At 41.7% G+C, this 71,424-nt stretch overlaps 3 protein-coding genes and 1 long non-coding RNA gene across 6 annotated transcripts; 2 read left to right on the top strand and 2 right to left on the bottom strand.

Moving 5' to 3' along the window:
• Positions 1–31,628: 31,628 nt before the first annotated feature.
• Positions 31,629–42,085, bottom strand: si:ch211-214j24.15 (GTPase IMAP family member 8). 2 transcript variants are annotated; one of them, XM_015948377.3, is made up of 5 exons: positions 41,844–42,085; positions 41,073–41,759; positions 34,438–35,145; positions 33,697–34,341; positions 31,629–32,726 (listed from the first exon to the last, which is right to left on the bottom strand). In XM_015948377.3, the coding sequence occupies exons 1-5, from the start codon at positions 41,866–41,868 to the stop codon at positions 32,053–32,055; spliced, it is 2,739 nt and encodes a 912-aa protein (XP_015803863.3). In that variant the 5' UTR covers positions 41,869–42,085; the 3' UTR covers positions 31,629–32,052. The 2 variants fall into 2 exon arrangements, with proteins under 2 accessions (XP_015803863.3, XP_054596206.2); XM_054740231.2 differs by having other exon boundaries at positions 41,073–42,043.
• Positions 35,999–41,384, top strand: LOC139069952 (uncharacterized). Its single transcript, XR_011520619.1, has 3 exons — positions 35,999–36,100; positions 37,633–37,720; positions 41,247–41,384. It is a non-coding gene; the product is annotated as an uncharacterized lncRNA (long non-coding RNA).
• Positions 42,086–43,222: 1,137 nt separating the features above from the next.
• Positions 43,223–55,832, bottom strand: dcaf7 (ddb1 and cul4 associated factor 7). The gene is made up of 7 exons (XM_015948772.3): positions 55,482–55,832; positions 55,116–55,274; positions 48,938–49,049; positions 48,711–48,829; positions 47,363–47,572; positions 44,605–44,722; positions 43,223–44,327 (listed from the first exon to the last, which is right to left on the bottom strand). Exons 1-7 carry the CDS (start codon positions 55,617–55,619, stop codon positions 44,155–44,157), a joined length of 1,029 nt encoding a protein of 342 aa, XP_015804258.1. The 5' UTR covers positions 55,620–55,832; the 3' UTR covers positions 43,223–44,154.
• A 724-nt stretch (positions 55,833–56,556) lies between these two features.
• ccdc47 (coiled-coil domain containing 47) lies at positions 56,557–62,747 on the top strand. Of its 2 annotated transcripts, none has more exons than XM_054740232.2 (13): positions 56,557–56,676; positions 57,346–57,638; positions 57,726–57,827; positions 58,812–58,986; positions 59,103–59,224; positions 59,810–59,875; positions 60,060–60,161; positions 60,309–60,419; positions 60,512–60,597; positions 60,690–60,748; positions 60,832–60,941; positions 61,021–61,188; positions 62,198–62,747. In XM_054740232.2, exons 2-13 carry the CDS (start codon positions 57,354–57,356, stop codon positions 62,276–62,278), a joined length of 1,467 nt encoding a protein of 488 aa, XP_054596207.1. In that variant the 5' UTR covers positions 56,557–56,676; positions 57,346–57,353; the 3' UTR covers positions 62,279–62,747. The 2 variants fall into 2 exon arrangements, with proteins under 2 accessions (XP_054596207.1, XP_054596208.1); XM_054740233.2 differs by having other exon boundaries at positions 56,579–56,620.
• The last annotated feature ends 8,677 nt before the right edge of the window (positions 62,748–71,424 follow it).

Raw genomic sequence — 71,424 nt, 5'->3', positions numbered from 1 at the left:
ATTTCTATAGCACCTCTCAAGATAAAAATCACGAGGCGCTTCACAAAAACAAAAAATATAAAAAATTGTAAAAATATAAAAAAGTGCTTAGAAATTTTTTAAAAATATATTTAAAATGAGCAAGAATAAGCAATTGCGATTTAAAAGAAAACATGTTAAGAAAGAGAGAGAGTGAACAGGAAAGAGGGAAATCAGTGGATCCTGAGGAAGGTGGAATAGGTGGGGAGAGCAGAATAAAGAGAGAGTGGTGAAGACGGTCATACAAAAGCCAGCTTGAACAAGTGAGTCTTCAGCTGCTTTTTAAAGGAGACCACTGAGTCCACTGATCTCAGGCTCAGGGGGAGAGAGTTCCACAGTCTGGGGGCCACAGCAGCAAATGATCTGTCACCTTTGGTCTTTAGCCTGGTGCTGCACAACCAGTAGGCTTTGATCACTGGACCTCAGGGACCTGCTGGGGGTGTAGGGACTGAGAAGATCACCAATGTAAGATGGTGCTTGTCCATGTAAGGCCCTATAGACCAGAACCAGGATCTTGAAATAAACCCTGGAACCCCTTAAGCGGTGGCCTTGGCCACTGCTAGGGAATTACTTAATAAGTTATATTAACGTTGTTGTTTTTTTTTATTATGAAAATGAATAAAAGAGCATTTATTGCATCACTACAAGCAAAACTTTCCCAAAGTTACCACGAGGATTAATTTTGTGTGCCACCCCAAAACTTTCCCTGGCCCCCATGGTCCCCCCTTTAAAACATTGCTGGAGGCGCCACTGTATTTATTTCTTCTTTCTTTGTTTTCTTGGATTAGTCAAGACAAGGCCTAAAACAGACTAATTAATAAAATGATAATTACAAGAACATAGAAAAATATGTGTGTGTGTGTGTGTGTGTGTGTGTGTGTGTGTGTGTGTGTGTGTGTGTGTGTGTGTGTGTGTGTGTGTGTGTGTGTGTGTGTGTGTGTGTGTGTGTGTGTGTGTGTGTGTGTGTGTGTGTGTGTGTGTGTGTGTGGTTACAGCTAGGTTTATTGTAAGGTACTAATAAATCAGTGTAACTTTTGTTTTGGTCTCAACTAAGACCTGTACACAAACCAAGTGAGCCAAGAACATGATCCCACCACATATCCAGGTTTAAAATATTAAACTAAAATATTTAGAGTTACATGAAAGTTCATCCACATGTGAACAATAGGTTTGCATAGGTGAAATAATGGTCAGTATTTTCAGACTCCGGCTTATTACGTTTCATTGTGCAGGCATGATCTTTTACGGGCACATTTACAAAATATTTTATAGTTTATCCTGAAATGTTTCAACACCTTCTTCTAGTTACTTACCAGTAATTAAATCATGAAAATGTTATTTGCAAGTGTTTAGTTCTTGGATTACATTTTAATTAATGTTTATAAAATGTTCAGGAATTGTTGGTGTCGCATTGGAGCGTTGGCAGCGGGTCGTGACTTCACGGTAAAATGTGGAGTACAGCTGAGACCAATACTTTCTGCAACCAAGCTCAAAGATGAAGAGAAAGGTTAAAGATGAAAAGTTTTGAAATTCGACTGTCTGCTTTGATTTGGGGCAAAGTTTGTGTGTTTTCAATAAGTTGGTCTTGAACTTGCAAGGAAAAATCTGGCTTTGTAAAAGAGGGCAGTAAACATGAGTCAGTGAAAAGTGCAGGACCCAAGGGGCATTTTATTCAGAAGAGAGAACACATGTAGGGCACAGGAAGAGAAATCAGGAGATCCAACTATATTGTATGCAAGGGCATCAGTTTGTTTTCAGAATTGCTGGGGACAATAACCATACACTTGAGTGGGGTTTAAAAATTGCTGGGGACAATAAAGTAGGCTAGCACAGGGGTCGGCAACCGCGGCTCTGGAGCCGCATGCGGCTCTTCCATCCATCTGATGCGGCTCTCTGTGCTTGTAAAATAATGAATGGATATTTAAATAAAATGCTTTATATTTTACTGCATTAATTTTACATCTGTATGCCAATTCTAAATGTAAAGATTGTCTGCGTAAACCTGAACATGTCCAACCCGGTCTTACTGTGAGACCGGGTTGACGCGTCACGCTTGTGCGTAATCATAGGCGCTTTATGAGCTGAAGACAATGTCAGATTCTGGGATTCTCCTCAGACGGCTCCTGGATGTGTCGCCACATTGGAGCCAGGAACAAGCACTATTCAGCCAAAGTTTCATAATCAGGGAACATTTTCTAAGTGACAAGTCTCTCTGAGAGAAAGGGTTTGGAAAACACTCGCTTCAGTGGGAGGAATCTTCCCGCATGCCCCCTGGTTCTCTGGGTGGCTCTGCGGGGTTAATCAAGTTTAATTGTTTCTCTTTGCAACAATCTTCACAGGAAGGCAAAACAGTTAAATGGCAGGTTACAGATATTTCCATTTGACTGTTTATTTTGACAGATGAACTCAAGGATGTTGCTTGGTTTGAAAGAATTACCCCGACGCACACTGATGCGCATGGATGAGCTGACATTTTAATCGTTAACGCACATCGCGGAGGTAAAATATTCCCATCAGAACATCAGAGCTTTATACTGGACACTGTGTTCAGCGCGGCTCGGAGCGTCCACGGTGGACAGTGAGCTGAAGATCTGGGGTTCGCAGCGCAGTGCAGAACCACGGTGCATGCGATAAGATTTCCTCCCACTGAAACAGTCTGGAAACCCAGTCTCTCTGAGGGATGTGTCACTTGGAAAAATGTTCTTTTTATGAAATTATGAAACTTTGGCTGAACAGAGCTTGTTCCCGTATCTAATATGGAGACGCATGACGCGTAGAGACATTTGATCACGCACAAAGTTTATGTGGAGCAGAAGCGGTCGGGCCACGGCAGGTGAAACGTTCCTAGCCTACATGAAGTGAAACTGTTTAATTGTAACATTATATGTTACTGGACATGCTGGTCTGGTTGGTTAGACCAGTGTTTGAAGTGGAAAACACACACACACACACCAATTAAAATAATGCTGATAGCATGGACTAGAAGACAGGTGATGGTTTACGTATTTAAATGATGATCAGGCTGCTGTAAAATGTAATCTCCATCCACATCCAGACACAATTATCATCTATTCTTTCTCTATTTGCTCTGCTCTTGTCTGGGCTGACGTAGCTGACGGAGCGCGCGGCGTGCCTAACTAGCGGCTGATGCACATTTTACGCATTTGGAGAGGTGGACTGGATGCTTTGCTTTTACTGGAAGATGGTCCACTTAACGCACAGGTGTAGACTACATATTAATGACAAATGAATGAAAATTAAATTGTGAGTTTTTACTTCATATTTTATAAATAAAAAGGACGGGGGAACACATTTATGACGTCTTTTTAAACAAAATTTTCTAGCAAGTCCTGCCTGCTTCACTAAGTCACTGCTTATTAAGGTCCATCCAAAATTACCGTGGGAAATGGGTAATAATGGCTCTTTGATGGGAACAGGTTGCCGACCCCTGGTATAAGATCTGAGCTGGTAAAACAAAAATCCTCATCAGCAGGCGTTTTTGAAAGTGGGGGGGACACAGCTGCCAATCACAAATTTTGCCGGGGACATGTCCCCGGCGTCCCCGGTTAAAATGACGCCTATGATTGTATGTCTACACAAATAACTTCAAATAACATTGTTGATTAAAAAATTCTGTTATGTCTCATTTCAAGCTTTAAAAAATTTAAAAACAAGTCCAGAATCTGTGTTTTTCTGTATTATTGGGAATTGTCATTCATTGTGGAAAAACCACAATAAACAGAAACCACTGAACTCATGAATGAAGCACAGGACAGAGTTAGGGTTAGACACAGGCCTGTAATCTAGGGATTCAAACATCCAGCTGCCGTTTATCTTACGATGTATAGAAACACTTGGGTTGTAAAGCGCTCCACGATAATGTTGTTAAAGAACTGTCTTTTAAGAGGACTCCTGAGGGACTGTCTACTTAAAAATCCATTTTTCCTCTCCCTGAGCCTCTGACGCTTAAGTAAGATGTTTTGGACATGGGCAATATTTCAGAGTGAAAGTTTAAAAAGGAGGAGGAAAACCCCGACAATGAAAATGACAGCATATGACAGCAAAGTCAGCTTACCGGCTGAAACAATGCATTCCCCTGCTGTTTTGGCCACATTCCAGCCTTCAGCATGTACGTCTTGTGGTTCACGTTTGCAAATGATTTGCGAAGGCTGAATGCATCTCTTCCTCTGTGTTGAATTGCAACAATAAATCCTGTTTTTGGATCTGTAACCAGTTAGAGGTGATGCGCCCTCCCCTACTTGGATGTCTGTTAAAAACATGTGGGGTTCTGTTTTAGTGCCCTTCCCCCGCAGCTTCTCCAAAACATGCTGGGCTACGGAATTATCCAGTAACACCAACCTCAATGTGTCACCTCAGCGGCATGCCGATAAGAAATGACTTACAGCACATTACCGAGATCCCACCGTCTTTATGCTGCAGCTGAGCGGTCTTGTTGCCTTGAAAAATGTATCTGTCTTTCAGCAGCACAACATCTGTATTTTATATAGACTCATCTTGAATACTTACACATTTTCTTAGATCTCGAGCCATGTTTCTAACAGAGCGATGGTGACCTGCACACTATTTGTTCTACTTATGCAATCAGGAAGAGAAACAAGAGCCAAGAAGTGATTTGATTGCTTGGATCCCGTTTACTCTATACATGCAGGACCTGGAAGGCCTATATCAAGTTTAGCCCCAGCATTGATGATTCTGAAGATACTAGCTTAGCCATGTCTAAAAATTTGAAGAAGTTAGTTTTTCATTTGAAAAAGGTAATTTCAAAATGATTTTGAAGCATGATTTACCCAGATGTACAACAGGTGTGTGAAAGACTCCCAAATCAGCTGTGTCTCCTTAAATGACACGTTGACTAAAATAAGAGTTCACCCAAATACATTCCCCTGTGAGATTTACTGATGATTTAGCCCAGATTTCTACAGAAATCCTCAACAGACAAAAATGATCAGATGCATGACTGCATCCAAGGAAATATCATTGAAATATGAGTGGAATGAGAGCAGGTCTGCACGATATGCAATAAAGACCTGTCTCCAGTCAGACGTTATTCGTTAGAAGCATCTCTGAATTTTGCAGGAAGTAATAGCATTAAAGAAATTATCATAATGCTATTTTCTTTACAACTTAGATTTTCATGTTGTTTTTCATCTGACATTTGGATATGTATTGTTGGAGGATTACCTCTATATGCATATTGAATACTGTTTGGAGAGGATATTAAATCCCTCCAGAAAGTTCTGGTCCATCCCTGGAGTCTTCTCTCACAAGCTTGTGTCCAATACACAAGGATGGATTTTTATCCAATGCCCAAACCACTGCAGGTGGTTTCTTTAGGTGTGAAAGAACAGTGGCACCAATGTAAAACTGATTAGGGTGGTTCTACTTAAAAATGTAAGTGAACTCGACTTTTTTAACAAGCACTTTTATCATAATGTAAGTCATAAAACTTGTTTGTTTGACATGAATGTATTGTTTGAACTTGTTACTTCTGAAAGGACTAACCAATGAAAATTAGCTTTTTTTAAAAACATTGATTATGTCAGGCTCCTCATATGGGCTCAACATTGTGAGCAGTGGCGGCTGGTGAATTTTTTGGGGGGTGAGGCGCAATTTAACAGGTGTTGTGCCAAAAAGAGCATGCCAGCCAAGATTTGCATGACGTTATGAGAAGGTGCATAATGAGGGTTTTTTAAATAAATTTGCACTATTAACATGTTTCTTATCCATTTGCATTCTTACAAAATGATAGTTTATGAGCAGATACATTTTTATTTTTATTTGGGAAAAAAAAGTCTTTCAAATATTCCTGGTTTTTTAAACCACCAGCAAAATTCAAGCAGGCAGAAAAAAAATTATATAAAAATACTCTATACATTAGTCTCTAATGCGTATAAATAAAATGTGTCAAAAATGTAAATATTTAATCATTATTTCATCATATTTCTAATCAAAAACAAAAGTCTTTCAGAAGAGACACAAATTAGAAAAGTTTTGACATTATGAATGTATTAAAAATAGCCTCATTGCTCATAATTCTAATAATTAAGTCTGATATTTGTGGTTGTGATGACTGGGCTGATTTCAGATGCACTATCCACATATCACCACCAGAGAATGCCAAATCACCATTTTACGCGTCACAGCAAAATTGATCCAAAAATGTGCTTAATATTCACCAATATATGCAAATTCAGCAAAAAAAAAAAAAAAAGCTAATTTCATGAAGTTAAAAGCATTCACTCTGTGTTACCTTTGCCAGATTAAGGTTGTAATAATGTGTTATAGTAAAAAATAAATGCACTTTTTTCATGCAGGAGAGTGTTCAAAAGTCTCTGATGCCACATTCCATCATTTTCCGGTTCTTCATAATAACAAAACTCCACAAGGTGTACTCAGCTGCTCTACAACAACAAAGGATGGTGAACTGTAGAGAATTTCCAGTTCTGCCCTGACCTGAGCTGAGACTGCCCGGCTGGTCTGCTGTACGTGTCTTCACGGCGCTATACCCCTGCGCCCATAGGCGTCATTTTAACCGGGGACGCCGGGGACATGTCCCCGGCAAAATTTGTGATTGGCAGCTGTGTCCCCCCCACTTTCAAAAACGCCTGCTGATGAGGATTTTAGTTTTACCAGCTCAGATCTTATCCAGGGGTCGGCAACCTGTTCCCATCAAAGAGCCATTATTACCCATTTCCCACAGTAATTTTGGACAGACCTTAATAAGCAGTGACTTAAGTGAAGCAGGCAGGTCGCGCTAGAAAATTTAGTTTAAAAACATGTCATAAATGTTTTCCCCCGTCATTTTTATTTATAAAATATGAAGTAAAAACTCACAATTTAATTTTCATTCATTTGTCATTAATATTTAGTCTACACCCGTGCGTTAAGTGGACCATCTTCCAGTAAACGCAAAGCATCCAGCCCACCTCTCCAAATGCGTAAAATGTGCATCAGCCGCTAGTTAGGCGCGCCGCGCGCACCATCAGCTGATCAGCCCAGACAAGAGCAGAGCAACTAGAGAAAGAATAGAGGATAATTGTGTCTGGATGTGGCTGGAGATTACATTTTACAGCAGCCTGATCATCATTTAAATACGTAAACCATCACCTGGCTTCTAGTCCATGCTATCAGCATTATTTTAGTTGGTGTGTGTGTGTGTGTGTGTGTGTGTGTGTGTGTGTGTGTGTGTGTGTGTGTGTGTGTGTGTGTGTGTGTGTGTGTGTGTGTGTGTGTGTGTGTGTGTGTGTGTGTGTGTGTGTGTGTTTTCCACTTCAGACACTGGTCTAACCAACCAGACCAGCATGTCCAGTAACACATTAATGTTACAATTAAACAGTTTCACTTCATGTAGGCTAGGAACGTTTCACCTGCCGTGGCCCGACCGCTTCTGCTCCACATAAACTTTGTGCGTGATCAAATGTCTCTACGCGTCATGCGTCTCCATATTAGAGACGGGAACAAGCGCTGTTCAGCCAAAGTTTCATAATTTCATAAAAAGAACATTTTTCCAAGTGACACATCCCTCAGAGAGACCGGGTTTCCAGACTGTTTCAGTGGGAGGAAATCTTAACGCATGCGCTGTGGTTCTGCGCTGCGCTGCGAACCCCAGATCTTCAGCTCACTGTCCACCGTGGGCGCTCCGAGCCGCGCTGAACACAGTGTCCAGTATAAAGCTCTGATGTTCTGATGGGAATATTTTACCTCCGCGATGTGCGTTAACGATTAAAATGTCAGCTCATCCATGCGCATCAGTGTGCGTCGGGGTAATTCTTTCAAACCAAGCAACATCCTTGAGTTCATCTGTCAAAATAAACAGTCAAATGGAAATATCTGTAACCTGCCGTTTAACTGTTTTGCCTTCTTGTGAAGATTGTTGCAAAGAGAAACAACTAAACTTGATTAACCCCAGAGCCACCCAGAGCGCATGCGGGAAGGTTCCTCCCACTGAAGCGAGTGTTTTCCAAACCCTGTCTCTCAGAGAGACTTGTCACTTAGAAAATGTTCCCTGATTATGAAACTTTGGCTGAATAGCGCTTGTTCCTGTCTCCAATGTGGCGACACATCCAGGAGCCGTCTGAGGAGAATCCCAGAATCTCACATCCTCTTCAGCTCATAAAGCGCCTATGATTACGCACAAGCGTGACGCGTCAACCCGGTCTCACAGTAAGACCGGGTTGGACCTGTTCAGGTTTACGCAGACAATCTTTACATTTAGAATTGGCATACAGATGTAAAATTAATGCAGTAAAATATAAAGCCTTTTATTTAAATATCCATTCATTATTTTACAAGCACAGAGAGCCGCATCAAATGGATGGAAGAGCCGCATGCGGCTCCAGAGCCGCCGACCCCTGTGCTAGCCTACTTTATTGTCCCTAGCAATTTTTAAACCCCACTCAAGTGTATGGTTATTGTCCCCAGCAATTCTGAAAACAAACTGACGCCCTTGCCTGCACCCAAAGGCTCTTCTATTGAGGGGGGGGTGGGGGTGGGGGGGTTCACATGCGCCACATGTGCCATTTAGCGTAGGTTGATGGTACACCGACAAAAGCCTTGAAGGGAAATAAGGGTGTGACGGCGTTCCAAAAAACAAAAAGAACAGGCTTACTGTTCAGATGCAGGTGGATGAGGTCAGTGTGGAAGCTCTGGGTTGTCCAGTCTGAATCTGAGCCGCAGCCAGGCAGCTAAAGGGTGGAGTGAGTGTGAAAGTTCTAGGTGCTCAGTGTGACCTATTGAGCCAATAGGAAGCCTAAGTCACTTCTGCACCATGGATCCCCGGAAGAATGAAAAACTGAATGCAAGTCAATGGGGCTAAAAACGCTATTTTCTGACTCCGCTTGTTTTGTGCAATGGATTTCACATATGATGTCCGTGAATTTTAAAGATGCATTTTGATACCAAGAACGTGCTTATTGTCAAATGGGGGCAAAGCTATTTTAGGTTTTGTGTGAAAATAAGTCCTGGACTGCAAATGTGCTTCACAAGGTCATTGAACCAGACATGGAGAAAACTGAGGGAAAAGGGCTGTAAGTTGAATAGAACTGGGCCAAACTGAACTGGATAGGACAGGATTGGACCAGGCAGAACCGTACTGGAATGAAAAAACATTCTAATTGGACAGAACCGGTCTGGACTGGATTTGGCCGGACAGAACCGGTCTGGATAGGATAGGAGGAGGCCTAGATGGGGGCGTGTCTCTAGTTTGGATATGTTAGCCTGGTGGTAGCTGATGAACCGTGCAAAAGTGGCACACCGAGGCTGCTTGCACTTTGCTGGGTCTCTTAACTAATTAACTGCCGGCCGTTTCCTGATCACAAAAGCCCTTTGCTGCCGGCGTTTTTCAGCGTTTTCACCATTTTTTTTATTAAGAGTCACAGAACGTTGTGCGTTAGGATGATGTCGATGCCAAAACTACCAAAACAAAGAGTACACTCACCTCTTACATCAGGAAGAATCCACATATTTCGAACGTTATCCGTTCTTTCATAATCCGTTGTTGAATTGTGATCGGCAGAAGCTTTTCCAGTTCACGCCTCACTTTTTTTTGCAGCAGCGGCCCAAAACGATCTCCTAACACATGGATTTTCTGCTTACTGATCACGTGACGTGTGACGTATGCGGATGAAGGTCTGCTTTAGAGCTGGGATGTTTGTTCTCATGGTGCGGGGGATCGTTTCGACGCCCAAACAGTAAAAAAAAATGCAAATGACAACGAAAGTCGCAGTGAACGGTTGCATTTAAAATGACGACTTTTGTCGTCAATGGCAGTGAATGAGTTAAGGGGCTCAATCATCCTCTCAGGCTCCTCACCCAAGCTCAACATAGTGAGCAGTGAGGAGAGCTGTAGCGTGTGACAAGACCCAAATGCCAAAGTGCTAGCTATGGGGGATGTCTGACATGCAGTTAATCTAGGAATGCCGACAGAAGCCTCGAAGGGAAATGAAGGTGTGGCGACGTTCCAAACATTAAAAAGAACAGGCTTACTGTTCAGATGCGAGTAGATGAGGTAAGCGTGGAAGCTCTGGGCTGTCCAGTGTGAATCTGAACTGCAACAACAGAAGCAGATGAAAGCTTTAACCGCCCAGTGTGAATGAGCCGCGGCGGTCAGGAAGCTAAAGAGTGGAGTTAGTGAGGGAGCTCTAGGTGTTCGGCGTGACCTGTTGAGACCAGGGGCGGCGTTAGGTCCGGCTACTTGGGCTGAAGCCCCGGATGTTTTATGAAAAGCCCCGGATCTAAATCGCGGAAGTAACATGCAGTACCAAAGTCCAACAGAGAGGGAGCAGCTGGCAGTAGTTTGTATACAGCCTGCCTGAGCCTCCACCACTGAAGAAGAAGCCCTTCAGAAGGCCGGCTTCTTCTACACTCTGCCTGAAACGCATGTGTGAAGATGGACATAAGGACGTTTTTTTAGACAAAAAGTACAACGACAGAACCCCAGCTTGGATGAGACTGCTGCTGACTCAGGTTTGTGAGTCTTATTTGAAAATATTTGTTGTGCTGCTGGTTTGCCTAAAGTTAGCTTATCAGGTAACGTTGTTGGAGAAAGAAAGGGAATATTTACTATCATCTCACACTAAACACTAACAGGAACAATAGTCTGCCCTGAAAATGCTTAATATGTAGCTTCAGATTAAATATTATGTGGTACAAGACATATTTTATGTTGTTGACTAGTGCGTGTCACATGTGTGTGCGCGCGCGAGTGTGTGCGCGTGCACATGTGTGTGTGTTAAGCCCCGGATCTTCTTCAGTCCTAAATCCGCCCCTGGTTGAGACGATGTGCTTGTTAAGGTATAGCTGGATGAGGTGGGCGTGAGAGCCCTGAGTCGTCTGGCGTGAAACTGAGAGCTAAACAGGAACAGATGCAAGCTGTGACCACCCGGCGTGGAACATGAGCAGGAAGCCACTGAGTGAAGTGAGGGTGGGAGCTCTAGGCGCGCGGTGTGACTGAGTGAGCTGACTTGTTGGAAAAGCAAAGGCTGGTTTATAACGAGCTGTTTTAAGATTTAATCAACAATTGGACCTCTCTGTAATTCAGACACATACGTCGGGTGGATCTAAAGGGGGAAGAACACCTTCAGGGAGCCACAAGCGGTTGAATGACCACGGGGTGCCAACAACAGCACCCTGTTTGGCTAGTGAATCTGCAAGGTCGTTCATCTCTTTATCAGGTCTGGGTGCACAGGAATGTCCCTTGACCTTACGCCAATAGACCTCCATGTCACCAATGCGTCACACGCCATGAAAAGGCTCCTGTGTGTAACGGGCGTCCGGTTGGAGGTCAAGATTTCTATGTTTTGAAGTTAAGAATAAACCAAGAAAGCTAAAAACCACTTTGATTCTCACCACACACTATATATGTGTGGCAAACCATGCAGAGCAGCAGTTCTTCTACTTTTATTTGTGTCCTACAAGATATGAGCCATGACAAGAAACAAGCAGCAGGATGAAAATATTTCAACACATAAAACAAACAGTGCCTAATCGTCTAGCCATCGGTCACCAGCCATCGGTCAGTGTGTGGTGACAGTTCTCTTGAATTCTGCAGTAATCTGAGGTGACGGGCAGAAAATAAAACTTATTTCTCAACATGACAAGCCACAGTCATAACGTAACATGATCAAATCTATTGGTGGAATTAATGTAAAGTTGTGTGATTACCTGTCTCCCATGGAACAGTGCTGCCCATCAGGAAATTAGCTCAGTGATGTGTAGTTGACGTCTAATGAGCCTATTTTCTGCTCTGGGAAAGCATAGCAACCGTCAGATCCTCTAGCAGCTGCTGATCAGGGTCTCTCTTCAGCACTTAAGCCTCCGTTATGTTGCGCTTCTCCTCCATGTTTTCAGGACTCTGTTAGTTAGAACTGAAAAAAGAACGTTAGCCCAGTATCCTTAAGCGATTCTCCTTACTAGTATAACGACACTGCTCAAAAGGATAAAGGGAACACTTACAGTTTTTTTCGATTGCTAAAACGCGTTTTTCAAAACTGTACACACAAAACCCCAAACCTAACACACAAATTCCTAAACCATGGCTTCCCTTTGCAACAAACCCCTGCCACCACATATCGTAACATGTTCCAAAAAATGGAACACGTGTTTTCATTTGGTAAACACAGCCACATTTTCACATGACACACACATACCATTCATTGCTTAAACACAAGTAGCCTTTGGGTGAACACTACCAAGCATGGAAAGAACACTGAAGAGCAAAACTGAAAACACAATTGTCTAAATGGAACACAATGAATTACACATTGAATGTATGACAGTGCCCACTTTTCTCTGAGACAAACAGACATCACACAAATTTTGAGACAAAACATTTTATTTTTACAGTTAACCCCCCCCCCCCCCACACACACACACACACACACACACACACACACATATTTTGAGACAAAACATTTTCTTTTTACAGTCCCCCCCCCCCCCCCCCCCTTACCCACCCACCCACCAAGCATAATCATGGGGCATCATGCCACCGGTCTCTGTCTGGCCAGAGGACCTCATCAGCATCACAGGCAACACCCTCCTGGTCCAAACAGTGCTGGAAGTACCGCCTCGAGTGCCTCATGAAGCCCTGACAGGCCTCAAAGGCCACATCTCTACAAGCCTCCTCCATGGCTTGAAGCAGTGGGACCTGGCTCTGTGGATTCCTTTCGTACACCTTCCACCTCCAGGCTGAGAAAAACTCCTCAGTGGGATTGAGGAAGGAGGAATAAGGTGGAAGGTATAAAATGGAAAACCGTGGGTGGTCCTGAAACCACTCATACACCTGGGTAGCCTTGTGGAAACTTACTTTTATGCTGCAGTCCCTGATTGCAAATTGCTCGCCAGACCCGAAAGTTTAGAGATTTGAATATTTGTGTGTTGTTGATTGAAGCTTTGAGAATTTATGTGGAAAGTGTGTGTAAACCTGAAAATTGTGTGTTGTGTTTTGACAGCAAGGTAATGTGAAACTGACATCAGAGTGTAAAGGAGGAAATCAGAGTTCTAATATGATAAGGAAATCTTAAGTAGTGATAAATTGAGTCAAGAGATTGGGAACAGAAGTAGAGGTTGTGAAAATTGTGCCTCATTTTTGCTTTTTGAGTTTTAGCAATCGAAAAAAAACTGTAATTGGAGCAGTTGTGGGCGGGGTTTCACTGAAAAAGGCCATTTCATTTCCGAGTACAAATTCAGACTGACAAAAATAATTCATATTTAAGGTAAAATGACATTTCTACATAGCCATTGGTAATATTTTATCATATGCTCTGCCTACCTTTGCTCTCAAAGGTTTAAAATAGCATGATCTGGCTCCTTTCAACAACCTACCCCAGCTTAAAAGCAAGGTCAGAAGCCTTCGGTAAATGCACCTGGGCTATTTTGCAAGGGTGAATATCTGTTCCACAAGGGTTATAAAACCTACTCAGCCCCTCCAGTGTAACTCATACAGGTGTTGCACCTGGTCCTCCATGCTACTCTGTAGAAGTGTGTCAACCATAACAGCCAAATCTCCAAATCTGTGCAGCGGTGTTCCCCTCTACTGGATCCAACTCACCACCAGAGGGTGACGAGTTGACAGTTCTGCCCCTCTCCTCACCCCAATGTTTGAAGATCTCTCCCTGCTGAATTATGCTGTGCTGCCTCCAAAGCCCCTCCCTGCAGAAGAGGCTACCAGACATCATCAGGCAGTAGTAACCATGGCGACCAGCAGTGACTGACATGGGTTAGAGACACATCCATGCTCTTAATGGGTGTTTTCCCTTTGGCATAGTGGTTTCTCACAAATTAAATTAGAAGCACTCAAAGGAGGAATAATTTTGTTTCCCTTTACAAAAGTACTATTTTATTTAAGATGCCAAGTTCAGCTCTAATTAATCCTGAAAAAATCTATTAGGTGATAAGTTTGTGCTTTCAGGCAAAACTGTGTGACTCTTGAGTTACGGTTATTTAAACGTATTGATGTAAGTGGGGTTTGTGATTATTTTAAATGCATCTGAAGGAGATATATTTCCTGATATTGAAGACAGTGAACTGGCTGGCTGAATTTACTTTTTCGCTGCCTCCAGCGTGTGCTCATTCCTCATCCTCTTCACTAACAAGAGTGCAGCACAAGAGAGGAAACTCTTCAGGGTCCCCAGGCGTATCTCCAGACAGACACCTCCTGTGATTTCTCACCTACAATGAGATAGAAATTGTCCTTTGGTGTTAGCACTCTGACACATGAGCAGCTTCAGTATTTGATGCTGAGAGCAGCTATCGCCCTGTTGAGGGGTGAGACTTGGAGATGTAATAACTTCTAGAACTTGGAATTGACTAATGTGGAAAACTGGATTTTGATGTTTCAGTTTTGTTTGTTTTTCTGACCTTATTTGAGCACCTGCCCCTTTTGTCCGAAGTGCCCAAAGTGCCCATTTCCGGTCTTTTGTCTGATTTTACCGTACAAATCTGTAATACTGTGATACATATCAGGCGCTAGGACCATGCGGAGGCAGACACCTCAAGCTCAAGCCTATTTTCCCTTAGACCCGCCTACAAGCTCACTGATTGGCTTTGCTACATCATGCCAACGTGTGATTGGTTGTCCCTGCTGTCGCTCTACCTTGCAGCCATAGAGACGACAGACCGGTGTTTTGCCTGCGGGCAGGAGTCTGCGTTCATCTACCTGTACGTTTTTTTTCTGCCTGCTACAGGTCAGCTGGATGGATTTTAATATCAGAGCTTTTGTGTACATGCGTTTGAGTCCGTGGCTAGTGTGTGGAGCAGAGTGATGTAGCTGCATGTCTGAGACAGAAAATGGGACATAATAGAGACTTCTCCTCAAGTTCCATGCTGTAGTTCTTTTTTAAAACAGCAGTTTTGTTTACCTGTTTTCCCGCTACGTTTCGTTTGCGGCTGCAAACTTCCTCAGGCTGACGCTGATGGTGGTGCCACTTCCTTCTCGGGCAGCAGAGGACGTTGTCGCCCTCTGCTGCCCGCTCTCCCCTCTCCGACGATGCAGTCCCATGTGCGGTCCAAAATGTGGATGGGGCTTGTGCGGATTTAAAAAGTGAGATTGTAGTCTTCACAAGAGACGGTCGAGCACCTGAGTAGATGAAGACTGCTGCTCTCTCACCATAAGTTTGACTTTAAAGTTGCACAGATTGAATGTACAGTTGCCACATTCAGTACATATCAGATTCTACCAACTTCTGCTAAAATCTTCTGGGAGCAAAGGAGCAGCAAGGCCATCAGAAGCAGGGAAGTCTCATTTCACACTTCATTTTATTTGCATGAGTATCCTCAGCGATCCCAGTTTAATAGGAAGGATTAGAAGCAAGTAGGCAACAATCCTTGACTTCCTCAGTGAGATCTGAACTTCCACAAATAACTCAGTTAAGATGAATAATTGTGAATATTTATAGCTGTAATTGCTTGTTGAATGTACAGATTTTGGTATTTCCTCATCTTGACCTGATTGCATTATTGCAGACAACAACATTCTGACTCAGTGCTGTCAGTCCACTCAGCCAGCATACATTGTTGGTTTGTAATGTTCCGGAAATCCGTAATGCAGAGACAGAATAAACATCACATGTGAGTTCCTTTTGGAGGTTGTGTTGATGTAGGAGTTTATAAAATTAACTAGATGTGTCCACTGACTGCAGTTCTTGGCTCAAACCCTCATGTCTGCGTTCATTCTCCTGGTTTTTCCTGCATGATCTCATTTTGCAGAGACACAGCCACCCCTGTCTTTACACAACTTACATCTCAATAACCTCTTTACATCCCTTTAATGCTGTTGTCATTCAAGCCACAGAGCTCGGGCTTCTCCACTCGTTTTCTTCTGCTGGAAAAATACTTTGAGCTGCAGTGACAAAACAGCTGCTAGCAAATAAAGTCAGTCATCCACGTACGATGTTAACGACTGTATCAAAGCCGGGTTTGTTTGATGGATTCTGCCTTGTATAAAATAACCTCTCTCACAGCAAATAAGCACTTTATTACTTTTAGGTCCCACAATAAATGGTTGCCAAATTTCACGTTGTCATGTCGTTAAAGTGAACATATAGAATGAGTCATCGTACTGAGCGAGAGACGCAGGACACGGTCATGAAACGGTTTTCCCCTGAGGACGTTTTACTCTTTTTAGATGCATGTGAGAAAGAAGATATGAAAGTGTTCAGTGCTACAGGTAAAAAAAAGGTTTCACAGTATTAAAGTCCCACTGGGATACAAGCCTGCAGATGCATCTGTGTCAGATTAGGGCCTCAGCCGATACAGGCCAGACTGAATGGCTGTAATTTATGGGCTGGACTTTAAAACTTTCTAGTTAAAAAAAAACAACGTTGATATCGTTTTATATTGTTTCAGCTTGTAGATAATTTAAATAGTTTCAGGGGAATAATCTTCACATCTTCACCCATCTTTATGTAGAATGAAATTTAAGATTTTGCTTCAAAAAATGCGTTTTAGAGGTGGTACCAGCTCTGATTTGTTTTACTTTGGCCTGGCTGTCACTTGACTTCATTTTCCAGTAAATGACAAAGCATCCCATACACGCTGAAACATTGCAACGCTTGAAGGACGTGGTTGCTGCATCCATAGAATAGAATAGAATAGAATAGAATGGAATAGAATAGAATAGAATAGACCTTATCGATCCCACAGAGGGAAAATTCACTTGTTACAGCAGCACCAGTGCTTAATTTGAGCCGGATCTTGCCGGAACAAGATCCGGGAACTATTTTATTTTGAAAGGACTGTTCCAGCAACTGTCTGCTAAGATCAGCAACTCGCGCGACAAACTTGTGCTATACGCAGGATTCGAATTACGGGTGAGCTAAAGGGAGCTCCTGGAAGCCCTCAACTTCCACACCCAGGGGGAACCCGAAAATGATCCTGGTTCTACTTACATTACATAATTTATGTGGACTGTCCAGGGATTATTTAGAGCTGAGAGGCGCATGCAGAGCTGAAACAGGCGCTCCAGACAGATGCGTCCTGAGCATGGCCACAGTAACATTATCAAAGTGTCGCCACCTCAAAAACAAATTTAACACGCGACCGTTTATGTCGGCTCATGTCCTTTTATGACTTCTGTCTTTTATTTGTGCCTGATGCCTTTCGCTGCTGCGGAGTGGAGCGCATCACCTGTTTCATCCTCCGGTGACTTCACGTCACCGGTGCGGTCTGCGCACGGCGCACACTCCGCTTTTTTTGCGGTCGGTAGATGTTTCAGAACGGCAGTTCAAAGGTAACTCGTGAGGTGAATATATAGACCCTTTTACTACCTACGTCATCAAAAGTTGCGCGCGCAGCCTGGCAACGAGAGTGAAGGCTTCCTCATTCACACTCGATACTAAAACAGCATGTCGGGTTGTTGCGTGTATGGATGCCAGAATCGCTTCTCTTCAAGCAGTGGACTGAAACTTTGCAGAATTCCGAAGGGAGCACATCCATTTCAACAAAATCGGAGGCGTCTGTGGCTGCAGGCCATCAAAAGGGTTCATGAAAACTGGACTGAAAACACGATCCGAAATGCTCGAGTTTGTAGCGCCCATTTTATATCAGGTAAGGTAATTATGTACTAAGATTACACCAGAAACTGGTTAACGTGTGTTCTATTAAATAAAGTAAGTTACGTTTGCTGGTTTGCTTTTAAGCAGTCTATTTATTTACTAACACAAAGCTCAACTTTGAATAAAATTGCTGCTGCGTGGCTGCAGCATGACCCAAGTCTGGAACATCAAAATGACAGAATTAAACAAATGTATACGCTTTATTTCATGCTTCAAATTAACATTTCATTCTAATTCATCTGTATTTTCCCACTGCATATTAGTATGAACTGTATTTCTCTAAAATTAACATGATTGTACTCTGAGCACGCAAAAAAAAGAAACCTATGCTATACTCACCCTGCCATGCAGGTACAGTTGGCTGTGAAGACGTAGTTCTCTGGTTTGTTCAGTGTTGCCAGATCCAAAATCCCACAATATCGTACAGAGAGGCTTAAATTATCGTTTTTCAGTACAAATTATCGTACATTATAAATTTGATAATAACGTTCTATAAATGACTTCTCACTCCAATATAATATAACAAAGAAGGTGTTTTATATTGCCCTGTTTAAATAAACATCTTTAAAACCAGTAATAAATGCTTATAAACGTGCAGAGTGTGTCGGCACCACTCCAACCTCCACGCATTGACACAGTATGCACATTTGCGCAGTCCTATTTATTTCATTTCTACATAGGTTAAAAGCACGCGACAAAACATCACAGCAGTGGAAAAATTGACCCAATAAATGACAAAGCAGCCTACTCACCTAGTTGCTGATCTCGATCTCCTCATCTGATTTACTGTCTGTCACAGCAGAATGCCTTTAATCACCTGTACTAAGTGGTCTGTGCTTCTCATTGCAATGTTGTGCTGGGCTAAAAAGCCACATAGCTTGATTTCATCGTTTTTCACATCATTTTCAAACTTCTCTTTTTCATTAGTTTGTAGGAGACATTTATAAACCTGTAAGCACTGAGGTGAAATCTGACTTCAGAACAGTTCAAAATTATGTAATTTACTTGGGAAAGCCACAGCAAAAGATGGTGTTACTAGATGCAATGTGAAATTATCGTACATTTGAGGATTTTTGAAACTATAGATCGTACATCGTACAGAGCCCAAAATTATGGTACAAATACGATAATTATCGTACATCTGGCAACACTGGGTTTGTTTACTATGACCCAAGCCTCGTACATAGCAGTCTCGTGTCCTTGTCTTTGGCTAGGAAGGACTTCTGCCTTCAAGACGCAAAACTCAGAGTCTATGTCGTGATATTTTACTTTCTGTACATGGCCACAGACAACATAGTTGTATGCATCTAACGATTTGTACGCCCGTAGCTTCTCACGTGTGTACTTACTGGGCCTCTCCACTAAAAACGTATATGTATCGGGCCACTGGAAATCTGGCCACGCACCTACATCTTCCACCCATTCCGTAATGCCACAGGGATCCGGGAGTCTGTTGCCATTCGTTAAAGTGAGTTTAATAATACAACATTCAAGATTTGCCGGTGATAACCCCGCAGCGTAGCTTGATAAAGCCTGAAACAACGCCAAGCTGCGTGCGCATTCTCGCTGACGTCATATTGTTTACAAACAGTAAAAGGGTCTATATGAAGCCAGGTAGAAGTTTTTTCTTTAGGATTGAGAGGAGATGCAGGAAGATAATAAACAGACAGGACAGAAAAATAGTCAAATAAAAACAAGTTAGTTTTTGTACCTGGTGGTTGCAACAAACAGACACCACTGAAGGTAATCAGGAGTGAGGAACAGAAAATGAAATAATTATTTTAATGTTTAGAGCAGCAGGAACTCTGAGAGGCTGCAGGTGCATCAGTGAGTTTGCGGCCACTGCGCAGGGGGAGGGGGCTGAAGCAGGGGAACAGTAAAGATGCAAAAACTACCATTGTTAAAAGAAATGTGTTAACTTAGAAAATGTCAGTGCAATTTTAATTACTTGTCAACTCTGATTGGCTAATAGCAACATGACCCTTCCACCAACTCCGTTTGCTCTACAGCATTGACTTTTAATCTGCACTAATAACACAAGCCTGATGAAGTTCTGCCATGTTGTGCAGTTGCTAATGCTAATGGTTAGCTTCTACAAACTGAGACGTGCTCTGCTCTCTCCTGGATGCTAAAACAATAACAGCCTTTCATGAGCAAAGATGAGTGAGTCCATAAACGCTAAATTAGATCTGTGCAGCTTTTTCTGACCTGAGAATTTCCTTTTCTGATTTGCTAACGTAGGAAAAAGGTTTGTAGACCATTATTCAGAGGTGGAAAGTAACGAATTACATTTACTCACGTTACTGTAATTGAGTAGCTTTTTTGTAAATTTATACTTTTTAAGTCATTTTTAAAATCTGTACTTTTACTTTTACTTGAGTAAGTTTTTAAAAAAAGAATTGTAATTCGCTACATTTTAAATCATATCCGTTACTGAGTAAAAATAAATTGTAGGCTTAATAAATTAAAAATATTACGTGAAGCAGCGTCGGAACAGAAAGAGACACCTGCATGAGCGCCACGTCTAAACCGGGTGGGCTACACGCTTTATGATGAGGACAAACTGCCATTTTTACCGCAGTTTTGCTCAAAAACATCAGTTGAGTCCCTGTGATCCACTCGCTGTTTACCTCCTCTCTCCCTCCTCTCCTGTGGGGTGGAACCCGCACCTTCGCACACTGGTGTGACGTAATCAGAATTCTGCTCGGTTCGGAAACCAGACTCGGTTCCGTGTTTGAAATGTGTTTCCTTACCGCGCACGGAAGCAGCAAAATTACGTTTAGCGCTCCTAAGAAGCCAATTATCAGCGCTCTGCTCATAAAACAGAAGACCTGCAGGCCTCTGTGAGTTAATCCTGATACTGTTCAGGTGTAAACATTGTGCTCCATCCCTGTGTCTGAACTCAGAAGTTGCTTCTTGATGCCACAGATATGTGATGATTTAGCTTGTTTCTTTATTTTACTCCAGAATAAAAGATTAAATTGTTACTAAAGCAGTTCAGTGTAGTTAAATTAGTCATTCACATGATTCTAACATGCTGCTGTGTGTGTGTGTGTGTGTGTGTGTGTGTGCACGCGCGCGCGTGCGTGTGCGTGTGTGTGTGACTGCATAAGACAGCATGGCTTCATCAAATCCATGCATCCTATATCTTGGCTGAAGTAATGGCTCAGGAAAATAACTTGTATTTAATAAACAATGACGTCTCTGCAGTGTTTATGATAATGTTTTATCTTATCTTTGGTCTGGGAGGTGTAACATATCATGATGCAAGCCTTTTAAAACATGTTAAAGTGTTACAAGAGGAGATAAATGCATGAATTTGAAGTTCATATTTGGAGACCAACCTTCACAGTTTGGAGGCTCACGCTGGTGAGGAGACACAGTTAGTTCTAGTAACACCTGGGCTCCCAAGGCCTGTTCTGAATGTACGTTACGGGACCCTTAAGGATTCCAGTTGGATGATTTGAGGATTATTTAGGAGGATTGGAATGAACAAACTGATTTCAGTGGTGAAGGCTCAGCATTAAAATTGTAGAAATGCAAAATAACTACACTTTATTATCTATATAAACATGTACTGGGTCCAGTTTTTATTTTATTAAGGACTTTTGTCATAAATCATTACAGAAAATCCAAATCCTCTCCCCCAGACAGTGAAGAACTGTGTTTCGCATACGTCACTCCAGCACGTAAAACAAGCTAGCTGCTGATGCTAATATTGTGAATCACTGTTATTTGTTTACTTTTATGCTCCTAATTATTACGTAAAATTGCGTTTACAGCCGCAGCAAAAGGTCTGAGCCATGTGTCTGTGTCCTACACGCATTTTTAAATAACAGGTCTGATCTAAAATAATAACCTACATCTATAAATCCATCTAGAACCGCACCGCTACTTCTGGACTCCAGACGAGTCCCGTTAGCATGACTGCAGCAAAACTAACCGTGTTCGCTCCGGTAAGGAAAGAACAAGTCCTTTGGGAAAGCTACGACACACACATGCACGCACGCACGCACGCACGCACTCACACGCACGCACTCACACACACACACACACACACACACACACACACACAGATATAATCTAAAAGATGATCTCTATATTTCAACATTAAAACCTCCATGACATCCTGGATTAGTGCAAACAACGAGTTGAGCTAAGGAGTTACTCCAGCATCAGGAAGATTTATTCTGGTAAATTGTTGGTTAAATATTTTCCAGAGTTATGTCAATAAATACACACAGCTGTAAAACTGTAGATTACTGAACTATATTGGGACACATGATGGAGCTAAAACCAGCTGAAAACTTGTCATCTTAGAGCTCCCAGTGGAGCACAGAAATGACATATTTAAGAAAAGTAAACAAACTGTACCGATTTTGGTTCTGAAGATGAACAGAATCCTCCTCTATGTCCAAATCGGGTCGCAGGTCTTCTGAGTCAAACGGTCTAAAACATGTCTGCACCTCTGGTAGTGATATCCAGCTGGCGGGGTCGGAGTTCGGTTGAACTTCTCCAGTAATCCAATATCCGTTCTCGTCGCCGTATCCCAGAGAAAAACAAATCTGATGGACTAGTAGAGGCTTCAGAAGCTACATCTGATTGATGACACAATGTTCTCTGCTATAACGCTAACGCAGAAACACCGGAGCCAGGCATTGTTTACTACAGCTGTTTCAGCAGAGCTCCATGTGAAACGTCAACTGCTGCCCAGGGCTTAGACTGGAAGTTAGTTTCTGTTTTTCCTGCGCCAGTCACAAACATCAGATTTTCTTACAATTCCAGCCATCAAAATCCAAAAACCTTTTTCATCTGAGATTTTAATACACATTTACACATTGTCACGATCTGCCCTTTCCCTCTTGACTGTGTCTCTCTCCTGCCCCGATTAGTCCAGATTGTTTTCACCTGTCCCTCGTTAACCTGCCCATGTGTTCCCAATCAGCCTCGTGTATTTATACCACATGTTTTGCTCCTGTTCCTTCGTCAGATCATTGTTGTTTGTTGTCACCGTTGTGTTTGTTCCTGCCGTTCCCGTTCAGTAATTAAATTCGTTTTTACGTTCTCCGTGCCTGCTCTTCTGCCTCCGGAACCCACCACCACACATGGTCCACCATCTCCAGCCACACATCGCGACAGAATGATCTGACCAACCTGGACCTGTGGTGAGCTACCGTCTGTTTTTTGGAGGATTTTTTTTTCTCTTTTTCAGCGGAGGGAGATTCCGGCCTGGAGTTGTGTATCTCGGCGCATCCTACCTGTTCTCGGGGTGGTCGAGCCCTCTGGGTGATTCTGGCGCATCCTAGCTGTTTCGGGGTGGCCGGAATCATTTCTCCTCTCCTGCTGTTTCGCCCCGTCCTGTTTTTTCCCACGGAAGCTGGGGATCCTGGAGTTTTGGTGAGACAAACACCCCTGCGCACGCCAGCGTTCTTCGGAGTGGTAGGGCTGGTCTTCCTGCTCCTTTCCTGCTTCCCTTCACCCGAGCCTCCGCCGATGACCCAGCAAATCGGGAAGTGCACCTGCTCCGACCAGATGTCGAGTACCTGCCGCCGAGCTGGGCTTCCTCACGTCGCTCCTGCAGTCCCACCCACTTCCTGGTCCACGCCTGCGGAGCCTACGCCTGCAGGTCCTTCTGGCTGCAGCCTTTTCTGCATCCTGCTACTGCAGCCCAAACCAGAGCTCATGAACTCACAAGGACCAGAGTTGTGCCGCATAATTCAGAGGCCCCTGCTCTGCCATCCAGGACTGAACTCAAAGAGCCCGCAGAAGCCAGAGTTGTGCCGCCTATATCAGAGGCCCCTGCTCTGCCGACCCAGTGCTCGAGTTTCCAGTATCCGAGTGTCCGAGTTCCTGAGTCTACGTGTCCCGAGTCAAGTGTTCCTGTGCCCCGTGTTCTAGTCAGCCCCGAGTCAAGTGTTCCTGTGCCCCGTGTTCCAGTCAGCCCCGAGTCAAGTCTTCGAGTCCCCAGTCAAGTCTTCGAGTCCCCAGTCAAGTCTTCGAGTCCCCAGTCAAGTCTTCGAGTCCCCAGTCAAGTCTTCGAGTCCCCAGTCAAGTCTTCGAGTCCCGAGTGTTGTGTGGCCTTGTGGGCGTCTGGTATCCGCCCCTTGAGGGGGGGGGGGGGGTACTGTCACGATCTGCCCTTTCCCTCTTGACTGTGTCTCTCTCCTGCCCCGATTAGTCCAGATTGTTTTCACCTGTCCCTCGTTAACCTGCCCATTTGTTCCCAATCAGCCTCGTGTATTTATACCACATGTTTTGCTCCTGTTCCTTCGTCAGATCCTTGTTGTTTGTTGTCACCGTTGTGTTTGTTCCTGCTGTTCCTGTTCAGTAATTAAATTCGTTTTTACGTTCTCCGTGCCTGCTCTTCTGCCTCCGGAACCCACCACCACACATGGTCCACCATCTCCAGCCACACATCGCGACACACATGCTGTTCAAACGAATTTTGCCTCTGGCCGATATCTTTAAATGAGTGAGTGAACCCACTACCAAAGATGAACTCTGCTAACTTTAAAAATCAGCTGCTCTAAATAAGCATTCAGGGAAAAGTCATGGGCTTGTGACTATAACCTAATTTATGTTACTAGTTTGCAGTGCAACATCCTTTGTACTTCAATATGCATATTTGTTCATTTAATTAAAGAAACGGCCACTTTGACATTTATACCCCATTGTCTTTTTTTTAACTATTCAGAAGAGCCCGTCCTTGCACAGTCAAAAAAGTAACTAAGTAACTTTTACTCTGACTACATTTGAAATAAGCTACTTTTTACTTTTACTTGAGTACATTTTGAGGCAGGTAATTTTACTTGTAATTGAGTAAAATTTCATGAAAGTAATTATACTTGTACTTAAGTACAACATTTTAGTACTCTTTCCACCTCTGCCATTATTGCTTCACATTTAGCATCTGTGTGAAACCCAGAGTGACCAGTCGCATTTCAAAAAGAACAATTATTAAACATTTCTCAGGACCTTACCCTCACCTTTAAGATTTATGAAATGAAATGAAATGAAAGTTGTTGTTTTTAATATGCATCTGTAAACTGCCTTATTTTCACATTTTCCATAAATATTTATATACACACATAAAAAAACAATTTTTCAACATCTCTACATACTAGAGCCCTGCACTGAAGCCCTAGACCCTCAGGTCGGCCCGGCCCGACGGCCCTTGGGTCAGACTTCGGGCCAATGACTGTGTAATTACCTCGGACACGGGCTGGGCCGGGCGCCTTTATTTTAAATCGAATTCATTCAAAAAAATTGAAACACTTAAACCAGGGGTCGGCAACCTGTTCCCATCAAAGAGCCATTATTACCCGTTTCCCACAGTAAAGAAAACACTGGGAGCCACAGCAGCCGCGGCGTTGTGGGCAGGGCCTACCCTCAGACAGCAGAGCGCTGCTCACAACAGGTGACAGCAGCCAGTACCGGTCGCTCGTGTACGTCAAAGCTATCTTTCATAAAAAGATAGTCAACAAAACGTTTTATATAAAATGGATCCGGAAGTTGTAGCCCGTCTCTGCCTACAATATTTTGATATTTTTCACCCTGTTGGTGGTTTTACTGAGCAGGTGTCACTTTTGTCATACGTTTCTTTTTAAAACATGTTTAGACTGTTCAGAATACAAATCCAGGCTCTGTCACGTTTGATTGTTGTAATTAAACTTTGTAGGTGGGGAAGGTCAGAAAAGGATCCGATCAATTTGTTTTTCCCTCATTTACAGTGACGGAGATAACGGCGCAGTGCGCCTGGCTCTGGTGTTAATCAAGTTTAATTATATCTATTTTCACAAGAAAACAAAACAGTCAAAAGCAGGGCTTGTGTTGACCGGATAGTTCCCGTATTTGACCGTTTATTTTGATGGAGAAAGAATAGAAAGAATTACCCCGACGCATGCAGACGAACTGACACTTTATTCTACGTACATTGCAGATGTAGCTAAATCACTCAAGAAAAGATTCCCATCTGAACATCTGAGCTGGACACTGCTCAGCGCAGCTCGCTGTCAGCGTGAACTACATAAGGTGCACAGCGAGCTGAAGATGTGGAGAGGGGCTTGGAGCGCGTCGCAGAACCAGAGCGCATGCGGGAAGATTCCTTCCACTGAATTCAGTCGGAGGAAACTTCTTGCTGATCTGAATCTGATGCGGCTCTCTGTGCTTGTAAAATAATGAATGGATATTTAAATAAAATGCTTTATATTTTACTGAGTTAATTTTATATCTGTGAGTCAATTCTATGTAAAGATTGTCTGCGTAAACCTGAACAGGCCCAACCCAGTCTTACTGTGAGACCGGGTTGACGGGTCACGCTTGTGCGTAATCATAGGCGCTTTCTGAGCTGAAGAGGACGTGAGATTCTGGGATTCTCCTCAGACGACTCTTGGATGTGTCGCCACATTGGAGACAGGAACAAGCGCTATTCAGCCAAAGTTTCATAATCAGGGAACATTTTCTAAGTGACAAGTCTCTCTGAGAGACAGGGTTTGGAAAACACTCGCTTCAGTCGACGGAATCTTCTCACATGCGCTCTGGTTCTGCAACGCGCTCCAAGCCAATCTCCACATCTTCAGCACGCTGTGCACGTATGCGCTGACAGCGAGCTGTGCTGAGCAGTGTCCAGCTCAGATGTTCAGATGGGAATCTTTTCTTGAGCGATTTAGCTCGGGGTAATTCTTTCTACTCTTTCTCCGTCAAAATAAACGGTCAAACACGGGAACTATCCGGTCAACACAAGCCCTGCTTTTAACTGTTTTGTTTTCTTATGAAAATTGTTGGAAAGAGATCAAATTTTCCACTGGTGTACGCAGGATGTCCGCTCAGTGTTAAAGCTGCATGTGAAGCAGATGTCATCTGAATTTTTAATCCAGAACTGTGTTACTTTTCCTCATCTGTGGCCTCTAGTTGTTGGGTTAATGATTTAATGAGCAAGACCTCCTGAGAAACAGACACATTTCCAAAACGGTGCTGGAATTTGGCCCACTGGAGTGTAGTTACCTCCTCTTAATTGTTTCCTGAACTTTGCCCTTGAGGTTGTTTCCTTGACCCGCCGTGTCCTGATGGGACAGAATGACAGACATGGATTTGGGAAGATGGAATAGTTGAAGTCTTTGTGTGTGTGTGTGTGTGTGTGTGTGTGTGTGTGTGTGTGGTTTCTCAGGGCTGGTCCAGGTGCTACCAAAGCAAAATATACCTCATTTACTTCTGACACATACTCCTCCATCACTTCCACATTAGAGGCCAGACCACTATTTTGGAGAAATGGTTTCTGCAGGCCATATGTGACGTAATAAAGTCCCAACGAGACCAAAGGTTCCCAGGTTTGTGTGCTATCTTCCGGAGGTGCAACCTCTCACAGCTTTATTTGTTCTGGTGGGGATGTTCACAAACTGGACCAAAGAGTAGAAAAACAAATCCAAGACTGTAAAGTGATGTTTTCACAATCCTGACTGTGTGGAAACACACTCCTAAACTGATGTAATACGAGCTGTGTTTGGTGATCAGAGCAGTTTGTGAAATTTGTAGTTTGTGAAATTTGTATGACAGAAAACTTCTAGCACACTTTTCTGTTTCCCAGACATCACAGAGGGGGTTTAGCATGAATTTAAATCATCTCTTGTGTTTTCCATCCTGGTTTCTAGCTTCTGCTCATCTCCCTTCCCAGTTTCCATCCTCCACCTGGTAAAATAACAGGCAGTGAAACGTGATACAGGGCAGCGGGATATGCTGGTTGCACTGCTGTCCTGCTAATGGAGATAGATGTGGACTCAGAATTGTCTCCTGAACAGACTCCACAATGCAGAGAGAGAGAGAAAGAGAGAATGGGGAGATCCATTTCTCCTGCCCCTCCTCCCTCTTTACAGACCTCCTGTAATGAGCGGGGAGGGCTGAGCGCTCAAGATTTGATTTGAGAGAAGGATCGTAGCCCATGAGCTGGAGCCCTGCAGAGAGGATGGGATGGCAGAGTGACAGTGGAGAGAGAATGAGCGGCAGGAGAATCGAGTGGAGGAATGACACGCTGACAACAGAGGAAGATAAATGAAAAGGCAGCAGGGAGGGAGAACGGAGGGAGGAATCTTGCTCAAAATAGGTATAATGCAAAAGAGAAAATGCCAAGATGAAGACTGATAGAGAAAAATAAAACATGATTGCAGACAAAAAACATGTTTGCTTTTATTCTTTCAGAAAGTCCTTTTCAAAATGTCACCTTCCCTTTGTGACTCTTACTGCTTCATCACAACCTTTGGGAGGTCCTGAGCTCCACTCAGATCAGCTGTCAGAGCCTAAGATGGGAAGTGTGATGAAAGATGCCTGATTCAGAAAACTACATATTAAAGCTGCAATGGTAAATTTGGAAAACAAATTAGCTTAAAACATTTTTTTCATGCCTCTTAACATTCTAACAAAGGATAGCTATAAATATATTATGACCTAGCTTGTTCTGTAGATTTGCTATAGCAGCTGGGATCAAAACAGGTGGTTTGGTAGGTCTGTTTTGTTTTTGTTGTTATTGTTGTTGATGATATTGTTGTTGTTGTACAATAAAAACATACAGCCATAAAAATATTGGGTGAATAACATTAGATATGCACAAAGGGTTTATTATGAAGCTCGCCATTAAAATAAAAACAGTCATATCAATAAAAAATAAGTCATTTCAGCAGTTATGCTGCACCAATAAAACTAAACTACCAAGAGAAAAGAAAAAATAAGGAAAAAGTTGAAAACTCAAGCAAAGCTTTTAAGTTTGAGTTGACAAATTTATGGATTGTTTTTAAAAATTTGATGAAGGTAAACTGGTGTGCCATGCATTTATACATCAACTTAATTCTCTGAGTGTTTCTTTTTGACCAAACTATAATAAACCTTTACTCTCAGTTAATTAGGAATGACAGGGTGTTTCATAAGAAGGACAATAAGAATATATTAAACAAAAAAAAACGTTGCAACCGTAGGAAACGCCTTAACAGAACCAAGCTTCGGTACGAAATTATATTGCTTTTCTGATCACTGCAATGCATTTCTTTAAATTTCTAAACATCTTGATTTCCTGAATCATATTTTCAAATTAAAACTAAAACTTGGCAATCTACGTGGAAAGCTAGGACTTTACCTTCAGTCTTCACCATTAAAGCCAACAAAAACCATATAATCTACTACATATTTTAAATGCAGGAATAAGGTAGAATTAAGCATGAAAACAGTGTTTAAAGGCCTCCTAGAATCATTTGACTTGTGTCTAATGTAGCCCGGACCATCTCAGACCTGCTTTCCTATGTAAATTATCAATGTTGTAGCGGCCACGGAGAAATGGTTCGTTCTGAGAAAAGTTGTTATCATAAGCTTAGACACACCACCTTAAATTAGCCACTTCAACATTGGCAGTGTTAGTGATTATGCTAACCACAGAGCTAATGCTAAAGCTAGCCTGAGCTACTGCTAACATCTTTGTTTGACAAGAGGAAAAAATAACTAACTGGACCAGCTATTATGACTTAGTGACATGGTGATGATTTCTGACTTGAGCAGTGTCAGTTAACCAAGAGTTTTGTCTCCCTTTGATTTTATTGACCAACCGACTAGCAAACTTTAGCTAATAAGATGCTGACAAATTAGCTTTTAATTTAAACCTTAATTTACAAGGCAAAAACGCTAAAATCCACCACAATCTATCAATCTCTGTGACTAAATTGAGATAACCCAATTTCAACACGGAAATGTCCAATATTGCTTTTCATGTAGAAAGCACTTAAACCAGTCAATAAGAGGACCTTTTGACCTCTCGAACAGTTCTGCTGTGACATATGTTCTACTATTTATTTCTACTGATTCAGCTTAAAGTAGCTTTCTGAAGTTTTCCCCTTTCAGAAATATGAATTTTCAGAAATCCATAAAAATGACTGTCATATCATGTACTGAAGCAATTATTCTTTTTTTTTTTTTTTTTTTTTTTTTTTTTTTTGCTAAGCATGCCCCCTGCCTCGCAAACCTCTGTGCAATAGGAAACTGAGCGCCGACCAGAACTAACCAATAGCGTTAGACTACTGCTTACATGCTTCAAATTTAAGGGTGTACCTCAGCTGATGCAGAGTGTCACGGTGTAGGAGGTGGAGACGCGGACCATGTGTGGATGAGCTGAACGGAGGAAAAAATGCAGGCTTCGGTGAAAGAAAAAATGGTTTAATGGCAGGATGGGATGAACAGAAACACCAACAGACAACAACAATGAACTGACAAAGGACAGGGGCAAAACAGGTGGTTTAAATATAGAGGGCTAATTAGGGAAACATGGGCAGGTAAACGAGGGACAGGTGAGAACAATAAGGGTAATCATGGCAGGAGAGGAACACAGTCAGGTTGGGCAGGGGCAGATCGTGACACAGAGTTGATTAACTTTTCATGGACATGTAAGTCTTTACAATATAAATATATGAGAACACAACTTGACATGAGATTAATAGAATAGAATAGAATTCAACTTTATTGTTATTGCACATGTACAGGTACAGGGCAACGAAATGCAGTTTGCATCCATCCAGAAGTGCTTTAGCCATGATATAGATGTATTACAATATATATTAGCAATAATATAGATGTGTAAGTATATTACAGAAATTGATCCATTACGTATGTTATAATGTACACGTTATGAAGTATGTTATGAATATTCTATTTCTATAAGTATGTACAGGCTAATTGTAGTTAATACAAGCAGTCCATGAGTTTAACGTGGGTCATATGTCAGGAGGCAGAGTTCAGGAGTCTGACAGCTGTTGGGAAGAAACTGTTCCGGTACCTGGTGGTCTTAGTCCGGAGGCTCCTGTAGCGCCTCCCAGAGGGCAGCAGGGTGATCAGTGCATGTGATGGGTGAGTGTGTTCTCTGATGATTTTCTCTGCCCTTTTCAGACACCGCTTCCTGTAGATGTCCTTTATGGCAGGAAGTGGTGCTCCGGCGATGCGCTGGGCAGTTTTCCCGACCCTCTGCAATGCCTTCCGGTCCCAGGCGGAGCAGTTCCCATACCAGACTGTTATACAGTTGGTCAGGATGCTCTCGATGGTGCCGCGATACTTGCAAAACAGCGTGTTTTAGCTGTTTGTTGGCTACAGAAGCACATTCATAAACAAGAAATGTGAAGTCGCCATCTTAAAAAAACAGATCGACTGACTATTTGTGTGATATGCTTGTCAGCCACTAGATGGGGCCATCGGATAAGAGAAATACTCTGGAAAGATACTTTCAGAACCCTGAATAAGTGAAAACAGATATAAAACTTTTAAACATCCAAACTCAAACTTCTTCACAAACTGAGTCATACACACACCCTCTTAATGTAGGCCTGATGTTCCCTTTAAAATATATTTAGGTCTGAGGGGTTTTACTTTGACCTCCTTCTATAGGAGGGATAAAACAATTCTAATGAACAAACTGTTTCATTTGTATTTGCTTTTTTTATATTTGCAAGAGGGGAAAAAAACACAGTTGCTAAAGCTGTCGCCTACCTCTTAGTGTTTCCTTAACTACGTATTCAAGACAACAGCCTTGAAAGCAGTGGACTGTTCTTTCTGACAGAGTCCTATCAGCTTCCATGTCTAAGTGTCTTTGTGTGACTCATTCGAAGGCCCTCGATAAAGTCTAGAGGTTGGAAAGGCCTTTTTGAATGAAAGCTCCACAGATGTATTGTTTCATCTGTTGAAAGAATAATGGGTTGCTTCATTTTTTTTGTTTTAACTTCTGTCAGAATCTTCTGTGTTTTGGAAGATAAACTGGAGACAAACACTTTTCATTTGAAGAGTTTAAGGCTCAAAGGGATCAACAGAATGCTGTTTTCTACCTAAAGCTTGTGCAATAGGAGTATAGCTCAATTTTTGGAGCCTGCCAAAGAAAGTTAGAAGGGTTTGCAAGTCCGAATGTTTAAAATGTTCATAACTCTGCAGTGATTTGTGTTACCTTTAGCCTGAAATGCCCCAAACACCCTGCTGTCTCCATCCCATTAAGTACAGGTGCAGTAACGTTGACTATTACAGCCTCAGGGAAGTCTACTGCATCTTTTATTTATCACACAGTTAATGTTTATGATAGTAAACACAATAAGAAAAGTGCTGAAGCTATTGTCTTGAATCACCAAAGAGAAGCAGTCTGAAGTAAAACACTACAGTCTAGTTTAGCGTACATATGCACCTCCGGGCCATATAAGCTACAATATCTTGGACATTTAAATGCCTACATTAGTTTCTGACAAAACTCTTAATTTAATCTCATCTAGCTAAGGATTAGGAAAGTTGTTAGTGAAAATAAAAGGTTGAACAAATCAACAGACTCACTCTACAACAACCTATTGTTATGCAACAGTGACATCTAGTGGTGACCTGCTATCAATCATTCTTGTTTGTGTTTCGCTGTTGCATTTAATTTCAGACAGGCAGTGAATTAGCAGGAATTAAAGGAAGTTATTTATCATATTGTATTATCATTCCCCTTTTCATTTTTCTTCTTGAGTTCTTGTATGGCGTTCCTCAGCTCTGCCAACTCACCCCTGATCTCCTCCAGGAGCTCCAGCTTTGAAAGTTTTTTATCAATAGATAAAAGCACCTCTCCTCCATCTTCCTTGGTGAGAGCAGCTTGCTCTGTGGCAGAATGGTCACATTCAGGGGGCTGAAATGAACCCATGGTTTGCCCCCACACCATGTCAAAGTAAGAGTCAATGAAGGCCTCCAGCTCATCCAGGCTGCTGTGGCCCCATTGGTCAATCAGATCCTGCAGGCCTCCAGACTCACAAACCCTCTGGAGAGTCCGCTCTCTCAATGCAGGATGGCAGAGGGAATGCAGGCTGATCCCATCGTCCTCTGAGGACACGCTAGGCTGACTCTGACATGGAACCAGCAGCATGGTTTGACATCTTCGTGAGAGCGTGAGGCTGTCGTTGTTCGGTCTCAGGAGGCTGTAGGGAAACCTCACAAGCAGGTCTGTTGTCCATCTCACTTCCTGTTTACGAACTGAGGCTGCAAATGACTTAAAGCTGTTTCTGTCCAAAGACGTGAACTCAGGTTGTCGTCTAGTTCTTCTCACCCTTAAAGCTACAGTCTGAGCAGCGTCTGAACTCTCTGAACAGGATGTGGAAGAATCGGTCACTGAAAGGGAAACACATGATATGGTTTAAAATGAACCCAGCCTGTTCTCCGTCAGAGCTCCTGAGATAGAAATCTGCTTGTCGCTCATTGGCTGAAGTGGCTCCTTCATCTGCTACAATAACAGCAAGTTATTAGTCACTTTTTATCAGTTACTTTCTATCCATATTAGCTTTTGTTATTTTACATGTTATATATTTTAACCCTCCAGTGTTTCCTCTGCTGAACCCTCTGTCTTGGGGCCGGTGGTCGGCAGCGGCGGCCGGGGCGCTCCTCGGGTAGTGCCCGGGCACTGGTGGGGGTCTCCGCCCTTCCTACCTGGGCTTCATGGGCCGGTGTCTTGGCTGCTGCCGTGGATCTGTTGCTGTCGAGGCAGATGGCTCCGCTGATTACCTGACCCATCTGAACTCAGCTCTGTTGTTCACATGTGTGTGTGTGTGTGTGTGTGTGTGTGTGTGTGTGTGTGTGTGTGTGTGTGTGTGTGTGTGTGTGTGTGTGTGTGTGTGTGTGTGTGTGTGTGTGTGTGTGTGTGTGTGTGTGTGTGTGTGTACGTTCACCTTGGAAATTGGTTGCGGGAGGGGAAGTGTAATTGTCAATTGTTTTATACTTGGGGAGGGGGCTGGGATGGGAATATGGGATCTATGGGGCCATTTTAATCTGTGAAGCACTCTGAGTTGCATTTTTTTGTATGAAAAGTGCTAAATAAATAAAGTTTATTTGATTTGATGTGATCTGAAGACTTCATGTGATCAGTGGCGCCCCCAAGGGGTGGCCAGGGGGACATTGCGCTTAATAAATGATACTAATCTTCTTTAGTCAAGAATTTAAATTCACAGCTAGTAAATAAATTGATTTGAATACATTTTGATAACACCTGGCTACAGTTAAATGATCCCAGCGTTACCACAGGGTACCACGGGGTAAAGTATTCGTTGTGCCATCCCAAAACTTTCACTGCCAGAAAGGTACTCACAGCCTGTAGACAGCTGGTGTCTGCAGCTCGTTTTGTTCTTCATGTGCATTTTTTCTGGTGTTGCATCTTCTGAATGAATGTTTTCACACATCTGGTCACTGCTGTGACGAACCGCCATCCTTTGTCCTAGCAGCATCTCCTCCACCAGCTCGATTAGCTCCCTAACCTGAGCTCCGTCTCCCCAGTTCCTGTTGTCTAAAACGTGGTATCGGTTCCCACAGCGCTCTACAAGCTCCTGCAGCAGGTGTCCTTCGCTCTCGATGCGTTCCTCGATGTTTGTGCCTCCCAGCCAATCACCGTAGCTGAACAGCACCATCGCTCTGCTCCACAGCTGGCCTCCCCCAGTCTCCAGCTGTTTCTCTAGGGCGTCTAAGTGGAGATCTGTGAATGAAGAGCTTATGTTGACAACCAGGAGGATAGCACAGGGTGTCATCAGGAGTTCAGAGGTCACTGGGGAGTATCCTGGAGTGTCTGTAACTGACACCAGCTTCCCAGTGATTTTACAGAGGTGTTCATGGCAGGAGACGGTTTGGGTGTCAGTGCTGAAGCACTTCCTGCTCAGGATGGTGTTTCCACATGAACTTCTTCCTGCTTTCCTGCCACCAACAAGCGTTATTCTCAGCTCTTGAAGACGATGTAGCTCATCTGTCAACAATAAACGTTGCACATTAGAGAATCAGAGCAGAACATTTTCAACAATTGTTTCGCTAGAGAAAAACATATTTCTTCTGCAGAACTCACCGAGCTCGCACTTGGCCTTCTGCCTCTGTCTTTCCTTCTTCATCAGCCTTTCTCTTGCTGTTTCTGCCTCTGACTTCATCCTCCTCTCCAGCTCCTCCAACTCTTTTCTTTCGATCTCATAATGCCAACCAATGTCACAACTCATCATTTCCTCGATCTTCCCGATCAGTTCTCGGACCTGAAATCCATCTCCTTTAGTTTTACTGTTCAGAACGTGGTACCTGTTGCCACACTTCTCAACAAGCCACCTCAGAGCCTCTCCCTCGCTCTCGATGTACTGCTCAGTGGTCGTTGCTCCCAGCCAGTCCCCAAAACTGAACAGCAGGATGATGTGACTCCAGATGTGCTGGCTGATGAGCTCCAGGTGTTCCTGCACTGATCTCCTGTAGGTTTCAGGGAAAGCTCGGTCGACACGGATCACCAGCAGAAAGACGTGGGGCCCCGGAGGACAGAGGGACAAACTGAGCACAATTTCCCTCCGATCATAGACGGACGTCTCATCACAGAAGTAGTTCATCCACCAGCCAGGTGTGTCCACCACAGTCACTTGTCTCCCAAACACCACGCCCTCTCCAACACAACACTGAGCTGTTCTACCAGGTTGCTGGCTGCTCTCTCTGCCCAGGATTGTGTTCAGAGCTGAAGTCTTCCCAGAACCTTTCGCCCCAAGCAGCACAAAGCGGATATCAGTAACGGGTCTTAACCTCTCTGCAAAAACAAAAGTGTGAATATTAATCAGAGATTAAGTTTAGCGCAGGCGTTTTAACAGATGTGTATAACTTTTTTTTCTTCTAAAAGCATTTCAGTGGAGCCTTTTCAAACCAAAGAGCATCAGGAGAACATTTTGTTATTTTATGTTTGTTTTCTTATTCGGTGTAAAGAGGATTCCATGCTTCCACCGGGAGAAGTATTGCGAGATATATTGATTATTTAGTGAAACATGAGTAAAAACTTCAGTTAAAATATTTGATTTATTTGAAAATCATTTAGAAATGTAAAAGTTTTCTCAGTTTCACTGCATGTCTGATTTTTGTTGGTTGGTTTTAAATTAACTGGATTCCTGTTTAGTTCTTCTCTTTTTTAGGTTGTTAAATATCTCAACCTGAACTTCTACCACAAAAAGATTTCTTAAGACTTCTATGTCTATTTTTCTCCCAGTAAAATAATTCCCCCTAATGCCACCAGGGGGCATAAGATCTGAAATGGTTGTTGTGCACAGACATATATATATATATATATATATATATATATATATATATATATATATATATATATATATATATATATATATATATATATATATATATATATATATATATATACGCTGACGTCATTAGGTCCGTTTTAGGGGGGCTTCAGCCCCCCTAAAATAATCACAAGCCCCCCTATCATTTTGGTTTATTTTATTTTTTTCAGTTAACTTTTTTTATTTGTTCACATCTACATGCTGAACACAATCATGACACGTGTAATTGGTACATGAGTTTTTCAGTCTGAAACAGAAATAATAATTAATGAATATAGAACTACACCGTCGCACACAGGAAGTATTAAGAAAGAACTTCCTCCACTTCCTTAAGCCCGCAGCTTTGTTGACAAGTCAGGGGGCGGGTCGATACAGAAAAACCTTTATATCGATGAGCAAACCCTGCTCAGCGCTCATGTAAGTCACTCAACATCACATTAGGGTAAGACAGCAACAGCAGCACACCGTTAATATTTCAAGGTTATAGTTCAGACGAGAGAGGAAAATGCTACCGCACCGACATGCTAATGCTAACTCCGCTAGCATGTTTACATGCCGCAAACCAAAATGAAAAGCTTTGATGTCAAGTAAAATGGTCGGAAAACTCCCCTGAAGTGACATGATTAATCACCCAGCCAGTTCATTGAGTGACTTACTGCCACCAACTTGAGAGTACAGTAATGAGTCTGCACAAACAGAACCTGCTCTGCGCTTGTGTGCAGCAGCTGCAGCCCTCTCTATGGGATCAATTCTGCACATGCAAATCTCTCCCTGCTCTCCTCAACAAGTAGCCTCTCCAACAGTCAATCACAGACAGCTCTGTTTTATCCAACCAAAGCATGTCCAGGAAACACTGCTTTACAGAAAAACACCAATTTAACAGCTTATTAAACTGCTTTCTGCTGCTGGTTAGCTACCAGTCACCATCCACTGCCTGCAAGATACTTTGTTGTAATTCATGTGTCATGATTAGAGTGACCATATTTGACTTCCAGAAAAGACACATTGCCTATTCCTAAAACTGTTAAATTGCACTCTTTTCAGTTAAAAATGACTTTTAATTTCAACATATAAAGTGTTTCTTCTCTGTTTGGTTAGACATAAATGATCCCTTGATGTGTAAAAGGAAGTGAACAGTGGAAATGTCCCAGTAAAAGAGGAGGGTTAATCAACCTAATTAAATATAATTATATAAAGTCCTCTTTATCTGAAAAAAGTGCAATTTTCCTGCCAGTATTTCCTGGACATGCTTTGATTGCATAATGGAGAGCTCTCTGATTGGCTGACGGAGAGGCTACATTGCTTTGTAAATTGCAAATTGAGCAACAGCAGGGAGATTTGTGCAGGCAGAGACGGAGTTGAGCATGCAGAGAGAGGGCTGCATACGACGTTGTGCTCTTGCAGATTGATCACTGCACGCTCCAGTTGGTGGCACAAAAATCACTCCACACTAAAAACCTGAATCAGAATCTGGCCGAATGTGTATATTATTGACCGTTTTTCTATATTATATATATATTTTCTATTATATATATATATAATATATTATAGGTACATATATGTATCTATAATATAGTAAACAGCCAGTTTTATATATGTCACATATATTCAAAAGCTACATCAAAACATATATTAAAACCTATATGTTTATGACTTCTTTCCATGTGGGTTGTCAATTGCTTAATATTTCCTATGTTTACCTATGGTAAAGAAAGGAGATATTGTACTCATCTAACTTTAACATAAATTTTGGCAGCTCGATGTGATGTTATGGAAAATGCCATCATCATGAGCAACCAAACATGGGCTATATTAGGCTAACAGTTGTCCATATTCTGTACCATTTATCCACCAATGGCTGTTTCAATTATTGTGAGTGAAAACTGAATGGTATAGTAGCATTTGTCTTGGCATTAGAAATTGAAAATGTTTTTCAATGTGTTGGCTAGATGGATATACGAAGATTTTTTTAAGAGAGTGAGTGAGGAACAGGAGAGAGACCAGGTGGTTGATGCTGAGGAGATCTGCATGGTCAAGGTCAGTGATCTACAGCGAAAACAGGGGCGAGTGCACCGTTATGAGCATTTACCTGAGCACAAAGTTCCCAAGCAAAATTGAACAGTTTTCTATTTAGGAGTGAACATGTAAGAGACATTGAGAAAAAAATAACTATAATTATCATCTGGCCTGCAACCTTATGTCAAGTTTTATCTGTATAGTTGACTTTCTGTATTATAAGTTCTACTACTTGCTGGATATTTTCATATATACTGTTATTTTGTCTTGTAATAGTTAATTATACACTCCTTTATTCCATATCATAGCAGTGTTATTCATATATTAAAACTGTCAACTGCACACTCATTTGGCAGAATAAAAGTTTGACAATTATTCATTTGTTCTTTATTGTCACATTTCAGTAACAGTTATAATTAAACAAGTTGTAAGTAAACAAATTAAATAAATGACTACAACATTTCCCCCTGTTAAGTGCAGTAGACTGAAATGAATAGCTTTATTTGGAAATATAACCTATCTCATTTTTAATGGACTTACATAAAATCTTTCTTCAACATAGACCCCACTAATGAACTGATTAAGTGTTATTTTTTATGAAAAGAAGAGAGAAAATGCACAAAAGTAGGAAAGGAAAAGAAAGTGATAAAATAATAGGTTTTGTTAAATGTTCTTCAGATAATGAATTAATTGACAAAGTTTTTGCAGGGTGTGACAAAAAACGTTCGAGGTCAAGCTCCTGGGGCTAAGCCCCCCCTATATCTCAATCCTAGTGACGTCCATGCATATATATATACCAAAAATTTCTTCGGCCCATCTGGCCACCCCTATCAAAATTTTCTGGAGGCGCCCCTGCTTATAGACAGGGTGCCAACAACAAGTCAAAGGAACGATTACAAGTAAGTTAATTACAGGTTTACTTAGACAAAAAAACAATGAAAAATGATGGAATTTAAAGTAGATGGTATGGTATTTTTAGCATATTTGGTTTAATTTTCTTTCTTTTTTTTCTCAGTTTGTACATTTATTGTTGAATCAAACGTATTCATTAATGATACCTTTTAGATCAAAGGATTTCCATGTCAATGTGAATGCCTCTATGTCTGTGTTTACTAGATGTATTTGGGCATTTTTTGATCTCGAAATAATAACTAATATTTTTATATCTGACAAGTTTGATTAGAAACAAGTAATTTTCAAACCCAAACTTGACAGCCACGGCACAAAGATGAATGTTTTTACATGGCTACTGTTCGTTTAGAAAGACTTGAACATGTTGTAGGGATCAAAGGAACAGCGCTAGGCTGGTTTAAATCCTATCTGTCTGACAGATTTCATTTTGTAAATGTACATGACAAATCGCCTTCATACTCCAGGGTTACTTGTGGAGTACCACAGGGTTCAGTGCTTGGACCAATTCTTTTTACTATATATATGCTCCCAATTGGTAAAATCATTAGACAGCATGGGATAAACTTCCACTATTATGCTGACGATACTCAGTTATATTTATCCATTGACCCTGATGAACCTAATCGGTTAGGTAGATTACAGGCTTGTCTTGAGGACATAAAAAATTGGATGACTCTAAACTTTTTGCTTTTAAATCAAGACAAGATGGAAGTTCTCATCTTTGGAGCAGAAATCCAGAAAAGGAAGTTGCTTAGTCAATCACCTGACCTGAATGGCATTACATTAATCTCCGAGAACAAAGTAAGGAACCTTGGTGTTATCTTCGACCAGGACATGTCATTCAAATCCCAGGTTTCACAAGTTTGTAGGATTTCCTTTTTCCACCTTCGGAATATTGCTAAGATTAGAAGCATCCTTTCCAGGAGTGATGCTGAAAAACTAGTTCATGCATTTATTACATCAAGACTGGATTACTGTAATTCATTACTCTCAGGAATTCCACAGAATATAGTTAAAAGTCTTCAGCTTGTCCAAAATGCTGCAGCTAGAGTTTTGATGAGAATTAAAAAGAGAGATCATATCTCTCCTGTCTTAGCTTCCCTATATTGGCTACCTGTTAAATTCAGAATAGATTTTAAGATCCTTCTTCTCGCATACAAAGCTCTTAATAATCAAGCTCCATCATACATCAGTGATCTGATTGTTCCATACGTTCCTAACCGAGCACTTCGCTCTCAGACTGCAGGTTTACTGGTGGTTCCCAGAATATCTAAAATTAGGATGGGAGGCAGATCTTTTAGTTATCAGGCTTCTCTCCTGTGGAACCAGCTCCCAGCTTTAGTCCATGAGGCAGACACCTTGTCTACTTTTAAGAATAGGCTTAAAACATTTTTATTTGATAGGGCCTATGGTTAAAATCTGATGTTAGCCTAAATCTGGACAAGTGGGGGAGTAGAGGGAGGTGGAGTGTACAGTCGTTAAAGACGGCTCTCCCTTGCCCTGCCTCCAACATGCCTCCATCTAAATAGGATAGATTATCCAGAATTATCTCTGTAGTTATGCTGCTATAGGCTTAGACTGCTGGAGGATACACTGACCACTTTTCACACTAGACTACTTTCTTCTACAATCTGCTCTTTAACTGTATTATTTTCTGCAATTTCAGCTGTTAACTTTATTTTCTCTCTAAGTGTTTTTCTCCTCAGAAGAAGCTACAATGACGTTCTGCTGAGCTGTGGTGGCCTCATGGAGGGGGCCATCGTCTAGCACACTGCTGCTAACCACTTAAACATTCTCCCTCTCCTGATAATAACTTTTTGCTTTCCTTGACGTTGGATGTGCTACTACTAGTTTACCCGTTTAATTATAGATCCACTAGGATAAATACAATAAAGGTTATCTCTCACCAAATATAATATTTACTAATAAATCACAATATAACCATAGACACATTACTTTGTCTGTCTGTGTGTGTGTGTGTGTGTGTGTGTGCGTGCGTGCGTGCGTGTCTGCTCTGTCTTCTCGATCCCCAGTGAGTCGTGGAGGATGGCTGCTTATACTGAGCCAGGATTCTCTGGAGGTTTCTTCCTGTTAAAAGGGAGTTTTCCTCTCCACTGTTGCTATATGCTTGCTTAGTATGAGGATTGCTGTAAAGTCACTGACACTAGTCAGTGACTTGATGCAATTTGCTGGGTTCCTTATATAGGAAACATTATTTCTGATTGGCTTAATGAATTGACCTGAATTGGAATGTTTATTATGTGAAGTGCCTTGAGACGACTCTTGTCATGATTTGGCGCTACATAAATAAAATTGAATTGAATTGAATACTGTAATTTGTTAAGGATGAAAGTACCAGCTAAGCATCATAAATGACATTAAAGTTTAAGTTGCATTTGCTTGATTTTAATTTTCTATGACAAGTGTTTAACAACTGATGGAGTTTTTCATTTTGACTCACCTCTCATAAGAGATCTGTAATATTTCATCCTTATGAATCTGATCTGAGCCCTCTCATCCACTCGTCTCCTCTCCTCTGCAGCTGCCTGCACGATGCTGTCCTGCATCTCAAACACTCTGTTTCCATTGTCTGTAACAAGTTTCTGTATCTTCACCAGCAGTTCTGCTCTTTTAGTGTCACCGTTCAGGAGGACACTGTGACACCTCTGTCCACATCTCTCGGTGAGCCAGCGGAGAGATTTTCCTCCTCTCTGCACAAACTCTTCTGCTTCTATGTGCTCCGACCTGTCTGCAAATGTGAAGACAACAATGCAATGACTCCACACGCCTTCACCGAGCAGGGACACATGCTCCTCCACAGATCTGCGACGCCTCTCTGAGAAGAATGAGCTGGCTTTCACTGTGATCAGAAACACATGAGGGCCTGGTGAGCACAGGCACAAGCTGGCTGTGATCTCCCTCTTCACCAGCGGAGACGTGTCCTCAGCCGTGAAGTCGCACCACCAGCCGGGAGTGTCCACCACTGTGACCCAACGTCCAGTCACCACTCCCAGCCGTCGAGAGCAAGACGTCCTCTCCTTTGTGACAAACTCCTCTTTGGCCAGGATCAGGTTCCCCAGAGAGTTCTTACCTGAGTTCCTTCCTCCCAGAAGAACAATTTTCAAATGGGAAGCACATAATCCAGTCCCTAACCCACACAGGAAGAACAAACATGCCTCAGTAGGAATACATTCAAAAATCATGACAAATACAAGGATTTACAGACACTTACATTCTGACAGCTTGCTGTTCGCCATCTCAGATTAAAACCATCTTACAAGAAGCTGATTTCTAATCAAACATTCATCTTTCATCTGTGTTCTGGTGTTTGGCATTAAAGTTTGCTGCTGACGGAGCGACAGCAACGATTTTACGACTTTATGAGTACAAAGGTCCTCTCCAATGAGCAGTCAGGCATAAACGGGCAGGAAGATCCACACCTCTCGATGAATCACAAATATATGGAAGCCCATTATTATGAGATGCTATATCATTATTATGAGATAGCTAATTCATAATTATGAGAAACTTTTATCTGAGTGGCGGGAATGGGCTTCCATACAAATTACTGAAATATGATAATGTAAAAAAGCATCCAGTAATCTACCTTATTACTGCTGATTTTTTAAATGCGATTATTTGGTGGATCTGTATATTTCTAAAATGATTTGGTGTGTGATGAACAGCTGTTGGCTGTAAAAACATCAAGTCTCGTGAGAATGCATATGTCCTAAATATCACACACCTTTTAGTGTCCTAACGTGTTTTATGCCCTTAAATAAAACTAGATAATTTAATAAATCCCACCATGGCTGTTTAATGTGATGCTGCACAAAAAACAAGCATCAAATTCTTACTTTTAAATTTTTACTCAGCCATGAAATTATCTTTTTATTCTTTAAATTTAAATCTGGTCAGGAGAAAAAATAACTAATTAGAAATAAGAAAAAAACTCTAATGTATAATTAACAACTAAACATCTTAACACTCACCAGTCTTACTGAGCCGTGTGGATGTGACATAGGGCTGGGCGATATGGCCTAAAATCAATATCACGGTTTCACCTCCATGACGATAAACGGACGATACATGTATGCGCAAATATAAAAGTCGTCCACTAGATGGGGCTGTTGCGTGTATTATAGACAGTACAGCTTCTTAGTCACCAACTTACACACATCTTTTCATTTTTTTATCAGATGTATTGGCATGGGGGAAAAAATCGGTTTGAGTCAGAAATTCCGACGACGATACATTTTCGATTCATCATCCAGCCCTATCTTAATGTAAGCTAAAATTATCTTATTCGTTTTTATTTAAATAAGTTTTATTAAAGTCTTCTCCATAATGAAATGTATAAGTGCAAGAAAAAAAATCAACGCTTACACGTGGCGTTGATTTGATTCATCAGTAAGCAGGTGATTTTTTACAGATAATTTCATCTCAAAACAACAGGTTCTGATTTAATTCTGTTACCATGGTGATCTAACTGGGTTTTAATAGAACCTGACTGTAAAATGTCTTCCAGCCAAAAAGAGATAGGTGCTATACTTTGTAAAGCACATCCAATAATAATAATAATAATAATAATGCAACACCGCTGGGAGCCAGTTTCTAACACATGAAGGAATACGTTTTATTAGAGCAAATTCAATAATAAACTTTATGAAAAAAGCTACAACATGAACACTCAGCTTACCAACATTTGAGTTTGATATATTTATATGTATGTACACTTTGCCTTGTAATGGCATGCTACAAGGACATGACCCTTTGATTATTGAACACAAGAAAATAAAACTCAGTCAGAAAGTAGTTTCCACTCATTCCAAAACTCCTCCTAACAGAGACAAATGCAGCTTTCCAAGAACAATCTTCAACATAACAGGAGAAGAGAAGAAACAGGAAGTGAAAAGGTCTGAAAACTTGACTCTGGAAGGTTTCGAGTGTTGGTGCACGCCCGGCATCTGCCAGGAACACACGACTGCAGTGACAAAACTCTCTAAAGAAGCTCTGTTTTGAAAAGTTGCGCAGGTTACAGATCTGGGATCGTCCCCAGAGAGGATGTTGTTTTACCAGCTCAAACTGTCACATAAGTAAACAATACTAATATTAATAATATATCAATCCTTGATTCACCATTAACATGGTATGCATTCACAAGAAGGCTACAACATAATCCTACATATCCGAGAGGCAGACTTCTCTCGACTACATTTCAACCTCCCAAAACTCAAACGGAGGAAATGCACAACATCTAAATCCTCCCTGCTAATCTCTCGTCTGGCTGAAATGACACCGAGGAGTATAAAAAAAGTGAGTTTCATCAAGACCAGCCCCAAGTTCACAGCACTGGTGCTGCTGAGCCAAATAAATAAGAGCTTACACGTTTAAGAGCAGAGGAGTAAAGACATGGAGAAAAAATGTTAACCTGTGGAGCGTGTGAGGCTCCAAACATAGATCACATGGCCTCTTCCTCCTCTCTAAGGTAAAGGGAAGAGGACAACAGTCCAAATATGAAGCAGTGCTCCTTTTCTGTGTCTCTAGACACGCAGGATCTCCAGGCAGTTGTTGTAACAGATAGCGATCCAGTCCGGCTGTGTGGAGGCCCACTGCACGTTGTTGATCTCCCCTTCAGCGGTGTAGGCCAGAATGGGATCCTCAATGGCACGAGGCATCTGCTGGATGTCCCAGATCAGAGCCTGGTGGTCGTCAGCTGATAGGAGGAACAAAATCAGTGGGAGGAAAGACTGGAGCAAAAGGATTCAAATGGAATAAAGATGTCTGGTTGAATAAAGTCAAGAAAATAAAAGTGAGCTGCAAAACAAAAACAAAACGTCTGGGGCAAGCTGTCCTCCTAAACACTGTCCACATCTTTTAAATGAAAACAAATGCAACGCCGGCCTGGACATCCCGAATCCAATTTATGGACGCCTGAGGCCACACACCTCCTCTCCTCTGTGTGGTTTTAATGAGGCCAAGCGCCCACTCACCTGCAGTGCAGATGTGACATGAGGAATGAGGCGCCCAGGCGATGCCGTTAACACAGGCGCGATGATTGTTGAGCCGAGCCACGGGAGTGCAGGGCACACGAACATCCAGGATGACCACCTGTCACACAGACAAGCACATCATGGGTTCGTTTAGCTTCTGCGGCAAAAAGCATGTCAAGAAACTGTAGATTGTCGATACAAAACCCAAATAAAAACCTAAGTTGAACCTTTTTTTTTTCCGGTTTGCTCGTCACCGTTTAAAGTAGGGATGCTCCGATCCGATCACATTATCAGAAATCGGGCTAGATCACGTGTTTTTGAAAGGATCGGAATCAGGAGAAATACACTGGATTTAACCTTTTAAAATAACAAAGATGACTTTTTAAATTCAACCTGAGAGAGATTTCCAAATTAAATAAAAATGGCTTCGTTTTTATTTCAGTAAGTCCGTCTACATCAGGGATTCCCAAAGTGTGGTGCGCGCACCCCTGGGGGTGTGCGAGCTGCCGCTAGGGGGTGCGCGAGGTGAAAAGTGTAATGGCTGCGGAGCTCAGAGAAGTCTGTCATGTGTCACCATTATTGTAGAAACTCATTTGTGGGTGGGCCAAAGAAAAAGTAAGTGGGCACAATAAATGTAATTGAAAACAAGTATATTTTTGCGCGCGCGCGCGTGTCCTCCACATGTGCCCTAGCTTCATAATAACAATGCGCCGAGCTTCAGCACTCTGGCCTGCGCACGCCGATATGTTCCGTATTTGATCATTTTTAACGGTGTTGGAGAAATCTGAAGGTGGCGAGTCATTCTGGCAGATTGTAATTAACACCCGTCTCATGCAGGTGTTCTGACGTTGTAAACCTCACACACAGAACATTGTGGATGTAACAAAATAACAAGAAATGATTCCCATTCAGGCTATTAACATCACGCTGAAGATCTGAAGTTCAGAGTGCGTCTGTCAGAGGTCAGACGAGTTCCAGCTGAACCACGGCTCACGGGTGCACAAGTGAGCACATCTGGGCTGGGCAGAAGTCATTTTACAACATTGGTTTAAATAGCGCGAGACGCGGTGACTTGAGCGGCTGTGCCGCGCGCGTGCGCGCGCACACACACACAGATTCAATAAGCGCACACGCTGCTTTAACTCCGGCGCGCCGTCAGACTGAAGGCAGAAATGAACGCTGCCTCCACCACGATAAAAACTTTTAAGAGGTTATTTTTCATTCAAGGTCAAATTAAGATATTAGCTTCTGGGATGAGTCGGGTCCGCTCCAGCCAGTGACTCCTCATGAACCTGACCACAAGTCCTGTTACTGCAGCATGTGTTATTCCAGTCAGCGTGGCAGCGGATCGCAGATTCAGCCACACCATAAAACAGCAATAAGTCGGTCTGAGGTAAAAGTGAACATCATGGCTATATCTTGTCCCCTATTGACATTTGATTACTCACAAGTAGGTGACCAGCTCAGGTTTATGCAGAGCAGAAGGAAGGAGAGCGCTCTGGCCGCACAGGTTAAACGTTCCTACTTTAAGAAAACCGTTAAATTGCATTGTTTATGTGCTACCTGGGCGCTCTAAATATTTATTTAAAATGAAATCAAAGGAAATTGTAATGGTATCGAATGTTTATTAAATACTATTTAAAAAATGAAAGTGATGGGGAATTTTTTAACCCTCTCTGTTTAGCTTGACATCTGATATATATGTATACATATATATATATGTATACATATATGTGTATATATATATATATATGTATACATATATGTGTGTATATATATATATATATATATATATATATATATATATATATATATATGTATACATACATAGAGCCATGCCCCGATGTGGGGGCGGGGGGGGGGGGGGGGGGGGGTGCGTCGACATGGTCGGGACATAGAAGGGGGTGCGCGGCTAAATAAGTTTGGGAACCACTGGTCTACATCAATAATATTTGTTTCTTGTACGAAAGCAACACGGTAACGTCACACAACTTACGGCAGGCAAGGACTCAGACACCAAGTGCCGCTGTTAGCAAGCCTGCTAACACAGGTCTCCTCAGGAGAGCTGAGATATCTGCAGCTTGGTGACAGCAAAGGCAGAGCTACAGACACTTGTAATGTGTGGAAACTACATGCTGGACACAGCTCCGTGATTCGCTGCTTTCAAACAAGCTACCTTTGCTGTAGGCTTCTCCCTTCGGGTATCAACAAATCCCCAGTTTACCTCTAACAGACACAGTTCGTAGTGAAGTCAGACAAAAACACGGAGCCAGCCGACAGAGAAGTTACGCTAATAAACAAAGATAGATTTCCAAAAGAAGGCAAAACATCGGGTTTTCTAGTTCTGCAGCACGGACCTGCGCACTGGAGCTGCGGTGTTATGCAGAGAAAGGTTACCCTGTCTGCCTGCTCCGTCATGTGAACGTGCACTGCTCACAGATGCATACTGAGGGAGTAAACAACTTGAAATAAGAGCAATGCTGCTACTTTTAAGTATATTCACAAAATAAACAAGTTTTTAATCCGTGTACTTCCTTAAAAGGACAATTTGGATATGTTTTCTTCTTATTTTAATGCTTTCCTGATTTTTGTTTCCATTTTTTTCTTATTTTAATGCTTTTCTGAAAAGTATCAGATCGGGGCTCGGTATCAGCAGATACTCAATATCAAACAACTCAGAATCGGATCGGGAGCGAAAAACGTGATGGTAGCATCCCTCGTTTAAACCATTTACCAGCCACCAGGCTGCCCAACCCACCTCCATGCCATCCATCGCCATGGTGGCTAGGTAGTTGGGGTCCTGTTTGTTCCAGCAGAGGCGAAGCAGCGGGTGGTGCTGGGGGTCTTCGTAGATGATGGTGCTGTGCTCCAGATGTCGAAGGTCAAACATGCGGACCGATCCATCAGCACCAACAGAGGCGAACATGTCTCTGCCTCCTCCAGCGCGGCTGAACGCGATGTCATACACCTGAGGAGGCACAGAGATGAGAGAAAAATGTTGGTCCTTGTTTCCAGGGACACAGAAAAATGTTGGTCCTTGTTTCCAGGGACACAGAAAAATGTTGCTGCCTCACAATATTCAACAATATAACCACGAGTTCAGGTTTTAGCTAGTTTAGAAAACTTGATGGGAACACAATGAAATGTAGAATTAGTGACGAAAAATAAACTATCCATGTTTTCATCTGCAGGAGAAAAAGAAAACTGAAGCTCATTAGATAGTTTATGCAATTTATTACATTTATGTTAATATTTGGCTTAACATTATTATTCTACACAGCTCTGACTTCTTTAAACAGTCTTTAGGAATATTCCATAGCCAAAGATTTTTCTATCTATCTTTACATTTGATATGACCTCAAATTGTTTCAACACCGTGGAAGTCCAGCCTCCGTGAAGATCAATCTTTCCTGACAAGTTTCTACGGTGTGCGGTTTTCCACCGAGTTAGGCCATAACACCCTTGGTTTGGTACTTGATGAGTCAATATCTATAACTGTCTTCATTTTGGAGAACTAGGGCGTTTTGGCTCGCTTTTAGCATCCCCTAGTGTCTGTTTGTAGAACCGAAGGTGTGATAGGGTGCGATATCTTTTCACTGTGCATTTGCCTTTTTAACTGAAATGTCTCCCCAGCTTTCTTTAGTGTCTACAGGAGTGATTCACCACTAAATTAAACAAATCAGCTGTGTTCATGATCTAAAACATGCAGGAAATGTGCTGGAACCAGACTGCAGAAGCAGGTTCCAACAGAGCGGCCCGCCACTCTGAAGTTGCAAGTGGAAGTTTTCTAGCCAAAGGGGCTGGGTGGCCTTTCATTAACCCTGTGAAGGGTCATTTTAGCGCAGACTGGTTCAAGAAAATTATTTAAAAATATGAAAGTTACAAAGTATCCCGTTAAGCAAAATTTTTGACAGTGTGCGTAAATGATCTAAACCCTTTTTAGATAAAAATACATAATCTGAACAAATTAAAAAGTTAAACTAAAGTTTTTGTTTTTAAGTAAATCTGAGGAACTACAGCTCTATGTTGATTTTAAATATTTAGAGTGAAAATCCTAGTTTCTTGCAGGGACACATTTTGAAGAGTTAGGTTTAAAACAGACAGACCTCTTTGTCATGTGCAATCAGCTGAGTCTTCACATGTCCAGAAACCAGGTTGACTCGTCCTAAAACCTGACCAGTCTCCAACCCCCAGATGGTGCAGGTGGTGTCGATGCTGGACGTTCCTACAGCAGAAAGATAAATACAAGCTGCATTAACCCGAAGATCAAACATAATTCAATCAGAATATTATTTATTAGCTATTTTTCCAGCAACATGATGGGATTTCTTACCCAATAAATTAGGGTCAACTTCATTCCAGTCAAAGGAGGTGAGGGGAGCACAGAAGTCTGAGTTCTTGTTGTTATTCAGCAAACATTCAAGACGCGTCTCTGTGTCACTGACCTGTGAGACAAGAGTAAAGGAATTCAGAGACGTCTCATCTGACCCCAGAGGTGAATCAAGTCTGATCCCAGATCAGTTCTATTCAGGCCCATACAATTACTTTCCCTACTGGGTCAGATAGGATCAGCTTTGGGCCGGATACTCAAATCTTTATTTTACTGACAACATTTACGTGTTAAATTTTTATATTTTGACTGGTATTATTACCTCCACCACTAGCACAAATACAACTAAAACTAACATCAATGCACCTATTGTTATTGTTTTAATGATCTGCATCAACTCAACAGTTGCACATCTGTTTTTAACATTTTTATGGTTTTTCACCTGCATTAACTTCAGAGCGCAGCACTAAATGAAAATGAACAATAATAGCATATTATATATTGTACTGACAAAAGTAATACTGACATTTTTACCACCTCCACTACTACAACTAAATATAACGGCAATGCACAATGTCTTCGTAATTATCTGCACCAATTCAACAGCTGACGAGCTGGTAACACAAACTTTTTTATGCATTAACTCAGTCGCAGCTACTAAATAAACATTAACAAAAACTATAGCTCGACTGTTATTCTTCCAACTTTAGTGCCACAGGTGGCACTTGTAGTTTTGATCAAGAAATGGAATATTTGGCTCATAGGAGCTGAATGCAATGTGCAGACAGTAGTGCAGAATGGAGTCACTGAGAGATGAGCGCGGGTTTGTTTTGATTGCGTTCATATGGGGAAAAGCTGGATTCACAAATATAGGTGGATCCAGACATACTGAGAGAATAGTTCCAGCTACAGTCCTGAGGTTTGGGAACTGATGGGCATTGATCTGACTCCAAAAGTGAAGACTGCATGTCCTTTAATTCCGGAAGGAACTGTCCCCCATCGATGGACAACATTTCCTCACTAATGACAGCAAACAGATCTTTTATTAATTCCACTGCCTCCGTCAGAAGTGACAGATCCTCCAGGCAGTCGCAGAGTTGTTCTTAAGCTCCACGACCAAACCAGTCATTTTTGCCGTGACTTACAGAGAAGAGATGGATTTACGGAGTGCAGGGAAAATGCAGCATTCTTTTCCTGGGTCATTGCTAACATAAACATGTATACGCAGCATGTATACAGACGCCCCATTGGGTGCTGGAGAGTGTAACAACGTTGTCGCCATATTGGATGGGTCTTCTCACTTTCCAAAGTCAATGCAGAGTGGGCAACTATGCCCGTTTCTGGGCAGCCTACGGTTACAACAACCAGCGTACTATTGAAAACAATCACGTGGGATTACTATTGACTTTTCTAGCCTACCTGATTTTATATTGTTCATTTATTGTGTTTAATTATATTTATATTTTAATTATCATTGCTATACCATATGTCTGGTTTTGTGAAGAAGCTTGATAAAATGTGTTTTTTAGTTGGGTAAGCACCTTCCTCAGTAGAAACGAATGCTCTGAGGACGAATGGAGACAAATCTAAAATGACGGCCGGCCACCACAGCAGCTCCAATAGGCAGCGCCAGTCCACGAGGCGTCTACGTACATATGTCTGTGACTGCTAAGAAGGTGTTGTGTTCCAGTGCAATATCAGTGTGGGAATTTTAAAACTCTGTAGCGTCATGAATGTCCTGTTTTTGACCTAAAGGTCATGATCTGCTGCGTCTGCTCGAGCAGAGACATAAAGTCTCTGACAGGCTAATCTACATGAGATAGTGGCCAAGGTCTTTCATGCACTCTGCTCATCTGAACTGCTTCACCTCTGTTACAGCTCAAGACGAAGAACTCTCTTTTGATAAACACATAATTAACAACTTTGTTAATTACCAATAATAATGTGAGCCCAATGTTCACTCAGTCTGTGAAATGACAATGTTATTACTTGATATTATAATCCTGTGATCAGCAGTATTTTACAAGTAATTATAATCCTGGACATTTGCACTAGACACTAACGACACGTAATGCTAAAGTCACACGACACATTTCCTTTTGTCTGATCCAATCAGAACCTTTGTTTCTGGCACTAGGCGTGGTTTTCTGTGGTGTTTGTATAAACCCTTTTGCATGTCAAATTCTGATTCGCCAGTAAACCAAAATATGACAAATATAAAAATTATCCCACGCCACCTTTTCTTTAGTTCAAAGCGTTCTAGAGAAGCCTCGGACAGGCCATCCGGACTTCCTCTTCAGCCAAAAAGAACCTCAGACAAGCTGGATAAAATCTGTGGCAAGTTACAACTGACCGCAACGGTTCCTTCAGAATAAAAGCTGAACCTCACGACCCCTTCAGGGTCTCGGAGACGCCAGTGATAACCTGTCGTGACCTGCTGGAAGCATTCCAAGACTAGTCTGGTCGGCACCGCTGCTTTTCTACCGGCTTCGGTTCCAAGGAGGGTCCACGAGGGCCTCGGCATCTCTGGATCTAACGGAGGATTCCCCTGGGGTACGTAGACCAACAGATGTCTTCTCATGTGTGTTATAAATCTCCAACTAAAGTTTAGAGCGAAACATTCACTCCCACTCAGAACTAAATGCTTCTCCGGATCCGCTGGTTCTGATAGCAACATTCCACACATACATCGTTCATCTCACGTCTCACTCCACCTTAGTCCATCAGTACACAGAGTGTTAAAGTTAGTCTTGTTTAAAATGTGTAGAAATAAATTTCTCAACTATTATAAACCGGACTCTCTCTCTTTCCTTGGAGTTAATACGAAGTGTCGCTTAATCCCTGCAATAAACAGTTCTGATCTTCTGGTTAAAATATTCAAAGATCCATCAAATTGATATTTCATATTTCTATGGAATCTCACATTTCAGAAGTTCAGAAGTAAGATGTAAACGACCCATTCTTTACAACTCGCATGCAAAAACAGTTTTGCAGCTGGGATTTTTCGGTTGGTGGTTGGGGGATAGGGTCAGGTGGGCCAGCTAGGGAGGGCCCGCAAGCTGCCATTCGAATAGGCTCACATTGTAGTCTATGGGGATGATTCAAACCAGCCGCGACGTGGCAATTTTAATTCAGGCAGGTCCCAAAAGCGGCACGCCACGTCGCTAAAGTTAGGATTGTATTCTATTTTTGCCACAAGCCGCTTCTGGGACACAAGAATTTCCTCAGTTAACATAGTGCTAGACAGAAAATCACACAGGAAATCGTAAAACCCCCAGTAATTTTCAAAATAAAAATTTATTGCAGCAATGCGATATTAGATCTATGTAGATTACGTCAATACAAGTGACCTAACGGCTCATTTACTCCCTGCATCATTCCAAAAGAGCAGCGGCGGGTTTTTCATGGTGTTAATCCTGGCAGTGGAGAGGAACAACACCATAAATGACTAGGGCTGCAACAACGAATCGATAAATTCGCTGAAAATCGATTACTAAAAGCGTTGGCAACGAATTGCATCATCGATTCGTTGTGTCGCACAACTCTTCCAAAAGCCCCCCAACCCCCCCCTTTCCCGCCTGCCGTTGCGTGCAGACCGGAGCAAGTCAGATCAGTGCGAGGGAGAGCCGGCATGTGTTTGGAAGAGGAACATGGCAGAAGCAGCGAGACCCAAAAAAGTAAAAACTTCTTAAGTTTGGGAGCATTTTCAGTTAAATCAGGCAAAGACATTCGTTACCTGCAACATTTAGGTCAGACTTAGCATGGCACGGGAGTACTACAGCGATGATGCAGCATCTTAAACGCAAGCATGTTGGAATCATCAGCGAGGAAAGAGAGAGCTCTGTGTCCGGGTAAGTTAAAAACTTTTCAAAAGTGATTCACCCAAGTCCCGGATTATTACACAGGCTAGACATGCCCTAAGCTCGTAAAAAAAAAGTCTACAAAGTCGTGAGCGCGACGCTTATTAGATGAACGGGGGGGGGGGGGGGTCCTCCCGTAGACTCGCGTTGCTGCAAACCGGTTCCGCCGTCACATTCCCGCAGAAACTGGTTGATCACACCGGGGCCAGACTACTAACATGTGGTTTTACAACCACAATGTCCTCAGAAGCAAAAACGCTTTTAAAAGGGAGGGAGGAGTCCTAACTGTTGCTGCAGGCGTGTTGTGTGAGAGTGCAGTTATATGGTTAATATATTTTTGGGTTCAGTTGCTTTCATGTGGCCTAATGTGAGTCTATTTGGGATCATTGGAATGATCAGCAGCATTTCTTGATGTGACTTTATGGCAGTTGCCCAGGGCATCATCACAAGGAGGATGGCATTCATTTACTTTTGTTTTATTTGGTATTTTTTCAGTCATTTTTGGAAATAGTGATCAATTTTGATTAATTCACAGCCTATGTTTAATTACATTTAAAAATTAGTTGTTTGACATCCCCAATTATAATAAATGTCTACAGATGAGATCAAACAAAACAGATGAGAATTGCCCTTCAGCTGTTTAACTTGGACCAAGCATTTTAGGTCACAGATAGATGTAGCTTATACGGTGTTTAGTCTCTGTCTAAACACCGTATAAGACAATTTAGGTGATGGCATGTTGTTTTTCTGCTATTGAACTGTTTTCTAATAATGTTGTGTTAAATAAAGTGAAGGAAGGAGAGAAATAACGTTTCCCTAGCAGTTTTAAAAAATTTCCCCAAGTAATTCGATTAATCGTGTCGAGACCCCATCCGATTCATCGATTATCCAAATAATCGTTTGTTGCAGCCCTATATATGACATCAAACAGCAATATCAAACGTGATTTCCTTCTTTTTGGTTTAATGGCGGATGTGATACACTCAAGGGATTTTGTGAACTTGCGAATCGAGCTAGGAGCACAGTGGAGAAGCTGCATCGTAGGTGAGACTCTCCTCCAGACCGAGCTGGCCCTGAACACAAACACTGGAGAGTAGAGATTGTTGCAAGTAAACCTTTCTGCTGCCTTTCGCGCCACTGATGTTTCCAGTGTGCAACAGTAAGTCTCTGGGCGACACCATATTAGATGGAATGTTTCCTTCAACGGGAGCCCATGAGGACAAAATGCATTAACTGACTCGTAACGGTTACAAAACTTTTGCCATAAATTATCAATGTTGTTTTATACAATTTCCTCTTCACCAGTGATGATAGGAAGTCTGATGTATTTGTCATTTTGCTGGAGGTTGGACATTCTGACAAATTACTCGTTTGAAAAATGCGCTCCCAGGGATTTTTGACCCTAATGGCCATCCGTTGGTAATGTCTCACTCAAAACTCAAAAACACAGCTTGCTTGCAACGATATAGGCATGTACTGCCCCCTACGAAAATATACATCATCATTTTAAGACTGTCTCCATAAGTCAAACTCAATATGAAAATAATTAATAACAGATCATTTACACTAGTACTGTTTTCATTCTACTCTTGTTTGATCTTTTTAAGGATATTTGTATAGTTTAACCAGCAATATTTGGGGTTCCAAGTCTTTACCACTGTGATTTTCTGTTGAAAACCACTGATCTACATTACCAGGGCAGTTAATGTGTCATAGAACAGTGAATGAAAAACATACAGCTACACAAATTCTTCCAGGAATGTTCACTTTTGAGTGACAAAAGAAGATTTCCATGCTCAAAACATTCAGTCTACCCTGAAATTGTCATTTGACTCTATCATTCAAGAGAAAAATATCCGTCATGTATGATAATACGTACACATTCTGGACAGAGAAGAAAGATGATTTGAGAGAGGAGTAAAAGAAGCTATCTACATCAAATGAGAAAACCCCACTTTAAATAGGGGAGGGGGGACTTAGATTTCACCTTTCCAGTACCTATTATGCAGCTTTGAATCTCCTTCCTAAGCAGTTTCAGTGTAGGTCACACCTTCCTGCATCTAATCAACACAACGACTCATCAGGGATGGAGATGAGGGGCACCCAGAGTAGTTTCTGCTCGTTAAATAACAACACACAGCTACAGCTTATAAACTTGACTCTTCCATTTTCCAGTTAGAAATGACAAAGCTCCTCGGATGAGAAGAGAAACATCTTCAAGAAACCAAATAAGTCCAGTTGCCTTCATTTGAACCCTTTTGGATTACCATGACCTGGATGACTGAGAACCTTCACCAGTATATCATACGGTTTCATCCTACCCTCCATATGCGCAGGTAGTCACCACTTGTGGCCAGCAGGTCTGGATAAACTCCCTTGGTGTCCGGAATCCACATGATCTTGGTGGTGGGGTAAGGATGATCAAAAGTGTTCCTGCAGACAAACTCTGAACTCTCCTCCTCCAGACCGACCAGCTGGACCTGAACATAAACATTTATTAGCCATATAATCACGTGGGTAGAAAATGAAATCAACTATCAGTAATAACAGGATGAGTAATGATCTGCTAACAAAATACATAGCGGTTTTACAAAACAAAAACACAGAACGAATATGTGAAGCCACGATGCACAAGACAGCATTAGCATAAATTAGCTAGCCGTTGGACAAAAAAAAACACTACGCACCTTGTTGTTATATTCCTCTACAAAACTCCCCAACGCCAAGCGAAAACGTTTGTCTGGACGGACGCTCCAGTTCATCGCGTACACCGTCCATGGAGCTTCGTATTTGTAGATTTCTTTTCTTTTCCCGTGAAGCGACATTATGCCGAGTTGTCTGCACGGCTAACACGCTAAACTATAAGATAAGAAGTCCTGTTAACAAACTCCAAGCAGCTGGTTTCACGATCCAGAACAAACGCCGAGAACCCCAGTGGTACCGACTGTTCGACTAAGCAAATCTTGTTTCAAAACAAGATTTCTCACCACTTCTCTTAACAAAGGGTAGCATTGCTCGTTGCGACCTTAGAGAGCATCAAGTTCCACAACACGCAGTCCGCTTCCGGTAATTCCAAAACTTCAAATTAAAAGCGTTGAAATCAATGTTTTGTGCTGGCCATAGAGAGTAAATTTAATAACAATTTATTGTTGTTCATTGGTTCATCAGAATTACAATTTGTGTTCCAAACATGTTTTTGTAATCAACATTTTCTAGTTTTAACATAATTATTTTTAATGTTTTTATATTTCTGCATTAAATGAGCTGTAACCAACTATCACAGATTATATAAGGTAGCAACTGGAGTAAGTTTTGTTAAAAGTTGTCCCTCGTGTATGTAGCTTGTGTTTTACCCTCTGGTGATCATTCACTACTAACTGCATCACTGAAGCGCCTCGTGATTTTTATCTTAAGAGGCGCTATAGAAATGAAATTTTTCTTCTTCTTCTTCTTCTTCTTCTTCTTCTTCTTCTTCTTCTTCTTCTTCTTCACTACTTTGGTCAAGTTATAAACTGCAACAGATTTGAATTTCCGGTTTGTTCCTTAAATAAAAAATTTGTACTATAAATCACATTGTTGTGCATTATGGCCACTGCCACTGCATGTGCCAACATAAAAAAATTAAATGTTATTCGAAATTATTCAGTTCACATCTTCAAGTATTTCTAAGTAGTAGGGGAAATGATCCAAATTTCAGCAAGAAACTCCGACGTTTAATAGTACGCACGCATCGGTTTGTTTCCACCACAGGGCTTTTGTTTTGAAAGTTCCTCCATGTGTCTGTCGGCTAGTTTCCTGCTTCGGGCGTAATGTCTTCTCAAGGACGGTAAAGCGTTCTTGTTCTCAACCAGTTCAACATTTAAAAGCACCGTTAGTCAGTGGGTGAGATACAGCTTGTTTTCCAAACGCTCTTTTTATGTGTCGGGCTGAAGAGAAACTTGTTTTGATTCAAGTTTAGATGATTGTGTAGGTGACAAAAGGTACTACGCCAGTCAGCTAGCATGCTAATAGTAAATTGCTAGCAGAGTGCTAAGTGTGTGACAACGTGTTGATGGCTTTAAGGTTTAATCCTACACCCATGAGTTAATTAAACGTCATTATTACTGATATGTTACTCATATACGATAAGTTAAATATGAGTTTCGTTTGGAAGTGTTCTTGTTTGTGCCTTTGTGAATCATGTAGGTTCATCAACAACCTGTAAACGTACCACCACCTGATAATGGCCTTTGAGACCGTCTAATTGTAATCTCACAATTTGTTATGAATCGTTCTTTGTAAAATCTTATATTAACTGTTTTGTAAAATTGTCACATGATTAAATATAAGACGTATATTAATTTATTAACTTATCAGCTAAGTTTCCTCTCATCTCCTTATATGCTGGCAACTATGCAGTCAATATTTCACTACCTATTTGTTGCATCTAGTAGATTTTTCTCACCTGAATCAGAAAATTATAACGATAATGTCAACTGTCTGAGATGTGTAATATTTCTTGGTGCTGCTGTTAAATTGAGTTTAATATTTTTCCTCATCTTTCTATTGCAGATCCCACAATGAGAAGTTTGTATCTCCTGCTGACACCCACTCTGCTGCTCCTCCTGGCCCTTCCCGTCTCCAGGGGACGTTACAACGACGAGTTCGATGATGGAGAGGACCTCGCAGACTTTGACGACAATGACTTTGCTGAGTTTGAGGACATGAATGATGAGATCCCAGCTGAGACAGTAACCGCCTCTCCTCCCAGCGCCCCGGTGTCCTCACAGCCTGAAGAAGATGAAGACGAAGCAACTGTGGAGTTGGAGGATGGTCAGGATGGTTTTGAGGATTCCGAAACACAAGTATGACATTTTATTACTTAATATTTAAACACTCTCTGTTATAATTCATGTAGAATCTGACCTCATGCAACACATTTGTTTCCCAAGGATCAAGACATCTACAGCAAATATGACCAGGAGGAGTTTGAGGGGATTGGAGACATGGAGAAGACGAGCCACTCCATGAAGGACCCCCTCATAATCCACACGGTAAACCAGGATTATTGTTTAAATCTGCAGAGAGTTAAGTCAGGCAATTTAACTACACTGGGAAGCATAAAACATGTGCTGTCTAGTTTGAATGCTCTATTTTAATAATGTGTGTGGTCTTTGCAGCTCAGAGGATAAAGAAAAAGATACAGATTTCTTTAATGTTGTTTTGTGTACGGACTTATGTTAAATTTCCTTTATAAGATAATAAGATAATAAGAACAACTTTATTTATCCCGAGGGAAATTCTTGTGTCATGTACATGCTCAAAGCAGTTGGAGAGACAAAGGAACAGGTGAAATAGAAATATGATATACAATATATTCATTTTAAAAATAATAATGATAATAATAATTAATTAAATACATGACTGCATCCTTGTGAATAAGTAATTAAGCTGTCGGTGCAGGCGATTCACAAAAGTGATTAAAGTATTGTGTAAAAGAATATGGGTTTGTAGCAGCATATGATATGATGGGGGGGGGGGATAAAAACATATTTACAATCAGAACTCTTGGGTAATATTGCACAGTCGGTGAGGGCACAGAATAACCAAGGTAATAGTATTTGGAGAATCACCTACAGCGTGAGGAAGAGTTAAACAGTCCTATTGCCACCGGTACGAAGGATTTCCTGTGGCGGTCAGTTCTGCATTTCGGGGCAATGAGTCTTTTGCTGCGTGTGCTTCGGTGGTCCATCATGTGGGCGTGCATGGGGTGGGAGGGGTTGTTCATGATAGAGAGAAGCTTTTTTAACATTCTCCTCTCAGACGCCTCCTCCAGGTTCTCCAGTCTAACACCCAGGACAGACCCAGCCCTTCTAATCAGCTTGTTCAGCCGGTTGGCATCAGCTTTCTTCACCCCACTGCCCCAGCACACTGGGGCACCCACTCTGCTACTATTTAGTAACCCACTCATGTTACTAAAACATGTCATCATCAGTGACATGTTTTAGCCTAAATCAGCTCTGCTACTCTCTCTGCAGGTTCCTGCACATCTTCAGAACAGCTGGGAAAGTTACTACATGGAGATCCTGATGGTGACCGGCCTGCTGTCCTACATAATGAACTACATCATAGGGAAGAACAAAAACAGTCGCCTCGCTCAGGCCTGGTTTAACTCACACAGAGAGCTTCTAGAGAGCAACTTTGCGCTAGTGGGTAAGTTGGTTTTATTGTTGCTGTCAAGGCAGTTCCGTGAGTATTATCTAGTGTGTGTGGTGCTTAGTTTGTCTACGAGGTGGATCGTGTTTAACCATCAAAGATTTGTGTTTTAGGTGACGATGGCACCAGTAAGGAACCCGTGAGCACTGGGAAGTTAAATCAGGAAAATGAACACATCTACAATCTGTGGTGCTCTGGCCGAGTTTGCTGTGAAGGCATGCTCATTCAGCTCAAGGTACCACCATTCAATTCAATTCAAGTTTATTTATGTAGCGCCAAATCACGACAAGAGTCGTCTCAAGGCACTTCACATAATAAAGATTCCAATTCAGGTCAGTTCATTAAGCCAATCAGAAATAATGTTTCCTATATAAGGAACCCAGCAAATTGCATCAAGTCACTGACTAGTGTCAGTGACTATACAGCAATCCTCATACCAAGCAAGCATAAAGCGACAGTGGAGAGGAAAACTCCCTTTTAACAGGAAGAAACCTCCAGAGAATCCTGGCTCAGTATAAGCAGCCATCCACCACGACTCACTGGGGATCGAGAAGACAGAACACACACACACACACGCACGCACGCACACACACACACACACGGACAAGTAATGTGTCTGCAGTTATATTGTGATGTCTTAGTAAATATTCTATTTGGTGAAAGATAAACTTTATTGTATTTATCCTAGTGGATCTATAATTAAACGGATAAACTAGTATTAGCACATCAAAAGTCAAGGAAACCAAAAAGTGGTTATTATATTATTGTTACTGTATACCTGACTAATTCATGTTTTATCTAATGTATTTGATGTTTGTAGTTTTTGAAGAGGCAGGACCTGCTCAACACTCTGACCAGGATGATGAGGCCCACCTGTGATCAAGTGGTTTGTATTTATCTTTTAGAGGTTTTTGTGGAATTGTAAATCTGATTAGTGTTCTAAATAGGCTTTCTGACCAGCTGTGTGTGTGTGTGTGTGTGTGTGTGTGTGTGTGTGTGTGTGTGTGTGTGTGTGTGTGTGCGTGTGTGTGTGTGCGTGCGCGTGTGTGTGTGTGTGTGTTTGCCTGCAGCAAGTCAAAGTGACGCTTAATGACGAGGACATGGACACTTTTGTGTTTGCTGTCGGCACCAAGAGGGCCATGGCGCGGCTGCAGAAGGAGATGCAGGACTTGGTAAAAATTCCTCAAGTTTTCAGAAATATTTGTCATTTTTTACACTTTTGATTGAATTCTGGTTCCTGTGTACAGAGTCGATGTACACATGGCTTTTGGTGATGTCACTTTTAAATGCCACTTACTGTTTTCTGTCGTTTTTGTCAGAGTGAGTTCTGCAGCGACAAGCCGAAGTCCGGGGCTAAGTTTGGACTTCCAGACTCGATGTCTATTCTGAGTGAGATGGGTGAGGTCACGGACGGTGTAATGGACAACAAGGTGATTCGTTCTGCTTAAGCTCCAACACAACAGTCACACATGGGAAACGTGGCTCCGGTTCTGTTAGTTTAATCTCTGGTTTTGTTCTTTAGATGGTACATTATGTCACCAATAATGCAGACAAGATTGAGTCGATCCATTTCTCGGACCAATTTTCTGGTCCAAAAGTTATGCAAGAGTGAGTGTCCTGTTTATTTATTTTTGACTAAATCATACTTTTTAATTAGATGCTAATATTTTGTTTGTGTTTTGTTTTGATTTTTTCTCTAGGGAGGGTCAGCCATTAAAGCTGCCTGAGACCAAGAAGACATTGCTGTTTACATTTAACGGTGAGCTCTTACTGCGCTGCTATTCTCTAAAACAGAAGATGATTTTACTGTTTGATTATTGTACTGAATGTTTTAATCTATAGTGCCTGGTATGGGCAACACATCTCCCAAAGACATGGACTCTATGCTGCCTCTCATGAACATGGTGATCTACAGCATTGATAAAGTCAAGAAGCTGCGTCTCAACAGAGAGGTGAGTCTAGCTCCTCGTGTCTATGCTGGAGTTTGAGCCTTTGGTAAGTAGGCTGTTCTTAAATCCCCCATACTTTTAGGGCAAACAGAAAGCTGACAAAAACCGGGCTCGTGTGGAGGAGAACTTCTTGAAGCAGACCCATGCTCAGCGTCAGGAAGCAGCTCAGACACGCAGAGAGGAGAAGAAGAGGGCCGAAAAGGAGAGGATCATGAATGAGGAGGACCCTGAGAGACAACGTCGTCTGGAGGTCTGAACATTTCTATAAGACGTGACTTGGTTACAGATAGTTTGTTTTAAAGGGGCATTATGGAAGTTTGACAGCCAAAACATGTATAGAAATAATAAATTTCTTCTTCATACATTCTCCTGCAATGCCCTGGTCCTGTAGAATGAGCCCTGGCATTTTTACTGTGATTGCCTGTTTTTCTGTAAAATCACAGAAAAAGAGAGACGCTCGGGTCGAGCAGGCTGCTTCATGCGCGTTCACGCTCAGGCATAGCCCTCCGAACCGTTCTTTGAATGTTGTTTCAGCTGTCATCAAGGATATAAATGTTACAGATACAAAGGACGTTACTGGCGCTTTAGCTCGCCTAGTAAGACGTTGGACTTTCGTGCTGAAAACTCGGGTTCGATTCTGGATGTGAACACAGTTTTTGTAGTTTCTTATTTTCATTAATGGTATATTTTTTTAGAGTAAGATGCCCAAATTTTTATTTGAGACTCGCCGAACGGCATTGAATTCACAGATAAAAAAGATGTGGGTTCAACTTTCATTTTGGAACAATTTTTCAAGCAAGGGAAGGGAATGATCTGAGCATGCAGGACTGACCCATCATAAACCTTTGTCGGCTGTGCTGAAGAGAAAGGTACAGAACCAAATTATTTAATTAATTAGCTGCGCGTTCTCCTGTCCTCTGTGCCACACACACACACACACAAGGGACTGTCTCACTGTTATTTTCGTTAAGGAGTGTGCACGTACAGCATGCGCGCCTCGTGCACGAGCCTACTATTGAAGCTGCCGTTACGCTTTTGGCCTGAGGGGTCAATCGCGAGCATAAAAATTCAAAACTCCGTAAAATCCCTTTAAATGAACTAAGTCCTTTATTTTTACATTAAAAAAAGCCAATTCTTCTCTTTTTTGCTGGTCTTTATGCTAAACTACGTGACCAATCTGCCCTAGCTCATGTCAAAAAGGATAGACGGCAAAATTTCTACAATTTAATAATTACATTTTTCTCACATTTGATTTCCAGGAAGCAGCGCAGCGACGTGAGCAGAAGAAGATTGAGAAGAAGCAGATGAAGATGAAGCAGATCAAAGTCAAAGCCATGTGAAAGATCTTCAAGCGTGCAAACAGCAGCGCTTGGCTCCTTCCTTCATCACAGTCCTCTACTCTTCCTCACAGTTGCTATGCAGCTCCAGACAGACAACATGCATCTGTGGGTGTGACACTCCTGTTACCACCTGCTTCATTTGATGTGGTTTCACATTTTAACTGATCCAAACGAGTCTTTTTGAACCTCTAATACAGCCGGATTTTTCTTCAGTGCTCATTATGTTTAAGAGACGAAAAGTTTATAATTTATCGGTGGTGAAATAATACACTACTTGGTGGTTTTGTTCTACATTTTTAATAAACTGAAACTGTTGCTGTAATGAATTAGAGATATAGTAGCATTAATGTCATCTTTAATCTGTATTGTTAAAAAAAATTTAATATATTTACGTGCTATGACTTTGGTTTCTTCCAGGCTGTTTCTAACAATGATCTTAAACAATAAATGTACTGGAGTCTGTTAGAAACGGCTTGTTTTCATTGAGTCTTTTAGAAGATAATTTTTGTGGGCTTTTTTGTTCCTTATAAGTCTGGCATGAAGCGTGACCCAGGCCTGATGTGGGTTAGAAGAGTAAGAAGCAGCAGAAAGGGGGAGGCTCTGTGCTAAATTTAACTGGTATGTTGTGTCAGCAGTCAGAACTAGCTCTCATTTCATCCGTGGGGTTGTTTCTGACCGTGCTGAAATAGATGCAGAAATCCTGTCCGGCCAACAACTTTTCAAAGTGAATCTAGAAACTGCTAAACTAAAATCAATTTTACAGGAACGCTAAACTTTTCCTGTGTAAAGAAAGCAAAAACCAAAGTCTGACCCTCAAAGGTGTTCTAATGAGTTTGATTTTGTCTACAGTTGTGAAAAACGTGTATGTAAAAGTTCACTGGTCATTTTAGTTTTCAATTGTGAGCATATTAAATATCTACAGGCAAGGCAGCATTACTTATATTGCACATTTCATTCACAAAGGCAATTCAATGAGCTTTCCAATTAGCTAAAACATGCCAGTACACACAATTTTTATTTTGATTTAAAATTTAAAAGGACAAAGTTATGAGCAGTTACAGTTTGGAACAGTCTTAAAAAGGCTGATGAATACTTAGGTTTTCTATTTAGATTTAAAAGTTTCTAGAGTTGGGGCACATTTGAGGTGAGGAAGCTGATTCCATCTGTGATAGTAGCTAAAAGCAGCTTCACCCTGTTTGGTTCTACCAGCTGACTACTTCTTAAGGGCCTCAGAGCCCTGCTGGGCGTATATACAGGAAGCAGATCCAACATGTATTCTGGCCCCATGCCAATAAACTAGTAGAAGTATTTTGAAATAGATTCTGTAGATTACAGGTAACCAGTTAACGATTTAAGAACAGGAGTGCTCAGTTCTCTTGTTTACTCTAGCAGCAGCATTCTGAATAAGCTGCAGTTGCTTCACAGCTTTGTTGGGGAAGACCAGTCAAAAGAATACTGAACGCATGAATGAGTTTCTCTAGGTCCTGTCTGGACATGAGACCTCTGAGTCGTGCCATTTCATGAAGATGATAAAACGCTGATCTAGTTCTAGCCTTAATGTGAACAGTGAAGCTCAGGTTTGAATAAATTATGACACCAAGATTTCTAACATGGGTCTTTGTCTTTATTCCACAAATTAAGCAGTAATCTCCATCCTATCCTGATTTCCAAACACAATAACTTCGGCCTTGTCTTTGTTTAACTGGAGGAAGTTTGACTGCATCCAGTCATTAATTTGCTCCAAACACCATCAGGGTGAGTCTTGAGGTCCACGGTCACTAGGTGACAGAGCGAAGTAGATCTGGGTGTCATCTGCATAATCGTGTATGTTGTTTGTAGCTGCCCCTGGCACCATGAAGAAAAGAACGGAGAGCCTCGACAGGTGCTTAAACTTATATTTGTTTCTCTGGTCACCTTTGACTAGGTGATGGACAAGATAAACAATGACTATAGAGTGTCAAACAAATTACCCAAACAAAGCATCAATACAACAAAACTTACGTGGAGATGAATTGGGCAACGTGCAGCTGAGGTAAATTTAGACTAAATAATTTCAAACTTCAAACAGTGTTGTCTTCTTCTTCTTGTTTATTGGCGGGTGTCAACCAGGTGCATTTCCGCCACCTTCTGTGTGGGAGTGGGAGTCGCAATAGGGAGAAACTGTTCCAATTAAATTCTATTTATTAAATTACTAGTCTTTAAAATTCAATTAGTAATTTATAAACATCTAATCCTTCAATTAATATATTCCTCAAATTCAACTTTTCATTATATTTCATCTTTAATTGTCTAGATAATATTTTCCCATTCTTATATATTTGTCACATTTACACAATACATGTTCTACCGTTTCTCTATCCTTTCCACAACCACACATTCCTGTATTATGTTTTCCTATCATGACGAGTGTACTGTTTAAACCCGTGTACCCCATTCTCAGTCTTGAAATTATCATTTGATTCCTATTACACATTGGAATGTTTTCCATTTTACCCACTCTGTCCCTAATTTTATATAGATGTCTTCCCTTTTCCTCTCTTATCCAACGCTCTTGCCCTTTTCCATAAGCATCTTCTTTAATTTCTGTCCTGCTATACGGGATGTCCACCACATCATTCGTTCGAGTAGCTTGTTTAGCATAAAAATCCGCCATTTTGTTGCCCTCTACCCCCCATGAGCTGGAACACACATAAACCTAACAACATAATCAATCTTATGTAATCTGAACAAACATTCATATATTTCATATAAAATATCCCTTCTTGTAGCTGATGACATCGCACTGATTGACGTTAATGCCGACATTGAATCTGAACAAATAATACAATTCCCAATTCTGTTTTGCTCTATCCACTGTAAACTAAAAGAAATAGCTAACAATTCCACTGTATAAATTGACAAACCACTGGGCGTTCTTCTCCTATTATATATATCTAAACTTGGAACCCAAAATGAAAAACCAGTTAAACTCTTATTCATCTCCTTTGAACCATCAGTATAAATCAGAAGGAATGTACCATAAGTCTCCTTTAACCTATGTGCCACTAAAAAATCCCAATTCCCTGTACCTTTCCATTTAAAATTGCATTCAGAATAAAGAAATCTACAGAAACTTTTGGAAACAGCCAAACAGGAGTAACTGAGAATAAGAATTTAATAACCATTACTTTATCATGCAACTTCAGTTCCTCCGCTAACGTACACGATTTCCCTATTGCACTCTCATATTTCCTGTTACCATAATGTCCACCTATTATCATCTCTTCTTTTAACATATGTTCATTCCCTTCACTTCCCTGCACACTCGCCCAATAATTAAGTTTCAGCAAGTCAAATCTTAATCGTAAAGGCATCTCCCCCGTTTCAACCTGTAACGAAACTATCGGAGTAGTTTTCATTGCACCACAGCATAATCTGAAAGCCTGATTCTGTATTACAACAGTGTTGTCCTCTCCTAAAAACAAATTAACCCAAGTAGGTCCCCCCCCCCCCCCCCCCCCCGGAAGGGTGTGGCTTATTTATGAATTCTGTGAGCCAATCAAGGGTCATCACCATCAGCTGCTCAGCTGGCAGATACACTCCCACCAAAATCATATCTGATTACATGAAACTGTCATGGTCTCTGTCTGCGTCTCCCTTGTGTTCCTCATGTGTCCCCTCGTCTGCAGCCCCTCCAGGTCCCCCCCCCCCCCGGTACCCCCCCCCCCCCCAGGTGCTGTGCTCCCGTTGGTCTCCCCTAGTCACCCCTCTGTAGTCTTTCTATAGGTTCAGCTTTTCATTTAATTAGTCTCTTCTAGTGTGTTTCTTTCCCCACCGTTTTTTTTAGTTTTCCTCAGATCATTAGTTGTTTATCTTAATCTTCTTGTCTTTAGGTTTTGTTTTTACTCTTAGGTCATGTTATTTTCCCCTCCTCAGCTCACTTTCCTCTCCCCGAGTAGTTAATTGATTTCACTAGGTTTCTCTCCCCACGCACCTGCAGCCCATCTCCCACTCATCCTGCCCCAGTGTACTTAACCCTGTCTGCGTCTCAGTGTGATGTTGGTTCATTGTTTCGTGTCAGTGTTGTTTTGTTCCCCCTCCTTTAGGTCCAGTGTTGGGCAAGTTACTTCAAAACTGTAATGCATTATTTATTACTTGTTACCCTCATTTTAAAGTAAATCATTACATTCCAAGATTACTGATTTTAAAATGTAAGGCATTACACTACTTTTGCCTTACTCTAAGTTACTTAGGGGCGACGGTGGCACAGGAGTTAAGTGCTCGCCTCGCAATCGGAAGGTCGCAGGTTCGAGACCCGCTCAGTCTGTCGCTGTCGTTGTGTCCTTGGGCAAGACACTTAACCCACATTGCCTGCTAGTGGTGGTCGGAGGGACCGGTGGCGCCTGTGCTCAGCAGCCTCGCCTCTGTCAGTGCGCCCTAGGGCAGCTGTGGCTACATTGTAGCTCATCCCCACCAGTGTGTGAATGTGTGTGTGAATGGGTGAATGACTGATTGTGTTGTAAAGCGCCTTGGGGGGTTCCAGGACTCTAGAAGGCGCTATATCAAATACAGGCCATTTACCATTTTTTTTACTTTCACCAGAACAACTTCAATATGAGTTTGGTAATCTGATGCCTGGTGAACTCATGACACATCCGGTGGAAGGTGATGTGGTATCTGAGCTAGTGTTGCTGTTAAAAACATTTCTTTAGAATGACTGTTTATTAAATAAAAGCAACAACAAACTGTACTCTCAGCACACTGTTATCTTATATTAACCCAGCAGGGAGTGAGGTGGTGGGGGCTCCAAGCCGATTTAGCCTTGGTCCCCAAATGCCTTGATGCGGCCCTGGATGTGGGACTGACTTTTGAGGGTGATCTGATTCTATCACTTGTATAAATATTAAATGCTTTTCACAGGTAAAAATGTGTATTGGGGATAAATCTACCTTTTTTTTCTTTTCAAGTACTTTTGTTTTGTTTTCTTGATTTTATTTGAATAATTTCCTGCCCTTTCTTCCTAAACTTCCTGCATGCTGCGTCTTTTCTCAATCTTCCAGAAAAACTGTTTCCTAGACTTCCTACTTTCTAACTAATCAGCCAAAGGGATCTTCACATGCGCGGCGCTCCAGCAGCAATGAGTTGAAATCACCGGGGTACAGATTATGAACTCAGCTGAGGCAAAGCATGTCAGAAAAGTACAGAAAGTACCAGAGAATATGCGCCAATATGAATGATCGCAAGTGAATTACTTTGTTTTAGTGGAGCGATTTTGTAAATGTTACAGCGGCCGCGTGCAGGACGCAGCTGGAGTATTTGAGCCGTTACCGCTGCGTCCTCTCTGCCTGCAAAGCTGAGTCCATAAATGACGTAATATATGCAGATACTGGATCTTTTTTCGGGCTTCCCGCAATTTGAATTTTTAAGCAACGCATCTTGATTCTGGGGTTAAAAATGCATTGTAACTACTGCGTTACTGACAATTGTACAGAGTAAATATTATCATTTTATTTCCCTGTAATGCCTTACATTACCACATTACAGCAAAAAGCAATACATTACAGTAATTAATTACTTTTGTACCGCATTACTCCCAACACTGTTTAGGTCTCTAGGTTTTTGGCTTTGCCCTACTTGGTTTTCTTTGGCTCTGCCCCATTTGGTATTTTTTGGCTTCGTACCATGCTTTGTTTTTGCGTTGGATTTGCATCTTAATAAAGATGTTTCATTTTACATCCTCTCCTGCTCCGTGTCGTTCTGGGTATCTGCACATCGGGTCCTACTCCTCCACCTCTCAACATGACAGAAACATTTCAGATGTGATTTCAAAGATATCAGAAAATGACACATTCCAACATACATTCACCCTAAAGGAATCAGGTATTACTCTCAACAAGAATTACCAGTTTCTGAAACGGTCTCTCAATAATAGAATGTTTTTGGGATGCATTTCTAATGCCCATTCGCCAGTGTTGGGCAAGTTACTTCAAAACTGTAATGCATTATTTATTACTTGTTACCCTCATTTTAAAGTAATTCATTACATTACAATATTACTTATTTTAAAATATAAGGCATTACACTACTTTTGCATTACTTCAAGTTACTTTCACCAATACAACTTCAATATGAATCTGGTCATGTGACGCTCAGTGAGCTCATGACATATATGTGGAAGGTGATGTGGTGTCTGAGCTAGGATTGCTGTTAAAAACAGTCAGATATAATAACAGTGCTTTAAAATTATTGTTTATTAAATAAAAGCAACAACAATCTGTACTCTCAGCACGCTGCCATCTTATATTAACTGAGCAGGGAGTGAGGTGGTGGGGGCTCCAAGCCTATATTTGCCTTGGTCCGCAAATGCCTTGATACGGCCCTGGATGTGGGACTGACTTCTGGGGTGATCTGATTCTATCACATGTATACATATTAAATGCTTATATAGATTATTGCTTTTCACTGGTAAAAATGTGTATTGGGGATAAATTTACCTACCTTTTTCTTTTTTTCTTGATTTTATTTGAATAATTTCCTGCCCTTTCTCTCTCTAACCTTCCTGCATGCTGCATGTTTTCTCCGTCTTCCAGAAAAAACTGTTTCCTAGATTTCCTACTTTCTAACTAATCAGCCAAAGGATCTACAGAATGCCAAAAAAAGCTTAATATGCGCTCCAGCAGCAATGAGTTGAAATCACTGGGGCACAAATTATGAATTCAGCTGAAAAGCACATGAAGTACCAGAGAATATGGGCTGATATAAACGATCACAAACGAATTATTTTGTTTTGGTGGAGCAATTTTGTGAATGTAACAGCGGTCGCATGCAGCCATTACCGCTGCGTCCTCTCTGCTCATAGAATGCCTGCAAAGCTGAGTCCATAAATGACGTTGTATATGTGGATACTGGATCTTTTTTCAGGCTTCCCGCAATTTGAATTTTTAGGAAACCCACATCTTGATTCTGGGTTTAAAAATGCATTGTAATTACTGCGTTACTGACAATTGTACCCAGTAAATATTACCATTTTCTTTCCCTGTAATGCCTTACATTACCACATTACAGCAAAAAGCAATGCATTACAGTAATTAATTACTTTTGTACTGCGTTACTCCCAACACTGCCATTCACACCTTAACACGACTGACTAATCCATCATCATCACCTACAGTGATTTCGACAACATGTCTTAACCCTTTGATGCATAATGGTCACTAAAGTGGACAGGAACTCAAAATTGTTATTTATTTATTTTTTGCTATTAAGCACAGCTGTTGAAGACTTTATTGCATGTGAGCCCCTCCATTTGAGCTTCAGCAAGTCAAGCCAACATATTTCATGTTCAGAATGCACGCTGTCCACTGAGATGGACATGTAATAACTTATTTGTAAATTAACAAAATGTTACAAAAATATTAGTTGAAATTTGTTTCATTCACACCTAAAGATGAATGAAAAAATTTGTTTAAAAAATCATGGTTGAAGATTTCATAATTCATGCATCAAAGGGTTAATCTCCAGTGACATCGAAGAAGCACTTCATCTTTGATGATGACGATATTAACTTTCATGTTTTGGCGTGGAGTATGCCACTTTTGTCTCGTGGAAATATTCAAAAGGTATTCCTTTCTCCACCTACTCCAAAACTGCTCAACCAAGTATTGAACCCTGTGCAATCTTTTTACACCATAGATATCTTCTCTAGAAAACTTCCCTGGAGGTGGAAGAGCAATCTTTCATTTCATCAGAATCAGATGATTGGGGGTAAGAGGTTCTCGTCCATTAGGGTCCGTAACATGACCATGGACAAAGGGCGACTGTTGATAAGAGCCATTGCTGCATAAAACAGAGTCCTGAGAGATGAGTCATCAAGTCTACCTTCATATCCACTGAGAGTGGCATTCAGCACATTCCGGATGGTTCTAATCTGACGCACCCAGACACCACCACTAAGACTCGTTGACGGAGCGTTAAAATTAAATTCGCACTCAGCAAGGAAGACTGCAAGCGTATCTGAGTCACACTGTTTTAACCCTGCTTGAAGTTCATTCTTGGCTCCAATAAAATTGGTGCCTTGATCACTGTGACGCTGACTAACTGTACCTCTCAAACTAATGAAGCATCTTAAGGCATTGATAAATGCGTCAGTAGATAAATTTGTGACCATCTCAATATGAATTACTCGTGAGGCTAAACATGTAAAGAGAAGATCATATATTTTATTCTTTTTACCATATTGTTGTGTGATGAAAGGGCCAAAGCAGTCCATTGCCACAGAATGAAAAGGGGGCAGACTCTTCTACACGCACCCTAAGTAGGTTCGCCATACGTTGTTCTTCACTGGGGCGACGAGGCTTCCTACACTGAACACATGTGTTTATCAGCTTAGCTACTGCCCTGCTCCCACCCAGGACCCAATATCCATTTGCCCTCACTTCTGTTACAGTTTGACAATGACCCTGATCATGTACGGCTGCATGATAGCGGTACAAAATTAGCTTTGTAACATGGGAGTCTTTAGGTAGGATGAGTGGGTGTTTTACCTCATGATTTAGGGTGGCATTCTTGAGTCTTCTTCCGACCCGTAAAAGTCCCTGGCTTAAGAAGGGATCGAGCTGCCTTAAAGAGCTCGTAATCGGGAGATTTTCGTGCCTTTCCAGACACATCAACTCTGGAAAAAAGGCACGTTGTTGAAGTAGTTTAACAATGCTCTCTGCAGCTTTTTTCCTTTCTTCGACAGAAACAGACTCATTGCTGAGATTTGTGTTTGATCCCAATCGTTTAATTCTCGCTATTACCTTAACCAGTGTGTTGATCAACACGAAAACCGGCTAATACGGGAAAGCATATCATCCTACTGAGCAAGGGTTGTACGAACTGTTACAGTTTCTACCTCAGGATCACCGACAAGAAGACCAGTTTGTAGTAATGGTGTTGGTTCTATGACTGGCTGCCATAGAAAATGTAGACCTAGAAGCCAACGTGTTGACAGAATGAATGTCTGCTGCTCCGAGACCCCTGGAGGCGTAGTCTGCTGGATTCTCTGTGGTGTCCACATAGTGCCACTGCTCTGGGTTTGTGGCTTCTCTGATGAACTGGACACGGTTTGCAACAAACGTATGGAATCTACGAACTTCAATATTAATATAGGCTAGAACAACTTGTGA

Source organism: Nothobranchius furzeri, chromosome 5, assembly GCF_043380555.1.
Source record: "Nothobranchius furzeri strain GRZ-AD chromosome 5, NfurGRZ-RIMD1, whole genome shotgun sequence".
NCBI classification, from domain to species: domain Eukaryota; kingdom Metazoa; phylum Chordata; class Actinopteri; order Cyprinodontiformes; family Nothobranchiidae; genus Nothobranchius; species Nothobranchius furzeri.
Note: the sequence above shows the minus strand (reverse complement) of the source record. Positions and strands in the feature narration are given on the sequence as shown.

What these genes read in the sequence shown, in the direction of transcription:
- ccdc47 (XM_054740232.2), top strand. Translation starts at nt 57,354, where the DNA reads ATGAGAAGTTTGTATCTCCTGCTGACACCCACTCTGCTGCTCCTCCTG. An exon ending in ACCCCCTCATAATCCACACG is followed by an intron (nt 57,828 to 58,811) that starts GTAAACCAGGAT and finishes CTCTCTCTGCAG; the next exon opens with GTTCCTGCACATCTTCAGAA. An exon ending in AGAGACAACGTCGTCTGGAG is followed by an intron (nt 61,189 to 62,197) that starts GTCTGAACATTT and finishes TTTGATTTCCAG; the next exon opens with GAAGCAGCGCAGCGACGTGA.
- dcaf7 (XM_015948772.3), bottom strand. Translation starts at nt 55,619, where the DNA reads ATGTCGCTTCACGGGAAAAGAAAAGAAATCTACAAATACGAAGCTCCA. An exon ending in TAGAGGAATATAACAACAAG is followed by an intron (nt 55,275 to 55,481) that starts GTGCGTAGTGTT and finishes GTTTATGTTCAG; the next exon opens with GTCCAGCTGGTCGGTCTGGA. An exon ending in TGGCGATGGATGGCATGGAG is followed by an intron (nt 44,723 to 47,362) that starts GTGGGTTGGGCA and finishes TCTGTGTGACAG; the next exon opens with GTGGTCATCCTGGATGTTCG.
- si:ch211-214j24.15 (XM_054740231.2), bottom strand. Translation starts at nt 41,814, where the DNA reads ATGATTTTTGAATGTATTCCTACTGAGGCATGTTTGTTCTTCCTGTGT. An exon ending in GAAGGCCAAGTGCGAGCTCG is followed by an intron (nt 34,342 to 34,437) that starts GTGAGTTCTGCA and finishes TATTGTTGACAG; the next exon opens with ATGAGCTACATCGTCTTCAA. An exon ending in ACACCAGCTGTCTACAGGCT is followed by an intron (nt 32,727 to 33,696) that starts GTGAGTACCTTT and finishes TTTCCCTTTCAG; the next exon opens with TGACCGATTCTTCCACATCC.